Genomic DNA, 61,909 nt, shown 5'->3' with positions numbered 1-61,909 from the left:
GCAGACTCATGTGAATGTGATTTAAACACTGAAATACACAAATATGTGTTCATTCATCATCTAAACCGCTTTATCCTCCTGCATCATAGGGGGTGCTAGAGCCTGTCCTAGCACTCATTGGATGAAATGCAGGACAGATCGCCAGATCAACAGATCACAGGATAGATGCTTGTTCTTAATTTCTTTGGACTGTGGAAGGAAAACTGAAGCACCCTGAGGAAACCCACACAGACACGGAGAGAACATGCAAACTCCACACAGAAAGGACCCTGGTGGCCCGCCGGGGAGTTGAACCCGGACCATTCTTGCTGTGATTCGATTCCAGTTTGAGAGAAGGCAAAACCTGAAAAAATGATTGACAGACCAAAGAGTCATTCTGCCTGTAGTGCTATGGTTTCTGACATTGTATAACACTGTTCAGTATCAGTAATAACAACCATCCAGTTCTGGGGAACAAGGCAAGTCTGGCAACAACCATGACAAACTGGGCTAAATGTGGGTGGGAATGTAGATTTATCAGAGTAGCCATAAACTCACTGCCAAGTTTCAAAACCAAATGAACAGCTTGTGATGGCAGAGATCAAAGCAGGGGGTGATGGTGCACTAATCAAAGTTGTATGATGGTCAATGAGCCAACAAGATGGTCAAGGAACTTGGCTGAAAAGTTCCCCTAAAAAATTGGAATCAAGCATGTAGACATAGACTGCCATAAAAATAAACATTACCTTTGGCAAGAGAAAACAGTTAGTTAGTTAACAATAGTGTTTTGCTAGCTAGCTGGTATTGATTGTATTCCAAATGTTAAAAGAGCACAGACCAGAAGAATTTGAGGGTGGGATTTAGGGAGGACGTACCCTTCTCTGCTGTAGATTTCACTGCCAAGTTTATGTTGTACCCAGATGTGTATTCTCATTACAATATCACATCTGGTCCCTTGAGAGTAGCAGCCATCTGGAAGATTGAATTATTAAGCATACCTCTTTCACCAGTCATGTCTTGGCTAATCGAATACATTTTGGGAAAACCTTGCAAAATTTATTTTCACGTTAACCTAATTAATGTGAACCAATTAAGAGTGAACATATATATATGCAGAAGGGGTCTATATGCCAATAGAATAGAATGCTCTGGAGCAGCTGCACATGAGCCTGAGTTCACCATGCCCAATGCCAAGCATCAGCTAGAAGGGTATAACGCCCCCCAGCACTGGGCTGTAGAGCAGTGAAACTGCGTTCCCTGGAGTGATTGAGCTCCATCAAATACCTCTGGAATGAGTTGGAGTGGCATTTGTTGTCCTGAACTAAACATCCAACATCAGTATCTGACCTCACCAATGGTCTTGTAGCTGAATGCAGTCAAATCCTCATAGCAATGTTGCAACATCTAATGTGAAGCCTTCCCAGAGGAGTAGATGCTGTTACTGCAGCAAAGGGGAAGCAAAATCCCCATTAATACACTTCATTTGATAAGAACTGTTGGATAAGCAGGGATCTACAAACGTTTGGGTAGAATGATCTTTAAATTGTAGAATGTTCTCTGATTCCCTGATCCTTATGTGTTTATGACTTATGAGTGAACTTTCTGAGAAATGTCTGATAGCCATTGCTCCCCTCCCTCTGTACATGTCATCAACTGCTGATAGACAGAGTGACATCAACACTAAGCTATGCAATGACATGTCACCAACAGATGCTTCGTGGTAGAAAGAATACACCCACACACAAGCTTTATTTGTCTGGTTAAATTTAACAGCTTACTACATCCCAAACCACAAGAGCTTCACCGGTCATGAGGTCAAAGATCACACTGTGCAAAACAAGTTCAACAGTGGGGAACTCTCCAGGCCTTCAAGGCCTTCAGAGAGAATGATTTCTGTGAAATGAAGAGCTAACATGTCTAGTTTAAGGGTGCCCAATCCTGGTCCTGGAGAGCTATCATCCTGCAGAGTTTAGCTCCAAACCTAATCACAAACACCTGATCCAGTTAATGTGAAGGCCTTCAGCATATTAGAGCGAGGTATGTTGGATCTGCACTCTCCGGGGTGGTAGATCACCAGGACCAGGATTGGGAACCACTGCAGTAGTTAGTTTTTCCTTAATAGCATCATCACGCTTGTTGTATCTAAATTCTGAAAGTATTGTAGTAATTCTCTTGTTTTATTGTTAAGTTTTGGTTAAATAAAATGATTACATTCTTGAGAACCCCAATGGAAAATTGTCCAGTCAGCATTCTTTCTCTGTGGTATCTAGGTAGATACAGTCAAGGGAGCTCTCCCATTGGTTAGGCCTAATGCATCAAATTAACCACTAACATAATTAGGAATTGACAGTGGAATCAAGCAATCATGTTTTGATTTACAAAGGATGGGACTAATTTTGTGAGAAAAATGTCACTCTAGGTCTTCTGAAAGTTCTAGATATGTCAATGAATGCGAGAATGAGTGGTACCCTTACCTGACAGATGTTTAAAATGGCTCCATGCCTACTACAAGATAGTTTATGTTAACATCTGTTGCAATCCTCAAATAAAACGGGGAATAAAACAATCTTCAGTGTTCATGGTTAATCTAGAATGGCCACAAAATGTTCATGTGAATAGCTGTTAGCTTAATGCTAACAAAATACTACAATCCTGCTGTCTGTTTTCAATGCAGTGCTGCCTGGTTTTTGGCCTTGTCCCTTGCATACAGAGATTTCTCTGGATTCTCTGAATCTTTTAATGTTATTATGTACCGTAGATGATGAAGTTCTTTGCTGCAGTATTTGCTCGTGCAGTCTTTCACAGAGTGGTGAACCCCTCCCCATCTTTACTTCTGAAAGATTCAGCCTCTCTGGGATGCTTTTTTATACCCAATCATGTTACTGACCTGTCGCTAATTAACCACCAGGTGTTTTTTTTAAGCATAACACAACTTTACAAGCCTTTTGTTGCCCCCGTCCCAAATTTTTTGGAACGTGTTGCTGGCATCAAACTCAAAATGGGCACATAATTTAAAATAAATAAATAAATAAATATCTTAGTTTCAACATTTGATTTGTTGTCTTTGAAGCATTTTCAATTAAATACAGGATTTAAATGATTTGCACATCATTGCATTTTGTTTTTATTTACATTTTTCACAGCGTCCCAACACTTTTTTTTGGAAATGGGGTTGTACTTTTCTCCTGAAATGTGCCATGTTGCCCAGATTAAACAGTATGTGTGGGTGAGATCCTGGCAACTCAGTTTAATGCCTGATTCAGCCTTGGCCAGCATCTCTTCACCTTTAACCTTGACCAGGTCAGCAGAATGCAGGCGAAAATGAAGCTCTTTAACCATCTGTGGAGCCTAAATTGAGACTGCACTAAAACAAAGCTTTGCCTCATAATGTAATTGGTGCATTTATTTGATGGAGTCTTAGGCCGCAATGCTAAATCATCTCATATCTAAACCAGACCAGCCCAATCCAGTTAGCAATTTACTTCTATTCCAATGGTTCTTCAAGTGTTCTCTAGTTAAGAAAAATTTCTATATAGAAGCATTAACACTCAAACACCCATTTACATGATTAAAGGGTTCTGTGTATCATTAAAGTGTTTTTCAGATTGATGAAGAATGTGTTATATGGTTCTATATATAGAAGCTTTTTGAAAATGGTTCTATATAGCACCCAAAAGTGTTCTTCTATTGCTATGATGTCAAGCTTGTAACAATGGAAGAACCCTTTTGGGTGCTATACAGTACCCTTTTCAAAAAGGTTCTAAATAGAAATATCTATAACACATTCATATACATTTCCATCAATCTGAAGAACCTTTCACAATGCAAAGAAGACTTTCATCATGCAAAGGGTTCTTCGAGTGTTCATGGTTCTATATAGAACCATGGTATTTACTAAAGAACCCTTGGAGAACCATCTTTTTAAGAGTGTTAAACACATGAATCGGGTAATCGACTGGCTGAAGGCCTCTAACGGCTTGATTAAGAATGTTTCCCCTATACCAAGCATGTCAAACTTGGTTCCTTCCAGGCCACAGCTCTGCAGAGATCCATGTTTTCCCTAGTCTACTGCTTCAGTTCATGAAGGCCTTGCTAATTAGGAGTTGAATCAGGTGTGTTTAATAAGGCAGACCACTGAAGTTTGTAGTGCTGTGGCACACCAGGGCTGGAGATTGACACATACTTTATAGAGTGCATGTTTCTCAACATCAAGAACACTAAGAACAAACTTGCATCCTTGGGAAGAATGCACTCGTTAAGTTACCTTGCAAGAACACGTTCTCAATGACACAAGAATAGAGAACACATCTTCAGTGGAACATGTAGGAACATCTATAGTAAAGACGAACTACAGGGACATCTATAGTGATTACAAGGCAAAGTGGTAGAATGAGACAGTGTAAGAAACCCTCTAGTGCTGCAGTCACATGAGCAGTAAGGCTGATCTGAAAAGCATATGCTGGTAATGTTGATAAATCCTCCCTATGTTCTCTGGCAGTGACTGCTGAGAGGAGTCTGGAACAGGCCTGAAAGCTGAACACTAGCCGTGTGCTGACAGAGCCAGGCTGGCTGGCTGCTTGAAAAAACCCAATACTTCCAATTTCAGACAGAAACGCTCCAAGTCAAAGTCTAAAACGCACGATTGTAAAACCAGAAAAAGGAAGAAAGGGAAGAAAAACAGAGAGGAAACCCACCGGAGAGAACAGGATAAATGTAATAACACACGCAAACCATTTCAGCGCTTCACTCTGGATATTTAATCTTTTCATTTTTTTTCCCTCTCAATCTATTATTTAACCACTCCACAAATGTTCTGTTGAATTGTGGTCTCTCTCTCTCTCTCTCTTACTCTCTCTCTCTCTCCCTTTCTCTCTCTGTCTTTGTTTCTCTTTATCTATCTCTCTCCCTCGTCTCTCTTTAACTCTCCCCCCCTTTCTCTCTCTCTCTTTAACTCTTTCTTTCTCTTTATCTCTCTCTCTCCCTCAGTCTCTCTCTCCCTTTGTATCTCTATCTTTATCTCTCTTTCTTTCCCTTTGTCTTTCTCTATTTATCTCCCATCCTGTCTTTCTCTGTGCTCATCTCTTTCTTCCCTTCATCTCTCTCTCTCTCTCTCTCTCTCTCTCTCTCTCTCTCTCTCTCTCTCCAGCTCACAGGGTGCGCAGGTCTCGTGGAGGGATGTAGTCCTTAGAGAGGGTCTTTGGAGTGGACAGTTGTCTCACACGAGCACTTGCTGTGGCCTTCTTTGCTCCTTCGGACACCTGAGAGTCAAAACAATACGAATATATATATATATATATATATATATATATACATATATATATATATATATATATTATATATACAATTACAAACTAGAAAACAACAGGTCATTTTTAGGTTTTTGGAAACAACCGGAAGTTAGAAAATGATAGATAATGTATTGTATTGTCTACTTACAATAATTGTCGCATTATGTGGATATTACTTTTATTAGAACTACATTCTTGATGTTCCACAGCTTTCTCAGTCATTTTTGGATCAGTCTGGACACATCTTACTTTATTTTTACATAACTTCTGTCTAAGTATTCAAACTGGAATTAGAATATATCCAGAAGTCAGTACATTTTGATGGCAGATTACCGGAGAACCAGAAAAAACCTCTTTCTGCATGCCGCCTAATGGCCTCCCGCCAGTGGAACTGAAATTAGCTTGGATATGTTTAATTAATACGATTTCCCAGAAATTCTGTTATCTGATTAAGTAGGACACTGTTGGCTCTCTGTGTATGAAATGTTGTGACTCTGTGTTGAGCTGCATGCAAGCAATGAAGGTTAAAGGGGGGGTGCTGAGAACTCCCTGCTGTAAAAAAAATGGTAACACTTTACTGTAGGGTGCTGTTCATAAGGCTACATGACACCTTAATGTCATGACACTTGTCATGACAACTTACATAGCCCTACATACGTTTTTATAAATGTTTATTCCAAAACGCGTCATTTGCTATAATGGTTAAATTGGCCAATTTTGATCAAAGTCAGCTAAAGTAGCCTTTATGACAGATGATGCCTGTTGTAATAAGCATTTACGAACAGTTATGTAGGGATATGTCAGTTGTCACGACAACCTCATGTAGGTGTCATGTAGCCTAATGAACAGCGCCCTACAGTAAAGTGTTACCAAAAAAATTTATACCGTTCCACAAAGACAGTCGTGCTGGAGAAAAACACAGCACAACTGCAGCTTTTTAAAATTTTTATAAAATTTAAACAACTGCTAAAATAAAAAATAACATTTAAACACAATAAAACACTTTCATAAATGGTGACCTGCTTCTATCAACATCATTTTATAAAAAAAGATTATTTTATACATAGCTCAACTGAGGGACCTCCAAAAACAGGTGGAAATTGCATTTTATGGCTACTGTGAAAAAAGGTTTGATATGACCAGGGACTATAAACTAAAGGTAAAAGGTCAGTTTTGATTTTAGCTTAACTTTAAATATTGGTTAAAAAGTTTTATACATGTATTTGCAACTTAACTTGTTTTATATTACAAGTGTATGAGAAAAAAACAAACACATGCACACAAGCCATCTAGACAGAATTAACTAGGCCTTCACACACACATTCTTACAGGCCTGATGGGGCTCTCCGGCCTGCCATGGTGGTAGAACAGGCTGCTCTTTCGGAGTTTCGGCAAGCACAACTGCTCCAGTCTGGGGGTCGTCCGAGCTGTTTTTGCTGCATACGATACGTGTGTTTCTACTGTCTGGAACACACACAGACACACATCCAACACAGATACACAAAGAGAAGCTCACATAGATTTGGACGCTGCGTTTTAGTGAATCATAGGATTTGTTCAGTTTGTTAGGGTTTTCTAAGTAGTTTGCTGAAGAGGTTTGCTAGGGTTTTTTATTTCATTTCACTTCAAAAATCAAGTATATATTAATTTGGCTTTTGCATACATCAATATACTGCTCCTGATTTAGCAAACAGCAATTAGGGGACCAGTTCTCTTCCTTATAATAGTGTTTTATGTAGTAATGTAATAGTTTTCTATAGTAATGTAATAGTTCTATATAATACATAGTGTTCTGTATAGTGCTACAACAGTTCTACATAGTGCAATAACAGTGTTCTATATAATACTATAATAATGTTTTAAATGGTCCTATAATAGTGTTCTATATAGTGCTATAATAGTGTTCTGTGTTGTGCAATTATAGTGTTCTAGATAGTGCTATAGTAGTGTTCTAAAAAGTACTATGACTGTTCTATATAGTACTACAATAGTGTTCTATATGGTACTATAATAGTGTTTTATATGGTACTACAATAGTGCTCTATGTAGTACAATTCTTAGTGTTCTATATGGTGCAATCATAGTGTTCTAAATTGTGCTATAATAGTGTTCTATATGGTGCAATCATAGTGTTCTATATATTGCTATAATAGCATTCTATTTAGTGTAGAGATGGTGTTCTGTATAGTGCAGCAACATTATTCTATATAGTGCAATCATAGTGTTCTCTGTAGTGCAATCATAGTGTTCTATATAGTGTTATAACACTGATCTATATAGTGCAATCATAGTGTTTACATAGCACTATAATATTGTTCTATGAAGTGCAGTCATAGTGCTCTTTATTGTGCATTGACGGTGTTCTAAATAGTTCTATAATAGTGTTCTATATGGTACAGTGATAGTGATTTATACAGTGCAGTTATAGTCTTTCATATAGTGCTGTAGCAGTGTTATATATAGCACAATCACAGTGTTCTATTTAGTGTTATAATAGTGATTAGTGACTGTTTCTGTTCTAGTGGTGTCTATAGTGCTCCTGATTTGAGGCTAAAATAATAAAGACCTGTTCACATTAATGACAGATGTGGATCCCTTACAAACACCAATGTGAACCATCACCTGAAAGAACTGGAGCTGAGTAGTAAGGCCTGTAATGTGCGCACCGTTATTACAGTGTTCCCTTCAATAGGAGGCTTGTTTTGCCCAAACAGAGGTGGCACCAGGTGGTAGCTCAGGGTAACTACAGTCACACCTGGAACACCTACAGCCACTCCGAGGAATGACAGCCTTTAGCAATGACAGCATTCTGACTAGACAACTTCTGCCTGTTAGCATTGTTTTTGTATGAGCTGACTGGAAACTGTAAGCACAGTATGTCATTAGTCGATCAGCCAAGACATGTTTGATGTCTGAATTTTGTTTCTTTGGTTTTGCATTAGAGCAAATATAACTAAAACGTGATGGAAGTTTATAATTAGAACTGGTAACAACCTATTTTACAGTTCCTTAAGATCTAAATATAACCAGGTAAGTGTAAGTTACACACGCCAAGGTACTGGGGTAACATGATGGCAAGTTCCAAGGCAGGCTAATTAAATTATACTGTAACATCCAACAGGTAAAGTGATTGGGAGCTATTAATAAAGGTCTGTTCACATTAATATAAATAAATAACATATTCTAACTATTAAATTTAGAAATGACGCAGTAAAAACTCATAATTGGATAATTATTTCGAGTTACAAGGTGGTACGTACAAATAAACTCCTACTACATTTCCCAGTAATGTCATGTGTTTAAGCAGGAAAGTCAATCGGAAAAATCTTTAAGTTTCAGGTTGTTTACAGCCATATTCATAAGTTTGGGTGCCCCTAGTCAAATTACACATCCTTTACAGAGAACACACTTCTGCACATTTTAATACACAACTGCTGTTTATTGGCTGAATTTAACATATTGGATGAATGTAAAACAAAGTGTGCCCTGTGCAAAAGTAATGGCACATTTTATGTTTTACGTCCCCCCTCCAATATGTTAAAATCAGCAGATAAATAGAAACTCTGCACTAGAATTAGCTGAAAAATGTCATATAAGTTCCCTGTTGAGAACTTGTTACTTTAACACTAGGGCTTTCAAATGTTTGCATACAACAGTATATGGAATAAAAAAAACAAAAACAAAAACAAACAAACACTTAAAGGTCTTATATAGTATGTACTTGTCTATTACCTGGAAATGAAACTAAATCTAGGCTGTAAAAATAGCAATGATTCTTACTATTGTTTTATTTACTATTGACTTTTTTTCTGATTTTCTTTTACTGCTTAAGCATGTGAAATTTGGGGTGAGTAAGTTTGTTCTTACCATTATTTTACTCCAAATAATTACCCAATTATGAGAATTTATGTCCTTTATCTGCTTTAAAGCTAGAATGTGTTAAGTATATCAGTTTGATTTAATTAAACCGCACTGGCAAACTTTGACTATTAGAGTTGGACCCTCATTTTGGGCCATAAATGTGAAAACTAGATCAAAAAGAAAGAAAAAAACACCTCTAGAACAAAGCGAATTACTGACAGGCCCCCTATGGGATTCAAGTAGTATGTTAGTGCAGTAATATGTTAGCGCTGAGCTAACATCAATTCATATGTCTAGTTATTGGCTTTTCTAGATTAAACATGGGCATTTGAAGACATTTAAAATACATTCCCTGTTATTTGAATCTTGTAACAGATATGTTAACACATATCTAGAACTTCTAGAAGGCCTAGAATGATGTTTTTTTTTCTCACAAAATTGGTCCCACTCACTTGATTGCTTGATTCCACTATGACTTCCTAATTATGTTGGTAGCTGATCTGGCATGTTAGGTCTCCAGTTCAGCTCCTGAAGGCCTACCAAATGGGAGAACTAGCTAGACAGTATCCACCTAGATACCACTAGAGAAAAAATCTGGATTGAATAATTTTCCATTGGGTGTTTTAAGGATTTAACCATTTCGTTTCCAACCAAAGCTTGACAATGAAATATAAATATTACTACAACACTTGCAGAGTTTAAATACAACAAGCATTTTGTATTTTGTTATTCAATTAAATAAAAAATAAAAATAAAACTTATAGACATGCATTTTTTCACAGAAATCACTAGACATTCTCTGAAACCTAGAAGGCCCTAGGTTCCCCACTGTTAGACTGTCTGGTTTACCTGAACAATTAGCTTTGGAGTTCATTCCACTCACTATCCCATTAAATACTCAGAACCCATTAGCCATTTCAGTATTTTAGTTGGACTGCCTTAGAATGTATCATGTTACCCAGAATAATTACAGAGTATGTTGGCGTTTGTACCTCTCATTAACCCAGTTAATACCGAGAGCCTAAATGACTGTAAAAGAATGTGTTCTTCTGTTCTAGAGAAACTTACCGAGTCAGTTCACAGTGGTGGCGACAGGGAAGAGACGTCTGAAGGGTTTAAGGCCTCAAAAATTTCCCTCACAGAAAGTTATTTGGTTATAAATATGCCGCCTGATACCTGGTACATTGTTTTCCAATAGCAATAAACTTTTGCAATAAACAATGAATTTTTGGCCTATAATGTATTTTTAAAACACATGCAGGCGGAGAGATATGTGCAGCGCATTTCAAAGCAAAATAGTAGCCATAAGAAAACTTAGCTTTACCACTATTTTACTATTATCAACATTACATATAAACCTCAGAAGACATCTGGAGGTTCTCTGGTCTTTTGCACAGTAAATAATAAAAATAAAACAACTGTTTACATCTCAACAATTCAATTATGCTGAAATTTTGAAAAAAATATTTGTCTTTAAGTAAGTTTTTAGTGGTTGGTAGGGGTCTGTGAGTCTGACCTGGCGGTTGCCCCTGAAGTCGGTATGTGTAGTTTTGGGGCGGGAAAGTTGGAGGACGCGTGGAGAGATGACAGCATTCTGCCCCACAGGGCTGATGTGCCACACAGGGCAACTGTACTCACACCACACTGTATGAGGAGAGCTGGACACACAAACACAATGGAAAGTTACTGTCAAATCTGAGTGGACATTAGCGGGTAAAAATGGATCAGTAGATTGTAGTGCACTGAAATGAAAGTGGGAATTCAATTGCATTGATTTTGGAGCATCAGAACTGATTATAATAAAACTATGCTTCACCAACATATTCACTCTTTCGCGGCAACTGTCGTTAAGTTGGACAAGCTTTAAAGAACAACGGCAAAAATTCCTTTCAACCTAATGAATTTAGGACAGAGTTTAGATTCACTATGTGGGCTCCCAAGTGGTGAAACTGTCTAAGTGGGAGAGGGCTTGATCCCAGTGATGCCACAGCCATCCGTGTCTGGGAGCCCACAATAGCATATTTTGGAGGGCCCTTCTTCTCCCCATCACTGAGCGCAATGCTAGCCAACTCTGGTGTCTATTAGCTGATATAACATAATTGGCTGTTAGTGTTCTCCTCCAAGCGTGTTGAACTATCCAACGATGCTGTGTTAGTGGCCGGTTTAAATTGCTATTCTACCAAGCTAAACTTCATTGTTGTAACTAGGGCTGCCCAATATGGACATAAAATATGAGGTTTGATAAAGTTCATATATCATAAGAAATAAATTATCAAAATAGTGCATCTTGAACCAGATGTGCCACAAATAGAGACTTTTTTCTTTAGAAATCGAACTAACCTCTAAGAAAATAGCAAAATAATTTACAAAATAACAAAAATTATGAAATAGAAATATTAATAGTTAGTTACATCAATATTGCAAGTATGTTTTAGTGCATTGTAAAACTCAATGGGTAAATTGGGTAAAACTAAGCCATCATTAGCTTAGCCACTACACTACAGCCTCAAACACCATAAAACAGGTTCCATTTTAGCTTTCTGTCACTCCAACACCAGTCAGGCAACTTTTTCTCTCTCAGACATTACTTTGTTATCATCTACACGTGTGTCAGCAGAGCAGTTAGCCAGAATCAAACCTTTACTGTGGTCTATGGCACTGTTTGGGTCTTTAGCATGCTTGCTAAGCTAATGTCAGATCCAAACACCACACAGCAGGTTTAATTTCACCTTCCTGTCTCTTCTGCACAAGTTGCTCAACTTCACTCTCTCAGATTTGAATCATTATCATCTAACCTTGTGTTAACGCTTTAGTTAGCCAGTTCTGTGGTGAGCAGAGCTGTAAACATGCTAGCTAAGATAATGCTAACCAGCTCCTTGTTCTTAGCTTGCAGCACTGTTTAGCATTTATCAGTTGTTCAATTGTTGGATAGATGGTTTGACATTCATTGAAAATTGTATTATGGTTTTGAAATGCTGCAGGACAAGACGGCACAAAAGCGACATGAATGCTTAATTGTAGGGAGCTTTTGTGTGCTTTTTTTTACTCTTATCATGCTAATTTGATCAGTTCTGTTATTGTAGCCGCTGTCAATGTGTTTATTGCAGAAACTCATGCCATGATAATGATAAAAAATATGATTTATTGTGGTCTCGGTCCGCCGACTTGAAAATGTCAGCACCCCGCTGCCTGTATGCCACTGCTGGTCCACCCTCGGACCACCTAGATTACTCTACTGCATACAAGCTCTACATTTTAATCTTTTCAAACAGATTTTAACCCCTTAACCCCCAGGCTTTTTACATACCAAGGTTTATTATTCAGCAACTACAGGGACTTCAATGCAAACTGGCTGATCAGTTTGTAGGTTATAGAAGAGTATAATAAAACTTGGGGCCTGCCAGTGGGCCCTGGTCATTCAAGTGATGAATCACTATAACAATAGTAAAATGATTGTATAGCTATACATAACATGGTAATAAAACTAGCATCAGTCACTGCAGCAAGTCAGGCTGTATTATTAATCTCAAACAGTAAATAGTTTGCTAACCCCTCAAAATTTAACAGTTTTTACATAGTAAGGCTTATTTTTCAGTAACCACAGGAACTTCAATGCAAACTGGTTGAGCTATTCTTAGGTTATAAAAGTGTATAATGAAACATTTGGCCCGCTGGTGGGCGCTGCCAATTTAAGGGGTTAAAAGCACAGAGACTTTTATTTTGAAAAATACACTAAGACATAGACTAAGGCCCTGCGATGGACTGGCGACCTGTCCAGGGTGTATCCTGCCTTCCGCCCAATGACAGCTGGGATAGGCTCCAGCACCCCACCGCGACCCAGAAGGATAAGCGGTTTAGATGATGTATCACTAAGACAAATTTTACAAACAACTGAGAGAAAAAAAATAATGACTAGGCCTAATATAAAATGATTTTATAGAAAATGTTGTTGCTGACACTGCGCTAAATTAAAATTATTTACTAAACTAGTTTACAAAAGAAAGGAACGTAGGACTGTAAGTGGAAAATGAGTGATGATGAATGGAATTTTGTTCTGTCCTGTTGCTATCAGTGTTGTTGTAACTAATCAAAACTAGGCAGGTTGGTAATGAATTTTCCACCATGCTAACATCAGCTTGACATTTCTTCCTGGGTAAACTACACTCTCACTGGACATTCTCTACTAAAAATGTGTTTTGGCTTAACTTGTGTGCAGCAAACTGGCCCTAGGAATTCAACACGATCCACTTTTAGAATGACTAACCTGAAAACACAGCACACTCAAAGGAGCCCTTATTATCTGTTCAATCGTTCTCAGCTGCATCTGGCCTGAAACAAATCTAGAGATCTAGAAATATCTGCCGCCTGCAGCCCATGTGTTTTCAACTAAAAGATATTACATAATGGAAAACCATAGAGCCACAGATCAGAGAAATACCATTCGGCGGCTACTGCAGATGTTCGGCACAGATTACTCGACACATAGCAGCTTACGTGGAGGCCGAAACTGGTTTAGGCGTCAGAATGTTCAAATAATGAAATGTTATATTGTTTAGATTTCTGTATACTGTACATTCATCATGCAGAACATAAAGCAGCTACATATTATTGCATCTTAGATGGTGGATGAAAGTCTGAAAACGCCTCGATTGAAATCCCAAGCAGCATGGTTACTAGTGTTGTACGATGTATTGAAAGCTTGTTCAACAATTCAATTCTTCATATTTTCCAACAATAAAGAACACTGACCAATTAAACAGCTCATTGTTATTATAGTCTGCTTATAGGATAATTAAACCCAGCACATGATGCTATCAAGCTAGTAGGGTGAAGGGAAGCATGTGCTTCATTTGAGACATCAGCCAGCAAAGTCATTGGACAGTGTTATGTTAGCTAACAGATTCTTTTAAAAAAGTCTAAAACCAAAGTCTTTTTGGCCAAAATGATCCGATGGTTCACGATTGTCTGGTGCAGTGTACAACTGCTGCTATACAGAACTTTGATTTACCAGGTCTGGGTTGCACCAGGTTTGTGTAAGTTTATACTTAAGTTTGGACATTAAGTCTTAACACTAGTCACTTTCAAACTATCCTTTTACTAAATTTGGTTGCACCACCAACCTGTAAGTCATGTCTTAACTAGTAACAAGTAACGTATGTCGCTTTAACATGATGATAACATGTTCAGAACCAATCAGTAAACCTGCTGTCATGGAAACGTGATGGCAGTTGGCTCTGACTTTTTCATGGAAAAATATCTGTTATATATATCACTCCTTTTGGAAGAAAACCTTGTATCTCAATTTTTTTCAGTTTTTGGTATAATTTTAAAATGCCTGTTGTCCTTTACATTGTGCGTAAATTTCATGATGAACGGACAAAAAGAAACGGCCCAAAATGACTTGGAAAAAATTCTGGTTCCACTGACTTACATTAAAAGTAAAGCAGGTTTTTCCCTTTTCCTGTAAAGTTGTCATTTTGGAGATACAACTATTGTGCTATTGGCTAGCCAACACAATAGCAGCCTTAGGTTACATGTTTGGGCAGCAGCTGAGTCATGTTTTTGTGTTTCTATCTGGTTTCTGATGGTTTCCCCAAAACTTACACCTGCTTATGGGGAGGTGTAAATATTTAGTAACTACTAAGCTCAACATTAAAACTATTTGTGTGGTGCAACTTGTTTGGAATTAGTGCATAAACCTGAACTTAGGAAACACAACTAGCCTACGTTTAAATTTATGTGCATTTGGTGCAACTGGCCACAGGTCATTTATTTTGAGACCTCAACTTGACCGTAATTGGTCGTAATCAGTGCATCATTTGTTTTGAGACCTCCCCTTGACTGTGATTGGTCCTAATCACTGCATCATTTGTTTTGAAACCTGCCCTTGACTGTGATTGGCCATAATCAATGCATAATTTGTTCTGAGACCTCCCTCTGACTGCGACATGGTTGCCTTTGTCACTGCATAGAGATGACCTATAGCAGTGCTTTGTCAGAAATATGTATGTGAAGAGAACTTACGATCAAATGTTTGGCTGTAGTTTGCTTTTGTTTAGCTCTGACAGTGTAAATGTGTTCAAGCCAATAAACACTAGGTGTTCAGATGATGACAAGTATTTATATCCTTCTCCTACTTCACTGCCTATTCCCATCTAGTAAGTATTCATAATTTTTAGTATCATTTAGTATCATTTTACTGTCAAGCACTGTGATATTACTCTTTGTATGTATATCAAAGTTAAGATGACTGTAATGGTAATATAAGGTTTATGAAACAATGTTCCATGGACTTCTATGGCCATTAATAAGCTACCCAGTGAGTCTGAGTCATACAAAGGGACCTTTTGTCTCAAAACATTCCTCCTTCACTCTTTTTTTGCCTTCTCTCCCTCCATCACTCTCTCTCCCTCTCTCTCGCCTTTATATCCTTCTCCCTCTCTCTTTCTACTGAAATAACAGATGTCAAAATATTGGCTTCCTCCTCTGTAGACTCTAATTTTAGTTGCTGGGGCCAGCTGGGGTTTCTCACGAAAGCTTAAAGCTTGTCTTGCGTTCCTCCATACTCCACCAGCCTGGTGGGATTTCCAATGCGACCTCTTACCTCACTTCCTGGGAGCTCCTGGTACGGGCCTTGGGGGTCGCAAGGCGGACGGCCTGCTCGTATTGTGCCTCGCGAGAGGAAGGGCGGGTGGTCTTCGTCGACCCTCCTTCCTCCTCCCTTTTCCTACAGGAAAGCAAGAGAAAGGATGTTTCAAGCCTGAGACAAAATCTGCCTTTTCAAACTTTAACAACAGGAAGAGCAAGAGTGGGTAAACAGAGGGACAGCGTGTGGAAAAAACACTGTTTACACTGAGGGGGCACATATTTCTTTTAATAAGGTTGATTTGATGGATTCTCTGGGGCAAGAAGTGGTTTTGACAGACCACAGTAAGTGTGAAGGGCCTTGAGCAGCCAAATCCAGTTTCCTCATTAACTCATTAGGGTTTACAGCTGTGTGCATAACCCGCATAACTTGGAGAAGAACCAGTATTCATGGGCTTCTTTAGACAAGCTGTGGCACTGGTGGTGGAAACCAATACCACAGGCTTTAGAGTACAGTCTCTCCTCCAACTTCACCAATAAATATTGCTTTATTGCTCTCAACGAGGTTTAGTTTCCCCTCAATAGCTGATTTTTCCATTCATTAGAAAACGGAGGCATTACAGAACACACATTTAACCATGTTATGTCAAAATATATGCCACAGATTTGGAGAGGACATGTTATTGAATTATATTTCATGCACAGGGGGATTATTTTTCACAATACACTTTCAGAATTGATACAATTTGAGTCAATTTTGAATATTTTAAGCATTAAAAATTTTTGATTTAACAGGGGAAATAGGAAGGCCAGGATCCTCATAAACTGGCTCTGGTTTTATGAGGAGCCTGGCCACTTCTTATTCCTGCCGTTATATCAAAAACAGGACTGCTAAACAGCAGAGGGTGCTCGCGAGTGAGTCCTCAATGAATGGTAGAAAATAGCGCTCAATGGCTAAAAACAAAAAGTTAAAATAGTTTCTAATCATTCCCCCAGAACGTTTCTTTAATTTTAGAAAATTGAAGGATGTATTTCACTAAAAAAGCAAAGAAAACTCACCTGTATATTTCCTTTTTTCTACAGCAAACGGGTTTTGGGCAGCAGAAGGCGGGCTTTACTGCTAGAGCGTGATGATCGATATGGCGAGCGGAGCAGCTCATTGGCTGTTCGCGCTCACAGACGTCATGAACATACATGAGGTGTCGTTTTAAACTCCTATACCTCGAGTTTTAAAGCTCTTAAAAATATAACAGCAGTGTTAAAATGTTTTATGATATTCAGTGTTCATGAAATTATTGCATTATTTTACATTAAAAATGTTTAAGCATTTATAAACTATGATTTTGCTCAAATGCTCCATATCAACCCATTCATTTTGGACTCACTTGGGAGCGCCCTCTAGCATTTGAGAAAACCAGAAGACATTGCAGAGTGGGAATTCTCCTCTCTACAAGTTGATTCAAGCACTGTCCCTGACTCAATAGCTGCCCACAGTGCCCACTAGTGGATATATTAGTGAACAAGTCTATAAAGTGTATAAAGTCTATTACTCAATTAGAGCACGGACATCAATACTCAACATTACATCAACATGTTCTGTGTTCAACATCCATCTACAATCTTAGACAGCAATCAATTTTAATACTGTTATTAATATTAATATTGAAATAATTTCCTAAAAGAAAGTAAACACTTTCCAGTAGTGTTAGTATTACTCCAGTAGAGTATTATCAAAAAGTGAAGACTGTAGTCTTGAGTCGGGAAATTGTTTATACGCCTCCACATTTACATCAGAGGCCACTCTTGAACTGACCACAAAAGCGTCCCATATCAAGTAAGAGGACTCAGTATGGCATCTCTACAAAATGAAGACCTGATGATGAGTTCTAAAAGTCTTTCCTGAGGTCACTGAATTGCTGAGTAGGGACCACACATGACCTCAAAGTCTCAATGTCCGTTTCTTGTAGCGGAAAGACATAAGGGTGGAGTAACTGAGGTGTTTCCTGGTTTGGTCATGGTAAAAAAAGGCTGTGATCTCACAGTCTTGATTAAACTGTGTAGGTAACGCAGGTTTATTGTAGATTCTGGGTTTCTGAGAAGCAGTAACAAGGCAGTAACAAATAAGACTTCCAGGACAAAATGAAAAACAAAACGGTACCTTTAACCCAAAATCTAGACAAACGTTCATTTATTTCGTTTCCAGTTTAAGCAGCCACTAAACTGAGAAGAAACTGCCAAAAGTGACGTTTAAAAAATGCTAAAAGGATAAAGAGGAAATGGGGCTCCTAACAACCACCTGGAAGATCTAGTAGACCACCAAAACTGTCCCAATCGGATAAACAACACTTAAAGCTTTCATCTTTGAGAGAGAGGAGAAAATCAAGCTGCTTCAGATCTGAAAAAATCCACAGGTGTTTCTGTCCATCCTTTCACTGTGAGAAGACGACTCAACACTACAGCCCTTACTGAGAAAAGAAAACAGACACATCAAACAAAGAAGCTGCTGGTGCTCTCAGAACAATGAACTGACCACCCCAGACCACTCCAGACCAGTCCAGGGCTCCACATCATTGAATGTGTTTGGATTACTCGGATAGTGAGAAGCAGAAAATGCAACCAATTTCTAAGACTGAACTTTGGAGGTGTGGAAAAATATCTGCAGATTTCTTTGAAAAACTGAAAGCAGGACTTCTGAAAAGAATGAAAGCTCAAATAAAGGTAAAGGGTGGACACAAACACCAAAAAATGATATTCTATTTAGTTGTTGTGATCTCTGGGTAGTTTTCTGTTAAATATGTTTTCTGCACTGTACATAATAACCTAAATAACATAAGCAATTAGTGATAACTCCTACCTTAGCAGCTCTTGATAGAATGAAGAGAAGTCTTTTTTTTGTCGGGCCAAAGCTTGAATCCTCGGAGTCGGAACAGCTCGTAATGCTGCCAAGGACAGCGGCCATATTGACTCCTGGTTCCCCCAGGTCAGCTTCGTACTGGACACGGACACAAATACACAAATACACACACACACACACACCACATAAGGGGTGCATAACATCACAGGATATTCACTTTTGTATTAATAGTTGCTAAACTGTGTCATCAGCCTAAAGCCAGGAAGTAATGTTGTACTGCCCTCTGTGGATTTTAATGAATTAATTTATTACTTTTAGCAGTTTTAGTTTAGTATCCTAGTAAGTAGTATTTATGAAACAGATGCTGTTCAGTTGTTCTAAAATGCTTGACATACACACATCACCACACATCAATTAAATTCTGTATCAATGCAAGTTAAAAAGAAAAATTATGCTCCACATTTCTGTTGTTTTATGTACCAAAATGGCCATAAATCATTTTTACCAACATTTCTTTATCTCCTAGAATTAAACAGCCTGTTTTTGTTACTGTGCTTTTAAGACTGATATGTGTAAATAAGCTCTGTTCTGATTGGCTGGCATGTATTGTGCTTCATTTAACAAGCTTTAGAGATGAAACACTGCTTATAACTTCAGTGTGAAAGGGTGGGGCTAAACTGCTATAGGCTGAATAGGTGGATATATGTAAAAGAGTGTGACATCACAGAAACACTGCACTTAAATGTTATTAAACATTTGTGTATTGTATCACATTCTAATATAATCGTCATTTTTTAGAAGCTTTGCTTTGTGCCAACACCTCTTAACTATGGAAAAATCACTGTAACGCACAGCGTCTTCAATGCCTTCTGAGAAGGCCTAATGATTTCTGTGAAATAAAACATTACTTTCCTGGAATTTGTTCTTAATTTTATTCAACAGAAACAAACTTGTATTTAAACTCTGCATTGCAGTAGCTTTTACCAATCAGGAATTGTTTTTCTCTGTGGTATCTAGGCACATATAGCTAAGCGAGCTCTCCTATTGGTTAGGACTTCAAGAGCTGAAGGGAAGCCTATTTAAACTCTGCATTGCAGTAGCATTAAAGTACTACTTTTGTTTCATTGTCAAGTTTTCGATGGAAACAAATGTTAAATTTTTTAAACCCTAAGCAGATAATTGGCCAATCAGGAATTGTTTTACTCCGTGGTATCTCGGCACATATAGCTAAGCAACCTCTCTGAATGGTTAGGACTTCAAGAGCTGAAGAGAAGTCCTAACAAGTTAGATTCACTATCAGCATAATCACAAAAAGTCACAGAGGAATCAAACAAGCACATTTTGATTTTTAATTTTGTGAGGAAAAAATGTCACTCTAAGCCTTCTGGAAGTTCTAGATATGTTACTGACTGAGCAGCAGCCTAATCAGCAGGGTTTTAGAAATGGAAACCAGCAGTGGCAGCTCTGTACAAGAGCTCTCTACTGAAAGAGCCATTGTGAAACCGATACAACGTAAAATATATGCTAATATGTCTGTCACAAGCGTCAAATAAAACATGTAACATCTTTTACAAGCTTCAAATGCCTGTAAATAAGTAAGTTTTATTTATAAAGCACTCTTAAAACAACTTGCACTAACCAAAGTGCTGTACACAACACAACAAGTAGGAAATAAAAATATAAAAATAATAAGAAGAGTTACATAAAATAGGGAAGAAAAAAAATGAATAGAAGAGGTAAAAATGAATAAAAAAAAACCAGATGTGGTAGACGGAGTGAGCATACTGCCAACATACAACAGCAATGATGTTTGAAAAGTATGCAGTCTGTCTTTTTTCTCCACTCTTCTACAAGCCTGTCTAATTTCCTGAGTGGCTGCATTTAACCAGGGCTGAACTTTTGGTTTGAAGCATTTAAATCTCATAGGAGCAACAGAACAGTTGAATAGTTACGATGAAAAGAAGTGACTAAATCATCCACATAATGATGAGCCTGACCATGATTGGGCGATTTTAAATGTCTGAAATGGCTGTAGGAAAATCATTAGCCGTGGACGAACTAATATACCTTGACCAATGTCCTAAAACAGGAGCAGGGAAGTGCTCAGTAAATGTTGAGCTAAACACTACTGGCCTATGACCAGAGAAACTAGCCTCTTCAATATCTAATTTGTCAATGTCAAAACCAGTTGAAAGCACCAAATCAAGTGTGTGACCTTGCACCTGGGTGGGCTCATGAATAAAACCAAAAGAATTCAGTAGCTGCATAAAATCATTAACCTGATATTTAATCTAGAACCACCTGTTTTTAAAATTTTCATTCCACCTTAAATGCGTAGGAGTTACATTCTGTTGCATAAATTGGTCAAAATGTAACAACTGCAGCGTAAAGGTAATACAGAAAATTCAAACAAGAAGCTTCAGTCTCGCTAGAAAACGTTCATGCAAACTGTCATCAGCTTAGTGCTAACAAACTACTAGAATCCTTTAGCGATGCTAGCAAAGGTTAGCATTATCATTGAGGTGTTTTATCCTCATGGTTTGACTGTGTTTTAACATTTATGGCCCAAATTGAAGACTTAGCTGTAACGTATTATTGTTATAAAATCACTTTAATGTTGCTGTGGTACATACACTGGGATCAGGGTCGAGTCCCCCAAGTGTCTTTTTTTTTTTAAATCCATTTCATTCACAGAAAAAGTGCAGTGGGTCTAGAGATGCTCTCATTCTCCTAATCACAATTCATTAACTATAAATTCCTTTTCTGTACTTGTATACAAAATAATATGACTGAAGTAGAGAAGGGAGGGGGCCCAAAGTAGAATGTTGTTGAGGACCCCCAGATGTTCAGAAACAACTCTGAAAAGTACGATAATAATAAAAGGAGCTTAAAAAAAGTGGTTCAATTTGTTACAAGTCGATTCAAACAATATTACCCTTACTGGTTTTGCTATCTAAAGACTGAAATCAGAGTTGGACTCCCAGCCTAATACGAACAGAAAAAAGACTTACCCAGGTGTGGTGACCCATATGGCTTTAGATTCCTTGTGCTGAGCAAGCTGCAGAATTCTACAGGTGATCATAAACACATTTATAAATATACATAAACCAATATCCAAACATCAGAAATTCTGCTAAATGTATACAAAGCAATACACATCAAAGTGCAAGTGTTGAGAAATGTTTATGCATGTTACCTCTTCGATGTTCTAAACTCCCCTGACAAAGCAGAGAAATAATGGTAATGAACTCAAAGCAATTTTGCAAAATATATATAGTACAACATGTATATACACATATATATATGATGGAGTTACTACCTGTTATTACCATTGTGTACAGGTGGAGACCCCCCAGGTGGCGGGATCCTAAAGCGGAACTCTGCTTATGTCACAGGTTTCCACGGTAGCTGTTGCCTCAGCAACAAGTGTCACATGACTCCTTTTGGGAACACAGCTAAGCCAGCAGGCCGACCTAACCTTAATCCAATACGTCCATCTAAACACTGCAGAAGGAACCTGATCTTTATGGTCAGAGAAGAACGGTCACAACATCAGAAACTGCATTTTAAATCAGGCTGAACACAGATCACTTACAGAGAAAAGCAGTAATTAGGTGGATAAGATGGCCAAAATGTATCACAATACAGTCTAATTTTCCCAAGTTGGAACTTTTTGAAAAGGAACTGGAAGAAAAATAAAACCAGTAAAACTAAATTATTAAAATAATGGAAGTTACTGCTTGCTGGTTGTTGCTGTTGTTGACAGGCTCTATAAACGATCAGGTCATATAAGTGCTGTCGAAACCTATTAAATACTTATAAAAGTGCACTGTTATGTAATTTAGCCACATGATCACAACTTACTAAGTTGTGAGAATGAGATCCTTACGCATGACAATGACTTCGTAAAGCATAAGAATAAGATAAGGAAATCATGGCAAAAATTAGAGTATAGTGTGAAAACGAAGTAATTAAGTTGTGGCCATGATTTAGTGAGGTGTGGGAATGCGATAATTATGTTGCAACCATGACTTAGTAAGACATTAATTTAGTCATGGCCACATTTAATAAGATGTAGGAACAAGATAATTATCTCATAGACATGGCTTGGCAAAGCATGGGAAAAAGACCTAGCCATGACTTAGTAAAGTGTGTGAACGAGATAATTAAGTTGTAGACACGACTAAATAATTAGTGGGAACAAGAATATTAAGTCATGGCCATGAATTAGTAAGGAATGGGAAAGATATAATTAAGTCATGGCCATGACTAAGTAAGGTGTGGGAACAAGATAATTAAGTCAGGGCCATGATTTAGTGAGGTGTGGGAATGATATAATTAAGTTGCAACCATGACTTAGTACGACATGATAACAAGATAATTTTGTCGTGGCCAGAATTTAGTAAGGTGTGGGAACAAGATAATTAGCTCATAGAAATGGCTTGGCAAAGCACGGGGAAAAGATTATCCATGACTTAGTAAAGTGAGGGAATGAGATAATTAAGCTGTAGACATGACTTAATAATGTGTGGGAACAAGGTGACTGAGTAAGGTGTGGGAACAAGATAATTAAGTTACAACCATTACTTACTAAGACATGAAAACAAGATAATTTAAGTTGTGGCCACAATTTAGTAAGGTTGGGGACCAAGATAATCATCTCATAGACATGGCTCGGCAAAGCATGGGAAAAATATTATTAAGTGATAGCCATGAATTAGTAAGGTGTGGTAACGAGATAATTAAGTTGTAGACATAACGTAATAATTAGTGGCAACAAGAATATTAAGTCATGGCCATGACTTCATAAGGAATGAGAACAATATAATTAAGTCATGGCCATGATTAAGTAAGTTATGGGAATGAGATAATTAAGTCATGGCTACTTAATAATGTGTGGGAACAAGATAATTGAGTCATGATCATGACTTAGTAAGGCATGAGAACGATATAATTAAGTCATGGCCATGACTAAGTAAGATGTGGGAACAACATTATAAGTCATGGCTACTTAATAATGTGTGGGAACAAGATAATTAAGTCATGACCATGACTTAGTAAGGCATGAGAATGATATAATTAAGTTATGGCCATGACTAGGTAAGGCTTGAGAATGAGAGAATTAGGTTGTGGCCACAACTTAGTTAAGCATGGTAGTGAAATAATAAAGTCATGGCCATGACTAATTAAGGGGTTGAAACAAGATAATTGCAGAAAAGAGATAATTCATGTGGGAATGAGATAAGCTGTGGCCATGACTTAGTAAGGTGTAAGAATGAGATAATAAATGTATGGTCATGACATAGTCAGGTGTGCGAATAGGATAATTAAGCCATGGTCATGACTACTTAAGCCTTGGGAATGAGATAATAAAGGTACAGTCATGATTTAGTAAGGTGAAGGAGCAAGATGATAAGTCATGGCCATGATTTGCTTAGGAGTGGAAACGAGATAATTGTGGCCATGACTTAGTAAAACAATGAGATAACGAATTACATAATTAAGTCAATAAGTTATCAGTGAGATAATTAAGATACTAATGAGATAATTAAGTCATGACTAAGTAAGGTAAGAGTATAAGACAATTAAGTTGTGGCCATGATTTAGTGAGGAACAGGAAGACGATATATAAGTCGTAGTAATAAAGAACGGCTTAACTATCACATTCCTTTGCCTTACTAAGTTACTGCCACACGATTTTTATTAACCCTAGCATGGTGTTGGGGTCTGTGGGACCCATTTTCAACCAAAAGAAAATATGATGTGATTTATGATTATTTTAAAATCAGATTTCTTGGCCTTTGCTCATTTTCTGTGAAGAACATAGAAAAAAAAACCTTCTCAGTACCTTCACACTGTAAACCCCTACACATTTATATTACATATGGTGTTCAGGTGAACCTGTGGGGAATAAAAGTGTGGAGGTGCTGTTTCCCTTCACTCTGTCCTCCTCCTACATGGCCTGCTGTTAGTGTGTGTGTGTGTGTGTGTGTGTGTGCGTGAGGGACAACACGGACAGGCTGCTGACTGGCTACAGCTGCTAAAGAACCCTACACTGCACACTTGTGATATTTTAAACACCTGGTATTTTTACATAAATTGTTATGGCTTTATTAATTAATAATGTGGTGGGTCCATCAGACCACTGAGTAACAAAAACATCAACACCACACAAGGGTCAAGAAGGGATGCCACCAGGTGAAAGACTTTGTAGCCTGTTTTGTGGAAACACTTGTTAAATCTGTGTTTGTCTTTTAGAATCATTTAATCATTTGGAACATTGACAGTGTCCCATATAACTGAATTTGGGGTGACAATGCAAGTCATGTTGTACAATCTGTAATATGCATCATCTCCAATTCACTGTGAACTTACATTCGAATGCAAACAGGGGGCGATCTGACCACTTTCCTAACCTGACAGAAATCACTACACTACTACACAGTTTAGATATATAAATTGTTTTTATTGGTAAGCAAAAACTGTAACATCAATAAATCTTACCAAATCTATTGCTTTCAAAAACCAACTGTAAGTAACACCAAATATACAGAACATAGGAAACAAAGTTACAGACATATTCAGAATTCATGTCTTCAGACAAGAATCTATGAACCATTTACCAACTCGCTTCAATCTATCAGTAACGCTAATGTTTAATACAGATCCAGTCTTAACACACAAACTGTTTCTCCAACTGCAGTAGCTTCGCAGAGGAGCATCAGTTTCTTTCCGAACAGAGTAAAATACTAATGCAGACCTTTTTCTCCCACAAAACAAATGCAGTAACACAGTAGTAACTGTGTAGTAACAATTAGTCTTTGGCATCCTTCTGGAAATGCTCAACATTCTTTAAAAGTCTTTTTAAAAAATAAAAAAAAAACATTTTAGACAATATTCTCTACTTAAATACTAGTGCTACAAAAGTTACAGCCCTATAAAACTCCCACCTGTTTAATAAACTCTTTAGAGAAAAACGTAGTTGCTAACAGTAAATGAACAGCCACCAGTGAGCTTTAAAACCATGCTAAATGGAAGGAACTAGTATCCATTGACTGTTAGCCACATTAGCATATTTGGTTGAGCTCCTTTAATGTACCATAAGAAATGTATTTGGTGATGTAAGAGCCCTGATTCATTTAAAGACATTCATGTTGACAAGTAACAGCATTGCCGAGATGCCATCTGGCTGGAATTGCAGCCAATCAGGTGAAGGGACGCTTTTAAGCACGGTTGTTGTTCATCATCTCGATAATGAGCTCTCGAGCGTCCTGCACTCCGGTGTTGGTCTCGGCTCTGCCTTTCCGCACCTGCGTCCCGAGAACACACAGCTTACGTGCGTCACCCACAGAACCCAACGCCAAGGACTCGTACAGATCCGCCACTCCGTGAGCTCCCGGGATGTCCTGAGAGGGAGAGAGGGAGAGAGGGAGAGAGGGAGAGAGGGAAAGAGACACTTTAAAAGGTCATGGCACTAGCAGACAGCAGGAGAGGATTAGTCTAGACACAACCGCACCTGTGACCTCTCACGCAAAATCTTTACCACTGGCATCAACCCACACTCACAGTCGTGAACCCTTACAAGCCCCAGGTATGAACAGCAATAACAAAACCATACACACTTAAAAAGATGGTTCTTCAAGGGTTCTTTAGTAAAGAAAATGGTTCTATATAGAACCATGAACACTGAAAGAACTCTTTGCATGATTAGGGGTTCTTTGCATCATGAAAGCGTTCTTCACACTGACGGATAATATGTTTTATATGGTCCTTTACAGAACTTTTTTGAAAAGGGTTCTACACAGCACCAAAAAGGGTTTTTCTATTGTTACAGACTTGAAATTGTAACACACTACAACAGCACATTCTTCATTAATCTGAAGAACCATTTAATGATGCAAAGAACACAATCATGCAAAAGGTTCTTTGAGTGTTCATGGTTCAACATAGAACCATTTTCTTTACTAAAGAACCCTTGAAGAACCATCATTTTTAGAAGTGTACTGTCATGTTAGATTGTTATTTGACACTCAGAGTTTACTAAAACAAGCAAAGAGATTCTGTGAAAAGTGCAGATTTTACATTTTCAATCAACATAAAATTTCACAGTCAACATAAAATTTGTGCTTGTAGGTAAAAGAGATGTTCTATTATGACTATTATTGTGTTCAGTATTATTTTAAAGACAGAAAAAAGCATCCTTTACCATTTAGCATCCTTTAAATGTTGGAACAAGGGATGCACACAATTCTTTTAGTGTGCAAAACTTTTCGTTGAGCTAAACTGGTTCTTGACCAATGGTGCAGCTGCTTTGTCGCCAACCATGCCAGTTATCTATATTTTTAGCTACAGATTAGTGTACAGCACTACACAGTATACAAAACTATACACTATATTTGGATCATTGCTGAGCCTGGATTACTGTCTGCTCACCTGTTTGTTGGCCAGGAGGACCAGCGGCAGGTATGGGTCAGCAACCAACAGCCGGTGCAGGTGAGTTTTAGCCAGAGAAAAGCGGTCAGGGTCAGCCGAGTCCACCACAAACACCAGCACCCGCGCCTTCTTCAGGTACATCTGCCAGTAATCTCTCAGCTTCTCCACACCTCCAACTACACGTAACACAGCGCAGTCCCAATTAGCTTTTGGAGCAGTGATTCATTTACAGCTACTCTATGGTGGCAACCGCATTACAGGTACTTCACCGTTTTAAAAGGAGTGTTTTCAACCTAATCTCTATTTGATGAATGAGTTTATATATACATACATATATACACATACATACATACATATACACACACACACACACACACACATACATACATACATATACACACATTATTTTTTTCTAGTTGAAGTTGGTGTGTTTTCTCCTAATACAAGTAGCCCCAAAGTGATGCTGAGGCCTGGACAGTCCATGGTTCTGACAACACCAGCAGCTTCTTTGTTTGTATGTAAGTATGTCTTGATCTTCTAAGCACTGTGTTTGGGGTCATTATCTTGCCAGAAAACAATTTTTTTCCCTATCAAATATTTCACAGACAATGTGTTTGTACTCATCAGCATCCACGATGTCCTCAAAAACATAGAGCCAATTCCAGGTGAATTTATCTGACACTGACAAATAAGAAACATTGGCTGATTTAGACTGGAATGTAAATAAACAAAGGGAGCGCCGACTTTGCCTAGTACTGTAGGCGTCTTTTTTTAATCAACAGCTTTTCTGCTCTTTTTGTACAGAGAAATGACTGACCATGGTAAATGACCAAATTCTACAGATGCGTCAGATAAGAGATTAGACTGAAGATTAAGACTGAGGTGTTTATATGCACACTCTACTTCACAGTCTTAAAATCTCAGTTTACATGCTCACTACAAGTAATCAGATCCAAATTTACATGCATGCGTAGAGCACTACTTAGTGTAGACGTTACCATGACAACAAGCATCACGTGAGTCCAGTCAGAGTGCAGTGAGCCGTGCTTATGTTTTTATTTACTTTAAATTTATGTCAGACTCAGGAAAACGTACGTCACATGTACTTATTAAAGAAGGCCGAGAGGAAGACGTCCTGTTCCGAGACACATAAGCTGGACGCCCGTCCCACTGCTGACTTTTACAGTTGAAAGCAGACCAGTTTCTGCTCCCGCCATGTTGAACGATTAAAACTTTCACTATGACGTGACGCAGATGATCAGAATGTATTTAAACTTTCAGATTGGGAATGTAATCAGATACAGGCGTTTACATGGTTATTATTCTTCTATTTAACAGATTATTTAAAGGATTACCCACCTCGTTCAATCGGATAGAAATTGCATTCCAAATGGCCTCAATCGGACTAGACTATTCTATTATGATTGAGCTATTAGTCGGATTATTAACGGATTATTAGGCTGCATGTAAATGTGGCTAATGTGTGCATTCAGTTGAACAGTAATACAGTGACTACAAACAACATACACTATCTGTCCACCTGCTCATCCAACATTTCTTCAGATATTAAGCGTATTAAGAGTTTCATAAGATTTTCTCCCTCTTTGCTGCAGCAACAGCCTCTACTCTTCTGGGAAGGCTTTCTTGATGTTCGAACACTGCTGTGAGGATTTGATTGCATTGAACCAGAAGAGCATTAGCGAGGACAGGTGGTGATGTTGGACGATTAGCTCTGGATCATCATAAGCAGAACTCTATCTCATACTAAAGGTACTGGATGAAGCTCCATCACTCCAGAGAATGCAATTTCACAGCCCAAAGATGGGGGGCTTTATGCTACATTAGCTGCAACTTGGCACTGGGCATGGTGACCTTAGGCTCCTGTGTGGCTGCTTCAGGGCATCCCATTCTACTAGCAATGCTTTTCTATTGAATTTATACAAGCTTGTATCAGCAACTGGCAAACCTTAAAGCAGCTGAAGTCACAAATTAGAGGGCTTGCCTGGACACTTTTGGACATATCGCGAGTGGATGCAGCTTCTGTAGCATATGGTCAGACAATAATTCCGATGTACTTATTAAGGATAAAAAGCTGCTGAGTCAATCACATTTATAATAGATGTGAACGGGCAGGTGCTTCAGTTTTTCTGTTCTTTTATTAAATATGTAGAAAACATGTTGAAATTACTATCTGTGCTAAACTACACTACAGATCAGAAGTTGAAAAACAAGTATTGTAAGTGCAAGTGGTCTACATACTCTCTAGGAACTCAATGTGTAGCTCCTCTTTGTTGATAGAGACAGCATTGAAGCCCTGGGTGGGCGTGACGTCCTGCTCCAGGCTACCCGTCGCAAAGCAGTGGAGAAGGCTGGTCTTCCCGGCACCCTCCAGACCCAACACCAGCACCTGAGTACCCTTCTCCTGTGGCTGCAACAAACATAAACACAGAGAACATAATTAAAAAGGTTGGGCAGCAACGTGACTGTAGAAGGAGGACAACTGGGGAAAGCACATAATGAAAAGTGATGTGTTGACAGCAATGTTGAGGCAACACCATGCTGTTTGACGGCCTTACTTAGCTAAATAAAGACACGGTCACAGCATGGGGTGAGCCAAAGTAAGCCCAAACACAAACAATGTGGACAGTAAAAGCAGCTATAACCCTAATTAAGGCAATTAAAACTTCACTGAACTAACTAAAGCATCTATAACTCTATCTAATGCACCTATAACATCACTAAACTGATAAATAGAGCAGCTATAACACTAACTAAAGTAACTACATTTCACTAACTAAAGCAACTATAGCTTCACTAAAACAGAGCACTTACAACCCTAACTAAAGCAACTTTAACTTAACTAGCTAAGGGAGCCATAACTTGAAAGGGCAATTCCACCAATTTTTCAGAATTTCTTAATAATTCAGTCGTTGAGATATAAACAGTCATTCAGAGTGGTTCGATGAGAATCGGTGCACTGTAGAGAAACTTACAGACTCTGATTTCTTTACCGTGGTGGTCATAGGACCAGGGGTCTCTATGTCTACAACACAAAAATAGCCAATATTTATAACATTTTATTTACTATCCAAAACCACCAGTGAACCTACACCTGTCATCTGAGCTCTTATATGCCATGTTGATGGTAAAATAGTGGTCAATCTGGAAAAATGAGTTTTCTTTGGGGACTATTTTGCCTTACAACGCCCTGCATGTAACCCTCCGCCGTAAATGGATTAAAACACATAACCATCTCATTTAATAACTTTCTGTGAGGGAGCATTTAGAGGTGGACGCCTGGTTCCCATCACCACCACTGTGAACAATTCTGACTCGTCAAGTTTCTCTAGAACAAAACATTTTACCCCACTCTGAATGACTCTGTTTACATCTCAGCCATTTAATTATGCAGAGATTTTGAAAAATAGGTGGAGTTCCCCTTTGGTTAAAGCAACTAAGTTAGAGCTACACTTGATTACCTAGCTAAAGCAGCCATAACCTTAGCTAAAGCAACTATATATGAGTAACTAAAGCAGTTATAACCCTAAGTAAAGCAACTATAGCTTCACTAAACTAACATTAACCCAAACTAAAGGGACTAAAGTAGTTTTAAACCTATTAAAAGCAGTTACAACACGAACTAAAGCACCTACAATCCTAAAGCAGCTACAGCTCTAAATAAGGCAGCTAGCCTGTCACCTCAGTAAAGACTAAACCGAGTCTAACCCTAAGTCACCTCAGTAACTAAATCATCTACAAACCTCACTAAAGCACTAATAACCTCACCAAAGCGACCAAAACAGGCTGTAACCCAACCTAAAGCAGCTATAAGGGGGTTATGAAGACATATCCTAATGTGTTCAGGTGACTTCAGGGAAGGACGGTTACTGGTCGTTAAACTGGGGAACTAAACAAACCTCGGACACTGTTGGAGCTTGTTTGGCGCTTTCGGTCCTGATTTCTTTCCCGGTGGTTTTTGCGTGATTCTCGGTGTTTAAAAGCCGGGTTACTCTCTTCGGCTGGTGTTTTTTCTTGGTCTGTACGAAACTCCACAGGATAAAGGCGAATCCTCCGGCCACGGCGAGAGCGGCGCCCACCAAACCAGCTTCTCGCAGACCGGGCATGTTTTCTGGTCGAGGACTTCCGTCTCCAGAAATAAATATATTATTCTGCGTCTCTCAAACACTCACGGCCATAGCGAGGCGCTGAAATAGATACAGAGACTCCACAAGTGGATTACAAACCCGACACGTTTTCCGGTGCTGCACCGAAATCTGTTACCCTCCGAAAGCTGGTTCCAGCAGAGGGCGCTGTGAGGAGAGCGCGGCCAGCAGCGCGGACTCTCACTGAGTGCTGCACCGATTTTAGCACCGATTCGATACCAAACGATACTGAGGCTCGATATCGATAATGTTAAAAGTCATAACGCAGGAGGAAAATACGGAACCTCAATCCTTCCAAGTACAGGAGAAAAAGTGCCTATTGTTTTTCTTTGTTTCTTTGTCTGGCAGTATTATATCAACATATTGACTTAGTATTTCAAAATAATTATTTCCTTTCTCAAAATATTGACTTTTTAAGGTGAAATTATAATGCATTTTCTCGGGATATTGACTTCACTGCCTAAAGAAATACAATTGGAACCTGTTGGTTTTGCTTTCTAATGGGAATTGGCATAATGAATATTATTAGAGACCACTAGTTTCCTGTAGAACAACTTTAAATCCCATTAGGACACCATCAAATGCTGGAATCAATCCTAGAACAACCCATCAGGAACTTTTAATGGCAGGGTTAGTATCTCGAAATAATGACTTTTCTCAAAATATTGACAATATTATATATTGTATAAATAATATTGACAATATTACTTATACATTTATAAGTATTAAATTACCAACTGATACCCAGACTAGCAACTATAGCAATATATTTTAGTCTTTTCATGAACATTAAGAGAAACGTATTATTTCTACACTGAAAATGCATACATCAAAGATATTCTTAAGTATTTGCATTGGTCTCTTCTGAGAGAGAATGTAAATGTGGTTAAATGACTAGTCCTGTTTTAGCGTGTTTACAGTAAACGCTTCAGTCTTCAAATAATGACTGATTTTCTTAAAAAAATATATAAAATGACTTTTTTTTTTTTAGTAACTCAAAGACCTATATTGTCAAGTTTTGGAGATACTATGTTTAAATAAATGGCTATTAAATTTCTAAAAAAGTAAGTAATCATTTGAGGATAAATCCTTGGATTCTAACTCATTATTTTGACATATTAGATTATTTTAACATAGTAAGCCAATATTTTGACAAAATATCAAAAGTCAACAGTAAGTCAATATCTATAAAGAATAAGTCACTATTTTGATATATAAAGTTGAATATTTCTATTGTCTACCTTATTTCTTACATCCAGAATAAAAAAATGGAAGTAATTTAATAAATATAAACAAAGGCTTAAAACACTTCAAGGTAACTTCAAAGTGAAGCTATATGAAACAAGACAATTGATGTTTATTATGATGTGGGTTTAAACAAATTATGTATGGATCATCATACCATACCATTTAAAATACTTACTAAAAATACTAAAAAAAATGTTTTCCTGTAATATTTGATCGATTTTTTTAGGAGTTTAAAACCAAATCATCTGAAAGTTACCAAATGATACCAACGCTATTGATCATTTTATAGGTCTCACAACTACAACCCATAACTAAAACAGCTATGAAAGTAACCACAGTAGGGGCAGTAACACTGCTTTTTGCATTAATCCAGTACTTAGTTTACACATCAAACTTACATACATACATTATAGGTGATGCTAAGTTTACTTTGAACTGTATAAATTTAAATTTAAAGTATTAAATTACCAACTGATACCCAGACTAGCAACTACAGCAAGTCTTCTCATGAACATTAAAAAAATAATTTTTACACTGAAAATGCATACCTCAAAGATATTCTGAAGTATTTGCATTGGACATCTGTAATATTTATGGATTTATTTCTGTGACGGGCTGCACCCATTATTGGTAACGTCTTCTGAGAGAGAATGTAGATGTGGTTTAATGACTGGTCCTGTTTTAGCATGTTTACAGTAAACGCTTCCGTCAGATTGTGAAACTGGACACCTAAACCTGTGCTTAAACCTGACAGCCTGGACAACAAAAATGAAAAACATCCACAAACAAGAGACACAGATCATACAGTAATTCTCAAGGAAAATCTATTTATTAAGACTTTACATTGGGATTATACTTCAGTATTTCCACTTTCAGCATCCCTTACAATGGGAAACAGCTGAAGGAGACGCCTTTCTGGAAATTACAGTTACAAGTGAGCTTGATCCAGGAGTTCAAAAAATAAATAGAATTTTAATTTTGCATAAACAGCCTCTTTTCTTTTTGGTTGACACAAAGTAGCTGTTTTCTGTCAAACATACACATTTACTAGGCAATGATAATCAGTGAATTAATGGTCAGATTGGGGAAAAAAAAAATGCGGAAAAAAGCAAATGTTCCCTGCACAACAGGTAGATATTTTTATGTATTTATGCAAAAAATGCTTGAAACTGAAAATGCTGATGTTTTTGATTGCTCGCTTGATATTTTGCTGAATTAAGGAAAAATTAGGAACTTTAAATAATTAACATGTGCACTCATAGCTGTATACAATGTATTTGATGGTAAAAATGACTTCTTTATGCAAAATAAAACAAACAAACAAAAAAAAAAACTAAACAAAAACTCTCCCTGGGTCAGTTTCTGTTTATTCTACATCTGTCTCTTCTTGTGTGTCCATTCCACAATCATTCCCTTTTCCCTTCCCCTGATCTCTCCTTGCATATTTTGAATGACTGGATGTGTTGTTTTATAGGAGGCTCTTCATCCAGCCCATGAGGGAGTGACGAAGGATCACTGTCATCATAACTCCGTTTATCCAGTGCTTTAAAAATCTCCATGGAGGGCCACATAAGGAAGGGGCTGGGAATGACTGGGACTCTCCCGTCAACCACTCTACCATCCTCCTTTTCCGCCCTTTTTCTTTTTCTGTGGGGCTTTTTTGCGTGTTGCTCCGGAAGCCGCAGGTTTCTGTTGCCTTGGTGGAATCACGTTGGAGGCAGAGCCTGTGCCAGAGCCCGGCCGTGGGGAGGTGGGGGGACTGCTGGCCGTCTTGCTGGCATCTCTGGGTCACAGAGAAACAGCAGGGAAACAAAGTGAGACAGTGCGTGCGGGCTATTAAAGGCACACAAGGAGTCAATTAACACTCAAATAAATTAAAATCTTACATCAATATACACCGATCAGGCATAACATTATGATCACCTCCTTGTTTCTATGCTCATTGTCCATTTTATTTGTTCAGCTCCACTTACTATATAGGTGCACTCTGTAGCTCTACAATTACAGACTGTAGTCCATCTGTTTCTCTGCATACTTTGTTAGCCCCCTTTTCTTCAGTGGTCAGGACCCCCATGGACCCTCACAGAGCAGGTACTATTTGAGTGGTGGATCATTCTCAGCACTCCAGCAGCACTGCTGTGTCTGATCCGCTTGTACCCGCACAACACACACTGACACACCACCACCGCCACATCAGTGTTACTGCACTGCTGAGAATGATATGTTATGCCTGATCGGTGTACATATGGATTATATTGAACCTTATGTGCCTACACTTTTTACAGTCCCCTTTTTTGGGTACTAAAGACAATCTCACTATACTATCTCCTTAGTAAACGTAATCAGATTTATTCCAAGTCAGGTCTATGCTACATTGGTAAACTACTGGAAAAGTCAATCAGGTATTCCTGAACAAATGATTTGATTTGAGCTGATTGAGATTTAAGTTAATTTGAGATTTCAGAACCTCATTTGAGTTCTACTCTTCTTCAAATAAATAAAAAAAAAAATTAGAAATAAATTATTATATAGTATATCTATTAAAACTCTAGAATTATAAGCGCTCTCTTGAGCTTTTATTGTGTCCGAGTTTTGTCTCCACCTGGTGGCGGCTGCATATAAACTCACAATTCTGCTGTAGCTCCTGACGTTGCTCCCTGAGTTCCTCGGCCCACCTGCTCCTTCTTTTTGCCCTTCTTTCTGCCACGATAGTATGATCGCTCCCTCATTGGCAGCCAGCGCTCAGGATCAGGGGTTGACTTAGGGTCACAGTTCTTGGGCAGTTTACCTGAGAAAGCAGGTGTTAGATCACTTACCTGAATGCTAACTTTTCACAATAAATAAAAACAGAGGACTGAAAATATACAAACATACCTTTCTTCTTTTTCTTCTTCTTCTTAATTTCCCCTTGGCTAAGAAAAAGAAATATGCACATAAAATGATTAATTGAACGAAATAATACAATAGAAGTACCAAAACAAACCACTTAATTATTTACATAGAATGTACAGAAGCAATATTATTTAGTATATTGTAAACCACTGACCTCACTAACTTAGGAAACACCCGAACGCAATGTTAAATTTCTAACTTCACTATTTTCATTTGATTCGATTATTTTGGAAGATTTCAGAGTTTTTAAAAAAAAAAACAAACCAAACACAACACAGTGAATACACTGGTGGAACTATTTACAGTGGAAAATAGACAATTCAAGCAATTCAACTAAGCACTCAACAATACACATCCAGTTTTTTTTGGAAAAAAGTCCAATAATTTTATTTTACCCAAAATGAGAGGGCATAATTTATTGAGTATTATGAGAAGAATCAATTCTTATCTAACATTGCAAAATCAATGGACTTCAATTCACACTTCTATGCACGTCTATTATTTAAAACACCACCAAATTCCCGAAGAGATGTAAACTACGTACCCCTGTTCCTTGGGTGCATTTTCCCCAGTGACTTTGGCAGCTTTCTTCCTGACGTAAGTGGCTCCATGAGAGTTCTCCAGTTCGTCTACGTCTATATTGAAGGACATGGTGTCAGGGGAGGGGAGGTGCTTACTCAGCCTGAGAGAGACAGGAGCTCAGGAAAACCTCAAGTGTACACATTACACACGCCAAATATGCTTTAACTGAGTGTTCAAAATGACCACTTCGACACAGTCCATCACCTAGAGACAGATTTTTCACTTTGCTGGGATTTAACATAGGTAAATTTAACCTGGGTTAACTGATCTTTACACACATGCAAATAACAGGCGCAAGTGCTGTAGACATCCCAAAATAATGGGTAAATGGGGGAAAAATGCTTAGTGTGGTGTTTAGTGGGAATTTCATGATACTCAAACTTCTTATGCATTCTTCCTATCAAGTTATTCCTAAGAATTCTCAAGAAAGAACTAATCAGAGTGTATGCACTGCACAAGGATACGCTTTGGCCTTGTCCTGGTCCACGAGTGAGTAAGCCGAGATGAGCTGCGCGAGTGTGTGCACGTCTTTAGTGTTCTGTTTCCACAGTTGCTCCAAGTCACTGATGGCCTCCTTCTTCCTGCCGTACCGAAGCTTGAAGTCTGCTGCCTCCCGCACCAGAGAGAGGTGAGTCAGAGAGCCAGGCTGTTTCAGAGAAAGACCGCGCACATGAGAGAGAGGGAGAGGTGACAAAGAATAAAACAAATTGGGAAAAAAGAGGCATATCAGATTTTGCTAATAATAAATTAAAACTTTTGAAATGCACTTCAGATAATCAGATAATGCGAAAACTCTAGATGAATCAGACCAATCAGAAGCACCCAAGCACAACCGCAATTGGCATATTAAATTCAGTGTTCATGCCTCAAGCCAGAACAAGTGGATATGCTGGTCTCTTTCTTGACCAGAGAGGTTTGGGTTAAGGATGTGCATAGGTATTCCAGTACTTTGTTAATCGTTTGAAGGGTCAGTGTTTGTATACTGAAATCACCATTTGAGTACGTTTCATCACATGAAGACAAAAAATATACAAGCCAACAACAATTTAGTGAAACATGACGGTTTTACTCATAATTGTAAGTATGTTATGTTACACTTTGCTTCTCCAGAAGTTAAGTGCCTGAACGTGAGTGTGTTGTCAAAGGCGGGTTATTTTGGGCAACACCAGTGCGGTCAACTAAAGGTTTTTCCTTCCCTGAGGTTAACCTGATATTCATTTATAATCCATTTACACATAAATAACAATATTAGTCAGAATGCACTTTGCTAGTTAGGGTGGCTCTCAATGCAACTTACAGCTCAGCATCTCACCTGTTCTGACTGATAATACTGGATGGCTTGGCTGAAGACGTCAATGGCACTATCAAGGTCCTCCTCGTGTGTGTACATGGTCACCAAGGCAGAAACCTGTCACGCACAGACACCCATACAAAATGTTATACATGACTTCACAGAAACGTTCTACTCCGCATGGCTCTTCGTCCATCCTTTATTAGCAGTTATTATTTAATCCAGAGAACAGATCAGACAAACTCTCACCATTCCTTGTTTGTGCTTAAAGTCCTCTATCGACCTCAGAATATCACAGGCTTTAGTCACATGACCTATAATGAGAGATGGATTGGTGTAAACTTCAGAAAGCACTACAAATACTCCCAATGCTTTGCATGTGTATGTACAAGGGCCTGACTGATATGAAACTGATATGGCGACCGTTACCAATAGTAAGGGGCTAAAAAATTCCGCTAAGTGATAATACAGCTGATTAGGGCTGTAAGTGATTAACCATTAACTGATAAACAAAGATTCAACCAACGCTGTGGTTAAAAAATGTTAATTTGATTTAATTTCCAATGCCTACTTGAATAAGCCAGTTTATTACTGACTATTATTATTACTGATTATCTATTATTACTACTGATATTGATTTGTACTCATGAAGCACAACTGATAACTGGCCCCACTAGATAGGCCTACTAAAAAGGAAGTGCAGCTAAAAAACAGTGGCATTTGGGACCTGTTTTTGAGAAAACAGCACAAGAATGTGCCATATCAAAATATTGATTGAATATTTTGTTGCATTAATACAGATCTCAGTTGATGTGTGCATGCCTGCATCTCTAACTAGAAGTATTTTACAATAGCTAATAGATAATTCATATTTTAAAACTGTTGACTAAATATGGTCAAAATTTGCAACCCCGAAAATAATATATTTAAGTTGTAATGAAATATTTCAGTTTAACAGCACTTTACTGAACGATATAACTAATTTCTCCGTCACACTTCTTAACCACAATTATTATAAACGTTGTAGCAAATGCTGGAGCTACCCAGAATTCTTTGCACTTTTTGTTACTGACTGATTCTTCATCAGGTCTCTTAACAGAATTTTTGTGTTATAAGAGGTTATTCCTGTGCTAAAGGTTAGTTTTGGATACATTTTACAAATTTTTGCTATTTTAACCATCAGTGTGTTGTGTTCAGTGAGGCTCTACTGCATGTGTTATGCTCTGACCTTGAGTCAGGTAAAGTTGTGCCATTGTCAATTTGATTCCAGATGCGCTCTCTGGATGCTCTTCTGAAAAACGCTGAAGAAAAAAAACAAAAAAAAAAAAACAAACAAACACACAAGAGAGACATAACAGGTCATTACACCTTTGAATCAGTGTTGTATAATCATCTAATCCTATATGGAAAGTAAACAGAGACAAAACAACCGATGTAGACGTTTTACTGCAAATTTCATGATAAATGGAAAACCAAAGTTACTTGGAAAAAAACGTCTTTAAAGAAACTGCATGAAGAATGTTTTTGCCTAGTACAAGTAAATGGCATAAATAATAAAAAGACATAAAAGGGAACATGCTTTACATTTGCAAAGTTTGTCAAGGGAAGGATGTATGGGATGATAAGCAGGCTTAAGTTTTAAATTTTCTGCTCTTTAAAGTAACAAAAATGAATAAAAGGGCACACGTATGCTTTTTTAAACACAGCAAAGACAGTAAGAGAAAGAAAAACAAAAATCTGTAGTTATACCTGCAGTAGCTCTATAGCCTTGCTGTGCTGTTTCTCTCGGCAGAGTTGGGCGACTTGGATCAGGACGGGTCGAGGGTGACCGGGGTTCTGAGACTGCAGGGTCGATGACAACTTCCTGCACTGGTCAGCCTATCAAATGTTTCACAAACAGTTAAAAATGTGACTAAAGCCAGCAGCACAAAGAAACAATTACACAAAATCGCCATCAATTAATGTCTTTCAAGGATAAACACAAAAGAAAAAAGAACAAAATAAGAAACACAAAACAGAAAGGAAGGCAGTGTATGGTAAATATGGAGTGTTGCTGTAAGTGTGTTCTGTGTGTGAGAGTCTGTGCACACAAAGGGACCTTCTATGACTGTGGTCCTGTGCATGCTTGATATTAAGATCCGTCCCAAGTAACCAAGTAACAAGTGGACATTAAAATGTAAAGCTGCTCACACCTGGTTTTACCACGTCACAAGTGACCATCTAAGATCAGATTTTATGACCGCAGCAAAAGTACCTTGCGTATTTACTACATCAGTCTCTCATTGCATTTGTTGTCATACAAAAACGTGCTGTGAGTCTTTGTTTTCGAGTATATGTAGGGTCTGTTAGAAACATGTAGACTACAGGGATGGCTGATGAATCTAGTAAACAAACTTCAAAAGTGGACAAATACAGAAGCTACACAGCTGCTTCTATCTCTGCTATGATTAGACAGTTAATAAGACGGTCCTTAATCGTTGTTGGGGACGCGTTAGTGTTCACATTACAAGTATCATGTGGTCATAAACAGCCCTTCTGAGGTGGTTTGAGTAACTGAACATCTCTGTAAGGACTTTTGGAACCTTGTGTGCTTGTGTGCATATACCTGATTGGTATACATTGCCAGCAGTGCTTTGTTAAACTCGATGGCTTGCAGCTGCTTCTTGGCCAGTTTGTATTCCACACCTTCTGCGTTCATCAACTTCACCTTCTTCTTGGAGTCAAACACATTTTGGTCCTGCAAGATTACAGACAACAGACATGAGGAATTGCTGCAAACCCACATACGGCTTTAAGCCTATAATTCAACAGCTGAGATGTAATTCTAGTTACCTTGTTGATGGTGATGATATTATTGGCAGTTACAGCCAGAAGGCCCACATCAGATGGCCTGAGTGAGAAATATATATTAGAACAGCCTCAAAAGATCACTTATGGGGTTTTTTCCAAGTGGCGGTGTGGTGTGGTGTGGTATGGTATGGTCATTTCCGTCATTGATTTTAACGTGGTAGGACCTTCACTCCAAGTCTGAAGCGTTTTTCAGTCCTAAACCTTGACAACGGAACCTGACTTTAAAGTCTCATTACAGCACAAAAAATAGAGCAGGCCCCCCTTAAAAATGTATGCAGTGTTGCAGTCCGTCGAACTAGGTGTGAAAGACACCACTATTATACATCTTCATTTTCAAAACTTGATGTGTGTCTGTAAAAAATCGAACTCTGTGTAAATAGGCCTTTAGTCCCTTAGTCAAAGGGTCTGTATGTCCATCTAGCATTTGGACTACAGCAGGACAACAGATATGGCTCATATGTTTTATGTCACTGATCAGCTCTCAAGTTTGGCCATATTAGAGAAATACTGGCCAATCGCATATTTGGGCTGAAAACTGGCCGATACCACTACTTAGAGATCAATCAATCGATTGGCTAGGTTGTTGTCGTCTTATTCACAGTTCATTGGACAGGTCACAAGATCCATTTTTAGGTTAAATTTCTCTACTTAAAACTTAAGACAACATTGTTTACAATATAAGCTATAATTTAAATGGCAGCTTTTTAAAATTGAGCAATTTAAAATTGCAGTTTAAACTGTGATTTCTAAATTTTTACTGATCATCTTTTAGGATTGATGGCAATGAATCATCAGCTAAAATGTAATGACTGTGACAGGAATATGCAAATGTAAAAAGTGCGTGAGTCTGTGTGTGTCCCCATACTTCAGTTTGATGACTTGGTTATAAAGTTGCAGTGCATCCTCTGTTCTGCCTTGGAGCTGCATGATATAAGCCATCTGAGAATGAATCACTGCCAGTTCAGCGTCTATATCCTCCTCCGTCATATCCTGTACAACAAACAGCTCGTTATTAATAAACTAATTACCAATTAAGAAACATTTTTTCTCTGTAGGCCACTCCGTTTTTTAATATAGCTGTAGATACTACTATTTTTATGCATAGTAGCAGTATTTCCTGAGGGAAATGCAAGCATTGGCTTGAGTAGGGATACTCACAGAGTCCTCTGCCAGAGACATCCTACAGAGCTCTGCAATGAGAAAAACAGCCAAGTCACCCACAAACACAGAGAAAACAGCCACCAAGATCAGAACTGAACTAGACTTTTCAAGATTCCAGATTTCTTAAACTGCTGTGAATCGATTTTCTGAATTAACGATTAATATGGTCGTTCTTGGAAAAAACTGCTATTCCCAACATTAAGTCTGAATACATTGTGTCTGACCTTCAGCTTCTTGGAGCTTCTTCAAGGCCTGGCTAAGCTGGCCACGACCAATCAGACTGCAGGCAGCGTTGTAGCAGAGCTCATATGTGCTCTCAGGCAATCCCATGTCCTCCTGCACAAAGATGAAAGATTGAGCAAGCAGAAGACATTGCAAGCAATACTAATTTAAGGATGGATTATTTCCCTGCTGAAATGTTAGAGCAGATGTGGTTAAGCTTGGTACCATTTTATTTTAAAGCTACCTACCTGCCCACCTAGGGACTTCATAATGCATGCATAATCACTGAATTATGTATCATTAAAGCAATCCTTAAAAGGTCTCCTTAATAAAAGTGTACTTTGTCCTTAATCTGAGGTAGAAGTACATTGAACTGATAAATGGTGTTGTTAAAGTTCCTTTGCTTGGGATTGATGCAGTGTGGACCAAATGTCTGTCAGTTCAGTTTAAAGCCTCTTGCGATTACTGGAAAACTGTCACACAAATTTTTTATCTTGGCAAACAGTTACACAAGCAGCGAATGTTTCGGCTAGAATCAACTTAAGTATCTTGCAGTCGGTGGCCAACAGAAGAAGGCCATCATCTTGGTATCACATTCCAAAAATATCACTGTTCCGTAATGAGCAATATCATCTTTACTAGAGAAAGTGTTGTGTTAAATGTCTGTCCAATCCTTTTTATATTCAAAATTGTTGAAAATTAATATAGAGCTATTTTAAAAAGAACACCCTGAATCAGAGGCTGCTTTGTGTGTGTTTTCACTCACAGTTGTAGCGTTCTCCCAGGTACTCCTTGCAGCCAGCACTGCAGCCAGGTTTGTCTTCCTCTCCTCCTCATACTCATCCTGGGAGTTTCTGATCAGGTCTTTGTAAACAGCTTCACACTCATCGTACCGCTCCAACCTGTACAACTGCACAGACAGCAGAAGCAAACGCTATGAGCTCTTCATAAAATAAATGCTGAGACAGCCAGGCAATGCTGAACTGCCCTATATTTTGGCCATTTCCTTAAACTTTTAAGCAAAATATAGTGCTGTGAAAAAGTATTTGGTTTCTTCTAATTGTGCCACATTACACATTAGTGTCACATTACATTGTTTTAGATCTTCAAACTAAACTTAATGTAAGCTAAGTAATCATGAAATGACGTTTTTAAATGACCACTTCATTGATTGAAAAAAAAATTAAAAAAGTCTTTTGCCTTCTTGTTACTCACTCAACCAAATTTAATTGATAATTGGGATAAATTAAACTAGACATAGGTAAACTCAATTACTGCCTGCCCTATTCAGATTTAAACAGAACCTTTCAATAATGTGAAGTAGGCTAAAAGGTCCAACAAGCAGTAGACTATGCCAAGATTTAAAACAAAAAAAATCCTAATGGTAACGTTCCTACCACTTGGCCATAGAGTTCTTTAAGTTTGTCTGTCTGTTCAGAGATTCCTTCAATGGTCTTCAACGCGCTCTCCACTCTATTCAACCGGTACTCACAGTAGGCCTTCTCAAACCCAACCATATCACTACGGGGAGACAAAACATGAAGAGTTAACTGCATATAACTGATTTACAATTTTTTTTTTAAGATGGTGAGATAATAGGACCCTCCTTAACTTTATCATCGGTTTATGGGTACAAGGTACTGCAGTAAAAAAAGCAAAAGAAATAAAACAAGCAAAAGGCAATGCAGTTTTTCTAATTAAAGGCGTTTTGGCTTCAGCCTTTGTCAACTGACCTGATACACTCTTTTTGACGTGTGTGTCGTAAAAAACATTAACTTTTAAAAAAGATAATGAATAAATAATTTTAAAATGGCCCGAACACAAACAGAAAAAAATAATATTTATTTAAAAAATAATAGTTAGATGATTAGCAGATTGAATCATTAATGCTTAAAGAGGTAAAACATTACCCTGAGAAGCAAAGGGAAGCTCAGTGATCCTTATCATTTAGAGCGAGAAAACTAGGCCCATATTCACAAAGCTTCTCAGAGCAGGAGTGCTGATCTAAGATGTTTTTTTTAATCAGGAAAGTCTGAAGCCACAAGTAAACCTATTTTTGTACATTAACAGTATCTTATTATTTTGGGATGCCCCGTCACTTTTTAATAAGAATCAACCAAAGTACACCTGAAATATCCGTATTGTGCAAAATAGTATGAACAAAACTAAACAATGTATAGATAAACCTACATCAACATTCTTTCTGGCAAAAACGGTGATAAACGCTAAATCACATTTGAACTTCTACAAAGCTAAAGTTAGCTTCTTATTCTGCAACTGTTTATTCAAATTTTTCATTTCACCGTAAATGAAGCAGCAGTTACATTCTGGTACCTAGCATTTAAGGTGGAACAGGATTTTTGCCTAACATTTTACATACATATATACATACATACATATACATATATATATATATATATATATATATATGTATATATATATATATATATATTACACACACACACACACACACATACACATATGTATTACAGTCATTCATACCATCAGTAACAGCTGGTCTAAGATTTGTTGGCCTTTCCTTTGTTTTCCTTGTGCTTCATCAAAAACAAACCAGGAAGGCAGCTAACTGAGCTAACGTTAGGATGGTTAGCACCGTTTGTTTGCCTTGTTACCTGTGCTTATTTGTAGCATACCAGTATAACGATTCTGACAAAAAACATCCCTGATGAACAATTACCAGCGGTATATCGGATTTTATATCGGATTTTACTCCCCTTACAAAGTACATATTGCTTATACCAAATTTATCACAGTAAAGATAAAATATGGGCCCTGATCGAAGAAGTCCTCCAGTTTGAACTGCGATAGCGTCAGGTTAAGATATGCACTGCTTACCTTGTGAGTGACTTGGTGTGCGTGTTTATGACATTCAGTGCCTCCTTGAAACCCCCATTCTGAATAAGGCATACGATTTTACAGTGCAGTGCGGTCACATCATCCTTGTTTTCATGAAGAACTGCGGAAGAAAAGACCAGTATGAGAAAAATGCGCACACTTCCAAATATACTCACAACATGGAACAGGCATCTTCACAAAATGGAATGGCAAAAAGTGAGCAGTAAGTTACATAAACAGAAAAGGTTTAAATTTTTTAACTAGTACTTTGGCGGTACGTAAGTAAGAGGTGCTATGGAAAAGCATTTCATTTAATTACATATCTAATACAATGTTCTTTTGACAAGGAACCCCAGCACAGGTTGCACATCTTCTAAATCAGGTTATAAACTGACAACAGTAATCTTCGCAGAGTTGTGGCCTTCCAGGACCTGTTTTGAAAGCCAAGCTGTAATTTAACCGGAATCTATGTTTATTCCAGGGAAGCCAAGTTGCTGCAACACACCTGATTCAACTGATGAGTTCATGACCAGGTTTAAACAGTGATTCCACTTATTTTTCAAAACCTCTACCCAGTTAAAGCATTAAAAGGTAAACAAAGTCATTCAGATTGTTTTGATGTGAAACGTGTCTTTCTAGAAAAGCTTACCTCATCAGAATTGTTCACAGTGATAGTCATAAGAACCAGACATCAGAAGCATTTTAATGCTTTTAGAGCTCTTTTACAAAAAACTAATACACTAAATGGTTACAGATACACAGGCTGCGTCCAAAACTGCTTACGACCACACTGAACAGCATGTCAAAAATAGTACACCACCAAGTCCATTCATTAGTGTAGTACGTGTAGTGTAGTATAGTAGTATGTGGTTTTAGACACAGCCAATGTCTGATGCTTGAGACGCTGTTTCACGATAGTTTTACAAAGGTTTTGGATTTAAACACATTTTAATAAATGCATGGCAGAAGCCAGCTTTAAATACCTTAAAATGCTTCAGATATCTGGTTCCTATCAGCTCTACTGTGAACAAATCTGACTTCATAAGCTTCTCTAGAAAGGTGCATTTCACACCAAACCACTCTGAATGACTTTGTTTAGATCTCAATGACGGAATTATGCAGATTTTTGTTTCAAAATGGTAAAATTCCCCTTTAATAACAACAACTGTGAGCTCAGGAAAAGGACCAAACAGTGTTGGCCGTGGCCCCTACAGGATTGTTAGCTGGCTATCGTAGAATGTGGACGAAGTGACCAAGAAATCCAGCTATCTGTGCTGAAAGCTGTGTGAGTGGGCCAGCTGGGTCCTCTTCACTGCAAATCCTGATGGACACGTAATCATTCATTACACACACAACACAGGCATGCAGCGACCACTTAAAGACACAGTGAAGAAAATGAAACACGGTGAAGAAAATGCGACAGACAGCAGATTACTGTTTCTACACAACATGAACGACAGTTTTTGCTCAGTAAGGGAAAACTCATAATTCGCCAGCTAACCCTAGTTACCGTTGGCCAAGCGAGGTTAGCTTAGCAAGCCCCATGCTAACCAGCTAGCACAAATCAACTGAGTTATACCGTGCTGCATTTGTACCCAAATTTCAAGACAACAGGCGAAAGGGAAATGTCAAAAGTGTTTACTTTTGTTGACAGCCTTGAGAGCTCTGGCGAAGTCGCCATTCTGTCCGCAGCGGTTCACTTCGGTCCACAGCGCCGCTAGAGAGCCCGCACCGCCCGCCATCTTCTCCACTCACAGCGTGCAGGGACGGGCTGGAAGTGCCATAAGACTAGGGCGCGTTCCAAACGGACAACAAGGCTGCCTACGAAGTGAGCACTTCGAGGGTGCGTCTGCCGATTTAATGAGTCCTGTCTGTTAAACGAGAAAAAAAAACACCTATGATGATTTTTTGTATGTCAAAATATTAACTAACTATGTCTAAAAAATGACTCATTTTACTGAAACCGATCAGGCATAACATTATGACCACCTCCCTGTTTCTATGCTCATTGTCCATTTTATCAGCTCCGCTTACTATATAGGTGCACTTTGTAGTTCTACAGTTACAGACTGTAGTCCATCTGTTTCTCTGCATACTTTGTTAGCCCCCCTTTACCCTGTTCTTCAGTGGTCAGGACCCCCATGGACCCTCACAGAGCAGGTACTATTTGGGTGGTGGATCATTCTCAGCACTGCAGTAACACTGACGTGGTGGTGGTGTGTTAGTGGGTGTTGTGCTGGTACAAGTGGATCAGACACAGCAGTGCTGCAAATAGAGCTAAACTACCTTCTAAAAAGTACATTGTAAGTGGCAATCATTGGGGTCCAATCACTGGATGGGTTTTGCAGACGGGATAGTAAGCAAGTAAAACACAAAATAATGGGAGGAGTTTTTAGAATGGCCTCTATTAATAATACTTGTTGAGGAGTATGTAAAAGCAAATGTCTGCCAGATTTCACACACTTTGACATTTGACCTTGGTATGGTAAACAATGTGTTTATGATTGAGTCTAAATACCTGGGAAGTAGTGCAACCTTTGACATCCCTTTATACCAAATTCAATAATATTCAGACATATAATGAGATAATTATAGAGCTCTTTGAACTTGTAGGCATTTATTTGGCCCCCTGAACAAAAACTATGGCAAAAACTGTCATCACTGGTAATAAGGGGGCACTTGGAGTGTAGGTCTCAAATAGACAGTAACTGCCTACTTAGATAGTCCTCAGTGGTCACAACTGGAACAGGAAATGGTGCTGCATGCTTAGGCAACACTTACATTTGGTCACACCTCTGACTTCATAGGTTTAGCATTTTGTTTCAGAGTGTGAAGAGTGTGAAAAAAAATACTGCAGCATCAGTGCAGAAGAAGAAGTGGACAACATCGTGTATAAAGGCTTTTATTAGCGATAATTACAAAGACCAAAAATGCCCAGTCATCCAACACATGGAGGGGTAACACGAGAGGACATGATGTATGAGGAGGGTAGACACACACACACACACACAAAACCCACCATCCTCAGACACAATTTACACAAAACAACACAACTGCCCTGCTAACATCAGCAACAACAACAACTAAAGCAACGGTCCAGTATGGCACCTCCTGAGAGCCACTTAGCTTAGCCACACCTGCTATGCTCCCCACGGCTGCTCGGCCTGTGCCGGATGCCACAATACTGAATATAACAGTACTGAAAGACGTTCCACTGCAGTTTAGGAAATTGGTACTTTTGTACTTCTGCTCAGGTCCTTTTTGAAAAGGCACATTTACTTTTAATTCAGTCTTCACTAAATATTTCACTGAAGCAACAATATTTTACTCAAGCATGGGTTTAGGCTACTCTATATACAAAGTTGGGCAAAATACTTTAAAAAGCAGTGATGGCTGAATACTGAGCACTCTGCCATAAATGTATTCAGTAATGTGTTCTATTACAATCATTAAGTAGGGTATTCAGAATATATTTTGAATTAATTTAGAAGACATAATGATAAGGCATATGGGGAAAACTTTTTTTTCTAATTCACATGGATCCTCACTGTTACTGCTTTGGCAGTTTTGTTCCTGTAATTCCTCTGTTAATACGTGTCTCAAAGAATTCACTTATTATTTAAATGATGTTCTGAAATTCTCAAAATCTTTTCTTCTTCTGTCTACTGCTGCTCTAACAATCACCTGAGCAATACAACACTGAAGCTAAGCTTTTTTACATTCAAATATATCCTCTTCTGAGGAGATTATTAGTTTAATTTGATTTGATTAGTTTGTACCTCAAAAACATTTTGTAATGCTAAGATTGAAAACTTATCATCACATTGATTTATCAGTCTACTCAGGCTTTAGCAGAGCTCAGTAACACTGAGATCAATACCTGATCATCACAGTGATTTATCAGTCTACTCAGGCTTTAGCAGAGCTTGCTAACATTGAGATTGATGACTGATCACATTGATTTGTTAGTCTACTCAGGCTTTAGCAGGAAGATCAGTGTTTGTAAAGAAGCTATTAATTTAGGTCTTCTTTAATGTTCATCTAACAAGCTTGTTTGCTACATGCTACATTTTAAAATACTAATTAAACCAGTATTGATGGCATCATTTTTTTTTAAATGGTAAGTATTCTAAAAGTATTCCTCAAAAATTAAACTGTATTCTGCCTTTTCAAAATGTAACTTGGACTGAACATTTACTTTCTGAATTTTCCAAATTCTTCCCAATGTATTCCGTTATACCTCATATTTGAAATATTGTGATCCAATCTCACTCAGATAACTTATCGAGCATGCTTGAAATATTAAATAAAACATCTTGAAATACCTTTTGGTGTCTAGCTCAAAGTATTTCATGCTACACTGTTTGAGATAAAAGAGCACATATTCATTTTTTTGTATCATATTTTTTCTTCCTGAGGTCCACTTTTGACCTTTGAGTGGTTTCATGTACCAAAAATAGTCATAATTCATATTTACATGACCAACTTCTCACCCCCTAGACAAGCTGTTTTTGTTACTGTGCTTTTAAGACTGAGTTATGTAAATGATGCTCTGATTGGCTGTCCTGTGTTGTGCCTCATTCATAAATCAGTCCAGACTGAAACACTCCTTATAAGTTCAGTATAAATGTGCGAATTAAAAATGCATAATATAACATCACAAAAACAGTGAATTCAGAACTCAAAAATGAATTATGAACATAGTAACTTGGTAACTTTGAATAAGATTATTTTTAGCATATTTTGAGTTAAGGTAACTTTATTCAAATGTATTATATTCACTTTTTTATTTAGGTTTAAGCAAATACATACAGGCCAATAATGGCTTGTTTTTAAAGATTGTTCAAGATGCAGGCCCAATCCCATTTCTTTTTTTACCCCTGACCATTGTTTTCAAGTGTCATCTTGCCCCTTGGAACTGCGTTACAATGATATTTTTACAGTTTGGAAAGATGTGTTTACATTTTAAGCAAAGCTGGTATATTTTGTTATTACAGAGCAGTGCATTTCAGCTGTTAATGAAAAAAAAAAAAGGTCTTAGGGTGTAATTACTCTTTCGTAATTCATTTCTAAGGTATCCTCTGCAATGCTCTTAGCTCAAGAACAGGAGATGGAGGAAGCTCATCAACATCGATCAAGGAGAACGAGAACATCATCATCAGAGGAGTTAGACCATCAGACTCTCCACCTGAACCACCAGCATGAGAGAACTATCAACGAAACATATTTAAAGTACATAGGTTCAGATCAGGGGCATCAGTAGAGGTGGAGTAGAGTATGGATAGGGGGCTAAGCCTTTACTAAGGGGGTCTGGGGGCCTGCTCCCCCAGGAGGATGATTTTTTAATGGTCCCAAAGTGTCTGTTCATCACTTTCATATTAGTAATTAGCTGGAAAAATGGCCCATTTGTCAACCTAGCACACAGAAGATCTGTTTCTTCATAGAGTATTAAGCACAGATCTTTTGCAACTTAAATACTATATCTCTCCACCTAGAAACACAGATATTTTAAAGTCAAGCAATGCAAATCCTTTCTTAAGCTGCAGATTCTATAAATGTTATTCAAATAGACGGATTATAAACCTTATAACATCAACTTAGTATGCCATTTTTGAGAAACAGATTAAATTATGTTCAGTAATTACAATTGTAATAGTCTACACATTTATTACAAAGGATAACCGGAAGTGAGCTGTTACATAATGTAATGATACTTCCTCTTTTCGCCCTCATTTTAGATCCATAAATTGTTTCAGAATCTCATGGTCTGAGTGGAGGCTGTGTGTGACTGAAGGACTGCTTTATGCTTCTGTTCTCTGGACTTAATTAGAATGCTGGTCTTTGGAATTGTGATGATGTTCACAGGAGCTTCCATGGGTGAGTTTCTTCCAGTAGCATTGCTCATTTTTATGATTTTATGCTTGTAGAGTTTGTGTTGATTGATGACACTGGTGTAAATGAAGTTTGATAAGATGATTCTTTTCAAAATGGTAAAATAGTACATTTTTTATATAAAATCTGCACCTATCTATAATTTTTATCCTGGTGCTCTTATGCACATTTGATCTTTGGCAAGAAACAATGATGCAGTTTTCTTTCTGGAATGACACTAATCTGTATTAATCTGTGGGAGCTGCGATTTGTGATTTGTTAAATAGCATCGCTGGTGGAATAAAACCACATATTTAGATCACTTTACAGAACAAGGAACAAGTTTTTTAACTTGCAATGGAAGTTAATGGAACCAGACTTCTTAGTAAGTAATTTTGGACTATTTCTATTGGTCTGTTCATCATTAAATTTTAATTTAACAGTGCAAAAGGGTAACCAGAGTTTTCACATTATGCAAAAAAGTAAAAAAAAACAAAAACAAAAACAACAGAAATAGAAATGCAAGGTTTTTTGTGTGACAGTGAGGATTTTTTATTTTTATCAAGGTAAAAAGTCATAACATCATTATTATTTTCAGAAAAGAGTAATAAAACTTATAATAATACTTACAATATCCAAAACAAACAATAGCCACAGTTATGATCACAGTGATCATAGCTGTCATACTGAATGCATTTAACATCAGTATCATTTCCAGTTTATCAGTATTGTTTTCATCATAAGTTAAAAATAGTGAAACATAGAATAGTCTCTGGGAGAAAGTGCAGATGAAGACCAAAAGACTGTGGAAAGTGTAGGAACTGGGACCAAGTCTAGCTTTCCACTATTGCACAAGAGTGAGAGCAGAATGCAGAACTACACAAGATAATTTTGAAGGTCTAAAAAAGTTTCTCCAATTAATTGGAGATTTTTTCTCCAAAAAATTTCCAATTAAAGCCTCAATATATTTTGATGAATAGAATAGAATATTTTGTTTAGTTACAGTCAGTAATTTCAAGAGTAACTACACCCCACTATTTTTAACTAACTCCTCCTGGCTCAACTTTAAAAAATGCTCAAAAATGGGGCATGCTGGGAGGGACGCTGCAGTGATCTATGGATTTGGAGGTGGGGCTGTGAAGGAAACCGGGCAGGCTGGGCTGCTATGCTTTTATAGCTAACATGAGCTACCAGAAAATATGGAGAGTGACAGAATCAAACGGCACTTTTGCAACTGAGAGTCTTAGGAGGTTGACAATTTTTCTCTACTGCCATCCCCATCTTCGACGAGGGAAGGTGTTTCTGATCAGCCAATCCGTTTTGGGCCTTAACAGTATGAGCCACTGACTCAAGCCGCTGAAGAGTTAATGTAGAAAATGATTAACAGCAAGTGGGAGAGGCGTCCAAATGGTAGAACATTCCCTAAAACCGTGCCAGCTAGCTTCAAATGATCTGTTCAGCAGGTCAATATTCGATATAATTTGTCCTGATTTCTTAGATGTACTGAATTTTGAATAAACAAAGTGGATTTCTTTAATCATTGTCTAAGCTTCATTCATTTTGACATCGAGCTATGAAAAACAGACTTCTATTGGGCCATTAGGGTACCATTTCTTTTTATACAGGTGCACTTGTGGGCACTTGTGGTGGTTGAGTTATTTTAAAAGTTAATACAGAAAAAAAGCTAACCCAACCTTTGTAGCCTAAGCTAGTTAGCTTGTGCTCGCCGTTCTCTAGCATTACCCCTAGCTTTTAGCATACTGTCTGTTTGATTCCAAGCACAGATGTATAACAGGGAGACTGTATCGTACCATACAGGTTGTTCACAGATGTCAGCAGGTTGGGGTTGCAGACTGCATCACTGGTCAGCCAGGGTTTGCTGCAGTGGCCCTAAATCTTTACGTTCTGCAAGCTGTTCATGGCACATATCAGCAACTATATGGAGACTTGCAAGAATCCTCACTTAATCAGCCCATCAGTTTACCTAATCATACCTTAAACATTATCAATATAAGGCTAGTTAAGTCTAAAAGGCTAAAAACTATAATATATACACATAAAATAACTAAGAATTACCAATAATAACTAACTACAACAGTAAATAACACGCTAAATGTGATTAAACAATATGTATGGAAAAACATCCAAAGCAGTGCCGATGTTCTCCCTCACTCTAGGATCATACGGTTTCATATTTATGTGCACAGCACAAACAGAGCCATCTCTCTACATGGCTCTGGGCACTTTGGTACGATGACACATCATTTGCGCCTATAGCAGAGTTGAACCAGAGGGGCACTTCAGAGGCAGAACTGACTGCGATAAAAATGATATTTTTACAGTTTGGAAAGATGTGTTCACATTTCAAGCAAGGCTGTCGTATATTATTATTACAGAACAATGCATTTCAGCTATTAATGAAAAAAAAAAAGTCATAGGGTGTAGTTACTCTCTAAAAGTGATGGTTGCCAAGCACATGAAATAGTCTTGATGCCTATTAGGAGCTGGTAAGCAGAATACACCGATCAGGCATAACGCTCGTTGTCCATTTTATCAGCTCCACTTACTATATAGGTGCACTTTGTAGTTCTACAATTACAGACTGTAGTCCATCTGTTTCTCTGCATACTTTGTTAGCCTCCTTTTACCCTGTTCTTCAATGGTCAGGACCCTCATGGACCCTCACAGAGCAGGTACTTTTTGGGTGGTGGATCATTCTCAGCACTGCAGTGACACTGACGTGGTGGTGGTGTGTTAGTGTGTGTTGTGCTGGTCTGAGTGGAACAGACACAGCAGTGCTGCTGGAGTTTTTAAACACCTCAGTGTCACTGCTGGACTGAGTATAGTCCACCAACCAAAAATATCCAGCCAACAGCGTCCTGTGGGCAGCGTCCTGTGACCAGCAATGAAGGACTAGAGGATGATTAGCTCATACTGTACAGTAAGAGATGAGCTATCGTCTCTGGCTTTACATCTGCAGGGTGGACCAACAACGCAGGTGTGCTTAATAGAGTGGACAGTGAGTGGACACAGTGTTTAAAAACTCCAGCAGTACTGCTGTGTCTGATCCACTCGTACCAGCACAACACACACTAACACACCACCAACACATCAGTGTTATGATCCACTGCCCAAATAGTACCTGCTCTGTGAGGGTCCACGGGGGTCCTGACCACTGAAGAACAGGGTAAAAGGGGGCTAACAAAGTATTCAGAGAAACAGATGAACTACAGTCTGTAATTGTAGAACTACAAAGTGCACCTATATTAAATGATTAAATGGACTATGGTATGCCTAATTAGTGTATATTCTAATGTTTTTAGCTAAAACATCAGTTGATTCAGTGGTTGAGCTGTTCTGTTTCAGTGAATATTTGTTATAGACTGCATAAATATTTATATTTAAATTATTTGGAATCTTTGTTTTTCTCATAACTTCTTTTGGAGATTTCAGACATTTAAACAGGATCTTTGAGTTGAATCAACTTATTGCAGTTTTGTTAAAACTTTTTCAGCTTTACTTGATAAATGTTTGGCCAATGCAACCTCCTTAAATAAAGCTCACATCATTCCTATTTGTTCTTGGTACCATATATGTGAATATTGGGCATGTCTTTCCACCTTGTTTACCCTACCATCTGTGTGTTGTCATTCTCACCCTACCTTCTCTAGTGTGGCTACTTGCTTTCTAAACTTTTGTAATATATCTCACTCAGTGCTGCTGACTGAGAATTACTCAACTGCACTCAACAAAATGAACAGTTATTTACTCAGTTTACTCAGTGTATACAACAATAATACACTGCCTCTTTGTTTGTGTCCATAAACATTGTGCTGTCACTTTGTTTATTTGCCCATATATATTGCATATTGCACTGTCACTTTATTATTTATCTTTACTTTCTATTTATGCATCTGTAAATCGCATAAGGCAATACTTTGCTCCTGTTTTGCTCTTGTTTTGCTCTTTATTGTGCTTTGTACTGCTGCAATAGAAGACTTTCCCTCTGGGATCAATAAAGTGATCTATCTAAACATATGTTTTGTTCATACTCAGTTCAGGTGATGGCTTATGGTCAAATGATATGAGTTACTTAAACTGAGTTGACTTGACTCATCAGGTTTTACAGTGCATGACTAAAGAAAAAAAAAACAAAACATTTTAGTCCAAAACCTAAAACATTTGTAAAAGAATGTGTCAGACATCAGACTACAAATTCATAACCATTTCCTATAGTAACTTTCTGTGAGGGAGCTTTTAGGGGCATCACAATTTTTCAGATGTCTGGTTCCTATCACCACCATTGTGAACAATTCTCACTCTGTAAGTTTCTCTAGAACGGAGCATTTCACACCAAACCACTCTGAATGACTTTGTTTATGGAGAAATTTCGAATTTTGCAATTCCTCTTTTACATTGACTTTGCCTGCAATGTTTCTTTTTACAGTGAAATTAAAATATTGCTTGTTAAAATAATATAGACATCTTAAATTCTGCAGCAATTCACTCATTTACACATTTGTTCCTTCGCTGAAAACTGTAACTCAGTGTTTAATCTCAGCTCTCTGGTAAAAAAACAGGCTGTTTAAAGTGTGTTAGAGGTGAATACAGTAGACGACTCTTCACTGTATCAGATTAATGACAGAATGTTCTTGCTGTTCTTCCTCTGCAGGTTTGCTGTTCATGAACCCTGTTTGTAGATTTACTCAGAGTGATCCATGTTATGGAGCTGTGGGACGACCACTGTACCTGCAGCTGGAATCTGAGGATGAATTAGACTTAAAAAAGAGCTTCAGTGGAACTTCTTCTGTTCCCATTTTGAAATTTAAAAACCAAAGAACCACAATATATCATTTAGATTATCCAAGATGGCAGTTTGTCACTGATAACAGAACCATGATAATAAGCAGTGCAGAGAAAAGAGACTCAGGAAAATACATATTAGATACATTTGATTCAAGCAGATCAAGAGTCACATATTTTCTCCAGCTGATTATTGAAGGTAGGTCTGCACAACCTCTATACATCACACAGCTACAAAATAAGCATCTCTACAATACTTTGAAAATGAACTCATACAATTCCTAATTTTTTTTTGGTCAATTAAAACCACAATATGAGTTTAGAGCCAGTGTTTACAAACTGAAAGCACTAAAAATGTTGACTTTTCAAATATATTTGCATTTGTTTTCCAGATTTTTTCTAAATATCATTGTAACTTTAGTGGCATATTCAGCTACAGTCAAGACTAGATTTTGCTGTAATCTAGGTTTAACTGTAATCTAGACTGAGCTGTCACATAGATTGAGCTATAATCTAAATTTTAATTAATCTAGACTGAGCTGTCACATAGATTGAGCTATAATCTAAATTTTAATTAATCTAGACTGAGCTGTAATCTATAGTGAAGTGTAATCTCAACTAAAATTTAACATAGATTTAGTTGTAGTCTAGGTTTAACTGTAATCTAGTCTAAGATGAACTCTAATGTGACAACAGTAATCAAGATTTAGCTGTGATCTTGGCTGAACTGTAATCTGGACTGAACTATAATCAATCTCTGACTGAACCGGAATCTAGACTGAGCTGTAATATAGATTGTGCTCAGGGATGGGAGAGTAGCTGAGTAGCGTGCTACTTTTTGTAGCTAACTACAATTTTTTGTAGCTAATAGCTGTAGCCACTACAGTTTTATGAATGTAGCTAATAGATGTAGTGGCTACAAATTTTTGTGTAGGTGTAGCGAAAATTTTTCCTTACAATTTCACTACAGGCTTCAGGCAATCCGCATGAAATTTGAGCCATAGAACGCGGTCGTTAACTGGGCTGCTGGCGACTGTGCAATCTTGACTGAGCCGTGGACAGTTCGAGCAAATGGGCACGCACTTATCACCCCTTAGTGGCAGGCTTAGCTCAGGTCGGCAACCCAAATGTTAAGAAGAGCCATTTTGTCCTTTCAAAAAATGAGACCACCTTGGGAGCCACAACATGTTATAGCCGTTTTCCCATCATGGCTGTAAATATGTCTCAGTATGTGCTGATGTGCTAGTATAGGATAAAAAAATATAATATAAACACAAACGCAGACTTACTTTGCTCTGCTTTAAGCTTTAGCTCAGCTATAGCTGCTTTTCTCGCACCTCAGTCAGGAAAATTTTCCTCAAGTTTCTTGTAAAATGTCTCTCAAAGTTAGACTTTTTACAAGGCTGAAGTCGCTTCTCATTCGCCAGCTTTTCGTTCGAAGGCGGAACGGGAAGATGCGAGCAAGAAGCCGGGGAATGAGAAGCATTCGCGAGTTGTTGCAGATTAAACGTATGAGGAAACCAGCTGAGAGCTTATAAATGCAAATAAGTCCATTCATCTCCAAATTATCGATGTTCATCTTAAATCTCTCTCTTTGCCATTTTGTTGTCTGCGTTGCTGTGTGACCAGCAGCCTGCGTGTCAGTCTTCAGCGTTTAAGGTTGGTGAATTAGCAGTTCTGCGTTAACTCCAGCGTTTAAGACCATTTACTGTGAAAACTTTTAGAACTGTGTGAACTGTTATAACGATTTTACAGCAAAGGAGGATTCTGTTGTTTTACCTAAAATGTAGTTCTGCTGTAGAGCTGCAGCAGCTCTGCATCAGTGGAGAGATTATTCAGGCCTGATTCTCACCCCAAACAGAGCCAGGGTCACTGATGAGGATTTTGAGTCTAAAATGTTGCTGAAGTTTAATAAAGACTCTGAATGTCATATCTGTACAGATCTTGCTGAAATGTTTAAATTGGAGCAATTTTATTGGCTATTCCACGTGCGAACGCAGTAAGCCTAACAGTTACCAACAGTTTTTCAAGATTACCAAGTGAGTGAAAATAAAATGAACTGAACAAAGGCACAACGAACTGAGACACAAAACAAAAATAAATTAAATCCCCGTTATAAGACCGGAAATCTGATAGGCAAAGCTAGGGCGGGGAAAAGGGTTTTCATGCTCAATGTCTGCATCTCTTTCATCACAAAATAACTTCACAGAGATTCTAAACAGTGTTACCACTTAAGTAATAGAATATTATACGCATACAAAACTGTTTCAGTAGTAATTATTACAAGAAACTAATGAGCTTACAGATAATTACATCTAAAAGTATTCTAATTTCACACTACGGTTACTGTTATATTGAACATATTTTACATCAGTTTATTTCCTAGTTATCAGTATCATTTTCAATATTATTTAAAACAGTGAAAGAAGGTAATCTCTGTCACTTTGAAATAGAAGGTCAAAATACTGTGTTGGAACTGGGACAAAGTTTAGCTTTCCACTATTACACAAGAGTGAGAGCAGAATGCAGAAGTACACAAGAAAATATTGGAAGTCTAAAAAAAGGCTATTGCTGATTTGGAAAGAGGCTGTCAGATATCATGATATCATTTAATACATAGCTGTCAGTTATTCCCATTTTTAATCTAATTTAGGCCTCAGTAGATTTTGTTAAATAGAATAGAATAGAATATTTTGCTTAGTTATAGTCAGTAATGACAAATCAAATAAACTCTGACCTGCCCTGACTGTATGTTACACATGTGGTTTTGAACACTTCTTTGCAGCACTGATTATTTGTTGACTTATACAACAACGAAAATCCTTCTTGTTTTTGCTTAATTGTCATTGCTTTTATCATTATTAAAGTATTTTGCTATGTATACAAGGGGGAAATAATTGTATTCAATAATTCCTTTTTTATTTAAACATATTTTTAATGCAGCTTTCACATGAAATTTAGATCAGACAGTATTATTAACTCAATTAAACTACACAGCTAAAGGAATCCTAACATTCCAATCCATAAAAAATGTATGTGCAATAAGGTGAAAAGAACTGAACATGCTGAAGTTTATTTAATACCTGGTGGGGAACAGGAGCGGACTGACCATTGGGAAGTTAGGGAATTTTCCCCATGGGCTTGTCTTGTGGGGGCTGCTCTTGTAGGAGAACTCATTAGAGGATTCAGCTAGTTCATTGCTTGTTCTTGCTATGTCAGTGAGTGCGTTTACATGCAAGCAATAATCTGATCAAAACTGGATTTCTGCTGTTATCTGATTATTTACATGTTCATGTACATGTTCATGCTCTAATTTCTTAGATCAGAGATAAGTCTGAAAATCTGATAAAGAGAGCTCAGTAATCAGGTTTCTTGGCACATGTAAACTCTTACTCTGATTTCTTTCCTATCTCTTAGTCTGCGCATGTGTGAAAACAGACTGTGGAACCGGAAAAAGCAAGCAGTGTTTAACACAGCTCCCATATTATTGCAACAAAACAGTTTTGGAGCACCGCTAAAACTGACTATGTGCTTGACAAAATGATTTAAATATTCTTCATCTTATACATGACGTATGTTAATATTTTCAGGTAAAGTGGCACAATGTTCTACGTTTTACATTACGTTTACATCACGTCTTCTTCTGTGAGTTTATTGGCTGGTTGCAAAGCAGAAATCTGATTACTGCCTGACTCATGTAGACCAGGAGTTTCCCATTGTCTGATTACTCAAGTGTATGTAGATGGGATTACTAAGAAAAAACGATTTTCTACAGTTACCGAATTATTACGTGCATGTAAACACACTCAGTGTTACAGTTTCTTTAGCTGTATAGATTTATAGAGTTAATATCAATGTTTGGTTTTAATTTAATGTAAATAACTGCACTGGAAATATGTTTAATTAAAAAATATTTTGATGTGTTGAACACTTATTTCCCCCAGTGAATATCGGACTAAGAATTGCGACACACTGGAAACAAAAAAATGCTTGTTAATAGTGTAATATGTATAATAATAATATTTTTTTGGTTTTGCATCTTGGTAATTACATATAAAACATTAGACATACATATGATAATTCTAATTGTATGTGTACTTTGTTCACCTAGTAATTAGCTTGATTTGCTGTATGCAGGCTATAACCTCCCAACATTAGTCCCCCCAACTTGCCAGACCAAATTTACACCCCTGTTAATCACACTAGTCTGTCACAAGTAAAGCTTCAAGCTTATTTCGTCCAAGAATTTCAGACTGATTTTAGGGGGGAATTCCATCACTTTCTCATAATGCTGCATAATTCAGTATTTTGGGATGTAAACAAATTCATGATGGTGTGATGTGGAATGGCTCATTGTACAGAAACTTACCTACTCAGATTTCTTTAGAGTGGTGATGATAGGAACCAGGGCTCACAATGTCTACAATGCAAATATAGCCATTTTATTTACTATCCAAAACGACCAGTGAACCTTTTTAAATGTAACTGGTGATGGTAAAATAGTGGAAAATCTGATTTCTTTGGTGACTATTTTGCCATATAAGCACAATGATTGGCAGGCTGTTTATTCCATGTATTAGTCCTAGTTACCTATGTTAAAAGTGATGGTCGCCAAGCACATGAAACAGTCTTGATGCCTATCCACTGTAAAAAAAAAAGATTCAGTGTTTAAACTCAAAAAAGTAAGTAGCCTTGTTGCCTTAAAATTTTGAGTTCATTAAGCATCTAATAGTAAGTTAACCCTCTATTGCACGATGTTGCCTCAGGGCAACAAACTCATTTTCCTCACTTTACAATGATGTTATACATATATAAAGACAACCAAAGCGTTAACAATAAAGGAAAGAGTTTGAGTATGTCAATAAAAAGCATGTGCTTAGTCATACCATCTCATAGTGGGCACATTTAAACCCCTTTTTTTTAACGTTCAGTATCAATTTTTTTGTTATGAGAATTTGCTGAAAAATGTTTGTTGCCTAGAAGCAACATTGTGCAAAAGTGGAATGGATTTAGCCAGTCACAAGCCAGGTCTCACCACTTCAGGGAACACAGCTCTATATGATTTCTTCTTATTGCCGCACTTCAAAGGACCCCTGCACACATCTTTTTATTTTTTAATGTTTTGAATTTAGTAATTGAGTCTGAAAAAATAAATCAAGAATCATTTTATTCATAAAAAGTGAAATGAATTTTTTTTTAATTGCCTTCATATTGTGTGCAGTAGTGGGTTAACAGGACAATTATCTGTGTTTTACATTCTTTTAACTTATTATTTGAAGTTCAGTGAACTCAAAATTTTAAGGCAACCACGTTACTTACTTTTTAAAATAAAACACAATATAATTTTTTTACAGAGCAGGACTAGCTGGTAAGCAGAATATATTCTAATGTTTTTAACTAAAACATCAGTGGATTCGGTGGTTGAGCTGTTGGAGTGTTCTGTTTCAGTGAATGTATGTGATAGACTGCAAAAATGTAAAGGAATGTGTCAGACATCAGACTGCAAATTTATACCATTTTCTATAGTAACTTTCTGTGAGGGAGCTTTTAGGGCCATCACAATTTTTCAGATGTCTGGTTCCTATCACCACCATTGTGAACAATTCTCACTCTGTAAGTTTCTCTAGAATGGAGCATTTTACACCAAACCACTCTGAATGACTTCGTTTATGGAGAAATTTAGAATTTTGAAATTCCCTGTTTATGTTGACTTTGCATGCAGTGTCTTTTTTTTTTTTACAGCGAAATTAAAATATTTCTTTTTTAAACAAATTAGACATGTAAAGTTCTGCAGCATATTTGTTATATGCCTTTTGTCTTCTCCCCAAAAACATTCTTCACTGAAAACTGTCACTCAGTGTTTAATCTCAGCTCTCTGGTAAAAACAGGCTGTTTAAAGTGTGTTAGAGGTGAATACAGTTGACGACGCTTCACTGTATCAGATTAATGACAGAATGTTCTTGCTGTTCTTCCTCTGCAGGTTTGCTGTTCATGAACCCTGTTTGTAGATTTACTCAGAATGATCCATGTTATGGAGCTGAGGGACGACCACTGTACCTGCAGCTGGAATCTCAGGATCAATTAGACTTAAAAAAGAGCTTCAGTGGAACTTCTTCTGTTCCCATTTTGAGATTTAAAAACCAAAGAACCACAAAATATCATTTAGATGATCCAAGATGGCAGTTTGTCACTGATAACAGAACCATGATAATAAGCAGTGCAGAGAAAAGAGACTCAGGAAGATACATTTTAGATACATTTGATTCAGACGGGGGATCTGAAAAGGCACCTATTTTCTCCAGCTGATTATTGAAGGTAGGTCTGCACAACCTCTATACATCACACAGCTACAAAATAAGCATCTCTACAATACTTCGAAAATGAACTCATACAATTCCTAATGTTTTTTGGTCAATTAAAACCACAATATGAGTTTAGAGCCAGTGTTTACAAACTGAAAGCACTAAAAATGTTGACTTTTCAAATATATTTGCATTTGTTTTCCAGATTTTTTCTAAATATCATTGTAACTTTAGTGGCATATTCAGCTGCAGTCAAGACTAGATTTTGCTGTAATCTAGGTTTAACTGTAATCTAGACTGAGCTGTCATATAGATTGAGCTGTAATCTAGGTTTTAATTTATCTAGACTGAGCTGTAATCTATGGTGAAGTGTAATCCCAACTGACCCTTAACATAGATTTAGTTGTAGCCTAGGTTTAATTGTAATCTATTCAAAAATGAACATGAAAATGACAACAGTAATCTAAAGGTGTAAATTAGCTGAGATCTTGGCTGAACTGTAAACTGGATTGAGCTATAATCTATAGTTCAATCTCTGGACTGAACCAGAATCTAGACTGAGCTGTAATATAGATTGTGCTGTAATCTAAACTAAGATGTAATGTAGACTAGCTGTAGTCTAGATTGCACTGTAATCTAGAATGAGCTGTAAACTGTAGCTACTTGCC

The 61,909-nt window shown here is 37.7% G+C and overlaps 4 protein-coding genes across 4 annotated transcripts; 1 reads left to right on the top strand and 3 right to left on the bottom strand.

Moving 5' to 3' along the window:
- Window positions 1-5,097: 5,097 nt before the first annotated feature.
- Window positions 5,098-21,977, bottom strand: LOC118821598 (testicular haploid expressed gene protein-like). The gene is made up of 8 exons (XM_036590295.1): window positions 21,887-21,977; window positions 21,764-21,785; window positions 21,579-21,635; window positions 18,568-18,705; window positions 15,733-15,855; window positions 10,645-10,786; window positions 6,597-6,731; window positions 5,098-5,237 (listed from the first exon to the last, which is right to left on the bottom strand). The coding sequence occupies exons 1-8, from the start codon at window positions 21,897-21,899 to the stop codon at window positions 5,127-5,129; spliced, it is 741 nt and encodes a 246-aa protein (XP_036446188.1). The 5' UTR covers window positions 21,900-21,977; the 3' UTR covers window positions 5,098-5,126.
- A 3,035-nt stretch (window positions 21,978-25,012) lies between these two features.
- arl9 (ADP-ribosylation factor-like 9) lies at window positions 25,013-31,295 on the bottom strand. Its single transcript, XM_036590406.1, has 4 exons — window positions 30,918-31,295; window positions 29,260-29,428; window positions 27,001-27,176; window positions 25,013-25,973 (listed from the first exon to the last, which is right to left on the bottom strand). The coding sequence occupies exons 1-4, from the start codon at window positions 31,122-31,124 to the stop codon at window positions 25,791-25,793; spliced, it is 735 nt and encodes a 244-aa protein (XP_036446299.1). The 5' UTR covers window positions 31,125-31,295; the 3' UTR covers window positions 25,013-25,790.
- Window positions 31,296-33,715: 2,420 nt separating this feature from the next.
- srp72 (signal recognition particle 72) lies at window positions 33,716-46,023 on the bottom strand. Its single transcript, XM_036589864.1, has 18 exons — window positions 45,908-46,023; window positions 44,266-44,386; window positions 42,807-42,930; window positions 42,176-42,319; window positions 41,412-41,523; window positions 41,185-41,216; window positions 40,892-41,016; window positions 40,009-40,066; window positions 39,782-39,913; window positions 38,926-39,054; window positions 38,405-38,477; window positions 37,426-37,490; window positions 37,198-37,293; window positions 36,350-36,531; window positions 35,848-35,985; window positions 35,286-35,323; window positions 35,040-35,199; window positions 33,716-34,194 (listed from the first exon to the last, which is right to left on the bottom strand). Exons 1-18 carry the CDS (start codon window positions 46,005-46,007, stop codon window positions 34,026-34,028), a joined length of 1,998 nt encoding a protein of 665 aa, XP_036445757.1. The 5' UTR covers window positions 46,008-46,023; the 3' UTR covers window positions 33,716-34,025.
- A 4,007-nt stretch (window positions 46,024-50,030) lies between these two features.
- Window positions 50,031-61,355, top strand: LOC118821835. Its single transcript, XM_036590570.1, has 3 exons — window positions 50,031-50,142; window positions 54,809-55,138; window positions 60,920-61,355. Exons 1-3 carry the CDS (start codon window positions 50,097-50,099, stop codon window positions 61,243-61,245), a joined length of 702 nt encoding a protein of 233 aa, XP_036446463.1. The 5' UTR covers window positions 50,031-50,096; the 3' UTR covers window positions 61,246-61,355.
- Window positions 61,356-61,909: the final 554 nt, after the last annotated feature.

Source organism: Colossoma macropomum, unplaced genomic scaffold (assembly GCF_904425465.1).
Source record: "Colossoma macropomum unplaced genomic scaffold, Colossoma_macropomum, whole genome shotgun sequence".
Lineage (NCBI taxonomy): Eukaryota > Metazoa > Chordata > Actinopteri > Characiformes > Serrasalmidae > Colossoma > Colossoma macropomum.
Note: the sequence above shows the minus strand (reverse complement) of the source record. Positions and strands in the feature narration are given on the sequence as shown.

What these genes read in the sequence shown, in the direction of transcription:
- LOC118821598 (XM_036590295.1), bottom strand. An exon ending in ATATGGGTCACCACACCTGG is followed by an intron (nt 18,706 to 21,578) that starts GTAAGTCTTTTT and finishes GTCCGTGTCCAG; the next exon opens with TACGAAGCTGACCTGGGGGA. An exon ending in ACTTCAGGGGCAACCGCCAG is followed by an intron (nt 6,732 to 10,644) that starts GTCAGACTCACA and finishes TGTGTGTTCCAG; the next exon opens with ACAGTAGAAACACACGTATC.
- arl9 (XM_036590406.1), bottom strand. Translation starts at nt 31,124, where the DNA reads ATGCCCGGTCTGCGAGAAGCTGGTTTGGTGGGCGCCGCTCTCGCCGTG. An exon ending in AAGCTCCAACAGTGTCCGAG is followed by an intron (nt 29,429 to 30,917) that starts GTTTGTTTAGTT and finishes TGTTTGTTGCAG; the next exon opens with CCACAGGAGAAGGGTACTCA. An exon ending in ACACATTGAGTTCCTAGAGA is followed by an intron (nt 27,177 to 29,259) that starts GTATGTAGACCA and finishes TGTTACGTGTAG; the next exon opens with TTGGAGGTGTGGAGAAGCTG.
- srp72 (XM_036589864.1), bottom strand. Translation starts at nt 46,007, where the DNA reads ATGGCGGGCGGTGCGGGCTCTCTAGCGGCGCTGTGGACCGAAGTGAAC. An exon ending in TGGCAATGTATACCAATCAG is followed by an intron (nt 39,055 to 39,781) that starts GTATATGCACAC and finishes AACATTTGATAG; the next exon opens with GCTGACCAGTGCAGGAAGTT. An exon ending in AATGCACCCAAGGAACAGGG is followed by an intron (nt 35,324 to 35,847) that starts GTACGTAGTTTA and finishes TCTTTTTCTTAG; the next exon opens with CCAAGGGGAAATTAAGAAGA.
- LOC118821835 (XM_036590570.1), top strand. Translation starts at nt 50,097, where the DNA reads ATGCTGGTCTTTGGAATTGTGATGATGTTCACAGGAGCTTCCATGG. An exon ending in GTTCACAGGAGCTTCCATGG is followed by an intron (nt 50,143 to 54,808) that starts GTGAGTTTCTTC and finishes CTTCCTCTGCAG; the next exon opens with GTTTGCTGTTCATGAACCCT. An exon ending in TCTCCAGCTGATTATTGAAG is followed by an intron (nt 55,139 to 60,919) that starts GTAGGTCTGCAC and finishes CTTCCTCTGCAG; the next exon opens with GTTTGCTGTTCATGAACCCT.